This window comes from Zeus faber (genome assembly GCF_960531495.2).
Source record: "Zeus faber genome assembly, chromosome: 2".
Classification (NCBI taxonomy): Eukaryota; Metazoa; Chordata; class Actinopteri; order Zeiformes; family Zeidae; genus Zeus; species Zeus faber.
This window is the reverse complement of record NC_137189.1, coordinates 10,860,599-10,932,687: the sequence shown is the minus strand read 5'-3', so window position 1 is coordinate 10,932,687 and position 72,089 is coordinate 10,860,599. Positions and strand designations below refer to the sequence as shown.

Genomic DNA, 72,089 nt, shown 5'->3' with positions numbered 1-72,089 from the left:
TCACAAACTGTGTGCCCACAAGTGTAAGCAAATATCTGCAGAAAAAAAAAGAAGAGCATACCATTCTCCATACCTTGAAGAGCAGAGTGTGACCGCGGTGTTTATCAGAGCTCTGAACCAGACACTACCCATCTATCTATATATCCATCTGTCTGTCTGTCTGCCTGCCTGTCTGCCAATCAGTGATCAGGGAGCAGTTTCTAGCTGCTTCTTCCGTGGAAGGTTAGAAAACTGGAGGAAATGATTGGTTGCAAGGTCACACCCTCTCTCTTTCTGCTTCTCTCGCTCTCCCTCTCTCTGTTCCCCTCCATCATTTCGTCCATTAACGATAATCCCAATTATTACTATGGGGTTAATGACGATGATGTCCCTAATTTCTTCCTCTTTCTGGGGTGATTACTGAGTAACACAGACACACACACACACACACACACACACACACACACACACACACTGTTCTGAGTTCTTTGAAGATGTTCTTTTTGCTGGTTTCTGTAATTGTTTGTCTTTAAGAGGCCATTATGGTCTCTATTATAGTCACTCTCTCTTTCCCTTCCCTTCCTCCTCCTCCTCTCATCTGTTTCTCCCATTAAATGTCTTCACTCCATCCCTCCCCCAAGTCCAACTACTACTCCCGCTCTCCTCTGTTGGGAATCCTCCCTCTCTCCAGGCAGGAATCAGAATGATAAGAGTTATGGGATTACACACACACACACACACACACACACGTTCCAGTCCCACCCCCCTCCCTCCACTCTGACAGATGAACCCAGTAACCATGACAACTTTAGCCGCCTATGAAATGACAGGCCATGTGAGTTGAGCACCTGCTTGTGTTTACAGCTTCCAGTTTAGCGGAAATTGAATGTGATACAGGGGTGACAAGAGAGTGTGTGTGTGTGTGTGTGTGTGTGTGTGTGTGTGTGTGTGTGTGCGTGCGTGCGTGATGCGTGCCTGTGTGCATGTGTGTATGTGTGTATGTGTAGTACATAAATCAAAATAAAGAGTGCAGAGACAAGGCACCTCATCAAATAATCAAATAATTTTTACAGCCAACACAGTAAAATCCTTTTTTCAGAAATAAAATAAATGCTGTCTCATAGCATTCCCATTTTTCAATTCTTCTTTTTAATTTTGTTAAATATATATTTTTTTTATTATGCGATTTGTTTCTTTTGTTTTCTTAGCATAAAGAATAAAGGCCATCTCATATAATTCACTTTATTTGTAATTCTCCTTTTTATAATTGATTAATTATTGTGAATCTTAGTATAATTTGTTTTCTTAACACATAAACACACCCATCAGTTTTTATTTTCAATGTTGTTTTATTGTCTCTGTCCTAAAGCATTCATTTCCCTAATTGGCCTAAGTGGACATGTCAGATATTATATTGTTTTATTGTGTTATTCTGAAGACCCTTTATCGCTCAGTGAAGGAAACCATGACATTTATAATAGAATAAGGGCTGTTTGAACTGTTTTTGAGGCATCTCTTGTAATGGTAGTTTCATTTTAAAAATCATAAGGAAATCCGTTCTGTGCAACTCAAAGTGCTAGTGTGCTTTGGCTTTAAATATATCCAGTAAGAACCCGGTGTGTGTATGTCCAGAGTAAACACACCGTACGATGGTAATCTCCCCACAGTCTTTATGATACATAGGTTAAATATAAACCAGCCGCTACTACAAAACACACTCACCTCCTGCTCAGTTTGCTGCCAGCAGGGATACATGTCGCCAGATTACATTGGGATCAGGATTTACTGTTGTTAGCTGGAGGAACAGTGTGTACGGTGGGAAAGATGCCTCCCACGCCTTTAAAAATATGTAATGATTCACTGCCTATATATATATATATATTGTCGTGTTCAAAATTTCTAAATCTGGAATGATGCGATGAAACTGGAACTTTGAGCTACGGAGAGTTTATTGGACTGTTTGAGAATCTACCAAAATAATAAAATACTTTATACGTCGACGTAAGCTCGTAAGAGTCCTAAGCTGCGTGTCTCATCTAGCAGACATTTCACCCAGGAGTCCACTCAAACTTTTTTTCCTCGTCCCTTTGTTACAAACGACACACCCTCCTTTGCTGTTTCCCGTCCCCCGAGTATCTAGTTTCTGACTCCCCGCTGTGTGCGCGCCAGATGAACCGTTTCAGTGCCGGTTTCTAACTGGTTGCGTAGTTACACCGAGTGTCTTTATACATGTTTTAATTTTGGCTCTGACTGATCAATGAAACTGTATTTCATAATTACCCACAATATGAATGATAGTAATGTGTATAAATGCATTCATGTAATGTATACTGTAGTATACACACATATAGTTTTGCTATTGAGGATTAGTTCAATCTGTAATGTTATAGTTATAGTAGTATAGTTCTATGTAGCATGTTATAGTTATAGTATATGTATATATATATATATATATATATATATATATATATATATATATATATATATATATATACAGTATATATATATTTTTTTTTTTCACAATTCCTTGGACACCGTGAGGGTTCCACAAACAAAATATGTATAATACAATGAAACCATTCTGCATAGCATGCTGTGCACAGTGCATGGCTCCAGGAGTGATTGGCAGGGAAAACCCCATTTGTCTCAGCAGGAAAACCTGCCAACATCCGTATTACTGAACGTGCGGACAGCATTCACTTACCACCTGGACTATTTACAATAAAATAGCAAACTAGCACAGAGTAATTTCTTAGGAGTAGTGTCTCATTGGGTGTGATACTGGATCTCGCAGCTTTTAGCTCTTAACCTCATGCGAGGTGTGCTGACCTCGCCTTGGTGATATTTCTCTCTTGAACCCTGGTCAACTAGATGCAGTCATCGTGGACGAGGATGTCCTGGTGCTGGTGAAGGGGGTCCATACCTACAGCCACATAGGTGTCGCCACCTTCCTCCTGTCTCAATGCCGTGTATGTATTGTACACGGCATTGAATTGTATTGTATTTCTGGTTTTCCCAACGCAGTCATGATGGATTTTTCACTAGAGTACAAATGCATGGTATACAACAAGATCCACATACAATTAACAGAGCAGCAATGATAGCAACGTTGATTAAGCATGATAAAATGAGGCCTTTTCATTTGGGAAACATAGAGTCGAACCAAACAGTGATGTGATCATCTATTCCTGCATTTTCTTTTAGTTCTACGCTCAGTGAGCGGAGTAGCAATTCCTCCTACTGGTTCCTGTGTTTATAAGCACATTACTCCATGCCCCACAATCAATATGGGTACCTTAAACATCATCCAGCCACCAGTCACTCGTTAGTCTGGGGTTGGTGGACCACATTTATTTCTCATTCCACTGGTACTGCTCCTACCCTGTGGAATCACACTTTATTATGGAACAGAAATCAACCTTGAATGCCACGATTTGTCCTTCATAGGCCTAAATGACGGGAACTGTTTCTTTCGTTCGGCCCCACTCTGCAACCTTTGTCATATACTGGTCATACGATAATTGGGGTCCCACTTCGTAAGAATATGTATACTGTGTAGGGTCCAGGAGTTCTAATAGGGTAAACAAGAAAAACTATTTCTACATGGTTAATTACAGAATGCTTGTGTCTTTCAGCTGGATCCTCGTTTCTGAGAGAGTTCTTGCGGGTGGGGTGGCAGGGGCGCAGTGGGAGAGGTGGTGCAGAGAGCACCCGTTTTACCTTTGACCTTTACAGCATGTGAGGTGGCCAACACTGCCTCCCAAGGTCCAGTCCACCTTGGCTCGGGTCACTTCCGTTTGTGGACCTTGAAGTGGACCCAGTCTCCGGGGCTGACCAGCACGGGTGTGGGGCAGTCTGGGGCAGTGTTCTTGACCTGTGAATACAAAACTCGAGATACTGCGGTTAGTGCTTTGACATATTCAGAAAAACCTTCCTGGAAATCATCAAAAGCGGGTGATTTAGCTGGTAGTTTGTGAGGACCTGGCATGGGGCGGCCTGTTAATATCTTGTCTGGGCTAAGACTATTGACTATGGGGAGAGGCTCGCATGGACATTAATGCTTGGGGCAGGGCATCTACTCACGTTAGTTAAGTCGTTTTTGTGATGTTCTCTAGTGACATACTGAGTTGCTGTTTTGTCTCTACCAGCACCTTGGCCATTTTTTATTTCAATGTCTGGTTTGCCCTTTCCACTAGGCCTTGTGACTGGGGGTGATAGACTGAACCATATCTATGGGAGCTACCTAATGCCTGTTCTACCTGTCTGAGTTTGTCGCTGGTAAAATGAGATCCATTGTCCGAGCAGATAACTGTGGGGTAACCCCACCAAGGAATGAGTTCTTTCCTTAACCATTTAATCACTGATTCTGCGTCCTCTCTTTTGCAAGGGACTGCCTCTACCCATTTGGAGAATCGGTCTACCATCACGAGTAGGTATCTGTACCCTTGCACTCTGTTGTCCCTGCCCATGTCTGTGTAATCTATGCATATTTCTCTGAAGTTGTAGGGGGGCACTGGGAATGTTCCCAAAGGCCTTTGGTAGATTGTCTTCTTATTTAGCCCGTGACAGACGACGTATTCTGCAATATGTTTGGCCACCATTTCCTGCAAGTAGGGATGCCACCGGTCCTGTTTGAGCCTGTTGGTGGTTCTTTTGGGGCCTTCATGAGTCTGTCCATGTGCCTCCTTGATGAGGTAGACCAGGAGTGCGGCTGGTGCGACTGGACGCCCATCGTGGCTTCTTCATAGGCCGCTGTTACATGTGGCATGTTCTTCTGCCACTGCGAGTGTTCGTACCCTTTCGCTTCTTTCTGGAGGAGTGGAGTTCTGCTTTTTGTGCTGATGCTGGTTGTTCTATCATCCCACTTCTTAGGGTGACGTGGTGTCCATTAAATTGTTGAACGACTGCGTATGATGCTCTATTTCCCTCTTCTCCTTTGAAACAACAACCATCTATAAACAGGACAATTTCTGCATCGGGGTCAGGTGTTCCATCCAAGTCTGTGCTGCACTTTGCTTCCAGTTTCATGAGCTGTACCAGTCATGGGTGCCATCTGCATACTGTAGTCCGTCGGCCATGTTGATTCCATCGGCTGTGTACGGGACATTGTCTCTTTCCAGGGTGTCATGCAAGTGCATCTAGCGTTTTGGTGTGGTTAAGGTGAAATCCGTTAGATCGAGGTAGGATTTGACTCCATGAGTGGTATGCACAATGGTGGGGTGGTAGAAAGTAATGTGGTCGGTTTTTTTGTAGGGCGTGTGCAATGGCAGCCATGTGTCGTCCACATCCGGAGAGTCCATGTTCTACTGTGTCCAGTTTGCAACTGTGGTAGGCCAGGATCGCGTGCTCACCGTGTCGAGGCTGCCAGAGCACAGCGTTGACAATTCTGTGTTTTTCAGTAACGTCCAAATGGAACGAGGAAGAGTAGTCTGGGGCGCACAGGTGTTCGGCCTTCCCCATGAGTTGTTTTAATCTTATGAACGCTTCCTCCGCACTTGTGGTCCAGTTGAGTAGTGCCTTGAGGTTCAGATGGCCAACTTCCACAATGAGTTTGCGTAGGGGAACAGTGTGGTCCACATAATCAGCTATGTGGTGTCTGCTATAGCCAGTGAGTCCCAGTAATGCTAGCATTTGCTGCACGGTGGTGGGTTTAGGGTACTGGAGCATTGCCTGTTGTCTTTCCGGGTTGATGTACAGTATCTCTTATCTCCCGCGATCCTTTTTCCTAGGAATTCCACTTCTGTGCGGCAGACCTGTGCTTTTTCTTCTTGATTTTGTAGCCACATTTTGCGATGCGCCGTAGCAGCGATTTGGTGGCCGTGAGGCAATCTTCTACTGTGGTGGCGGCCAGGAGGATGTCGTCAACATACTGGATGAGGATGGTATCTGGTGGGAGTGGGAGTTCCTTGAGATCTGCCTTCAGGCAGGCGTTGAATATGGTTGGCGTGCATGTGAATCCTTGTGGCATTCTTGTGTAGGTGTAAGAGCATTTTTCAAATGTGAATGCAAACATATCTTGACTTTCTTTGGCCAAGGGGAGGCATAAAAAAGCGTTGGCCAGGTCGATGACGGTGAAAAATGTATGACTTGGGGAGACTGCGTGCAAGGCGATATGGCGGTTGGGCACTTTTTCAGTAATGGGCCACGATCTGCGATGTATCAACCAGGTGGTTCAACCTGGTTGATACATCGCAGATCGTGGACCTGGTGCCATGAGTGTCCTCCGGCCTTGGGTACTGGTGGAATTGGTGTGTAGAACTCCTGCTTGTAAGAGGCCTTCAATGGTGGAGGCTATTCCAGCGGCTGCCTCGGGCTTGACCTTGTACTGACCTTGCCTGGCACAGTGTCGGTTTCACTTTGATGTGTATATTTCTGCTGCCAGGGGGTGGTCTTCAACACTTTCTTGATAGGTTCCTTCCAGGACGTTTCTTTCATTTATGCCTTGTTCGTAGCTGTTGTGTCCTATTCTCCAAAGCGATTTGTCTGGCGTGTGTTGCAACAGGGGGTTCGTTGTGGGGACCCAGGTGGGTTGGGCGAGGGCCCTTTTGACCATGGGGCCCAATTGTTTGGCTGCATGGTTGGCTTCTACAGCTAGGGTCACATGTGGAACTGCGGTGTCATGATGTAGATACCAGGATTGTTGGTCTGGTGTCAGGCGGACCGCTGCTGCAACTCCTTCGTGGCCAACATAGATGTCTGTTGTCTGGAGTCGTCCCTCCTTTTCCGCTTCCCAGCTTTCATCATAGATGTCATCACGGTGGTGTGTGAAACGGAGAGTGCAGTGTAGGGGTTCAGCGGGGGGTCCATAGCATCCTTGCGGCATGATCCACTTCTTCCAGAGTTGGTAGGTTTCAAAAATGCCAACAGCCGGTGACTTTGTCGGCAAAAACCTAGCCCATTAGACAAGTGTGGGGTTGGGGGTGGTTTCAGGAGTTCCACCTAGGACGACTATATGTTCAAGGGGTATTAGCTCTTCTTTTGGCTCAGAGAAACGAACTTCCAGACCGTGGAGGTTACATATCAAAGATGCTCCTGTTCTTCGGAGAATGTCCCTTCCCATGAGGTTGATGGGGCAGTCTGGTGAGAAGAGGTATTGGTGTCTGACTTCGTGAGGACCTATCTTGGTAGGGAGGGGTGCGGTGAAGGGTTGGACTTGTGTCGTCCCAGAGAATCCAACAGTCCGTAGTTTCCGAGTGGATAGTGGGGGTATGTTGCCGGCCAGGCTCTTCAAGCAAGACATGGCTGCGCCAGTATCTACCATTAGTTTGACACTGATTCCTTGGATCGTACATGCCACTACTGGTTCAATTTAATTTTGTCTGTACCACCACTTCCATGTCCCCTGGGCGCCTCTATGCTCCGTGCCATTCCTCCATTCCGTAGACAGGGAACTGGCCCTCAGGGGGCAGGGCGTCCATGTGGGGTCCTCCTCTTTCTCTCGAGGAAGCTCCTCTTCCTCTCTGAGGGGGCGGTAGGATCCTCTGTATAACTGCTGGGGTTGTTGGTTCTGGGGGCATTCCCTCGCCAGTGGTTACTCTGGCCACAGGTGAAACATCCTGTATTTTTTTCGGGTCCTCCCCATCCTCTAGAGGATTGGAATTGTCCTCTCCCTCTTGGTTGCCGCCATTGGGGTGGGCCTTGGGGGTATGAGAGTGCGGGGGCCCCTGGATGCTGCTGCTGGGGATATTCATAGGGAGTCCAGGCCTGCTGCCAGTGGGGTAGGTGTTGGGCTGGTGGGTCGGCCGGGGTTACAGTTAGGGGCTGTGGTCCTGTCCATTGTGGTGGCGTGGTTTGGGGCGGGGCCTGTGGTTCAGGGGTGGTGACTACTGCTTGCACAGTTGCTTTCTTCTTTTTGTCCGTATTGACTTCGTCTTCCAGTTTTTTCAGCTGCATTTTTCGTAGTCTGGTTTGTATGGAATCTTTCTCCAGGAATTGGTCTTCTTGCTTTTTAATGTGCCTTTCCAGGTGATGGATGAAATGGCTCTTCCACTGTCTCTCAGTCATGTCTGACAGTCCAACTGTGTCTGCGGCCTTCAGCCTGACATCTCCTGGGAGGCCATTTTGGACCGTCTGCATGTACATGGGGAGACCCACTAGGCAGGCGTCATGACGTTCTCCAGTGCTATCTCTCCAGAGCTCCTTTGCTCGTGTGAGGTAGGCGTGTGGTTCTTCTCCATTTTAAAATCTCAGGCCCGCCACTGTGTTGCGTCTGGTCGGCCAGGTTTCTCTCATGGCTGTCCATATGTCATTTTGCATGGGGTTGAATGGGTGCTCGTCTGCCATGGTAAGGGTTCTAACTTCTCTTTCCAGGGAGGTCAGGGCTATGTTTCCTGCTGTAGCGCAAATGGCTCGGACTTCTCCTATGGCTAGTTTGTCAGCCACTGTCTTGTTTTTGAAGATGCGGATCCATGCGGCAGCTCCTTTGTCCAACGCTGGTAGGTTGCCTTTGAGGACTTGCATGTCGTGGTGGTACCAAGGAACAAATGTTTCTCTTCCGGCTAGGCCAGCCACCAGGTGGAACATTGGTGCAGGTTCTTCGTTGCTGGCATCGTCACTGGACCACTTCCATTACTAATACAGGTGCTTGTATTTCTGGCGGGGGTGGGGTGGCTATCTTCTGGTCGCTCAGCACAGGGGGCGCTGTTGCTTCAGGTGTGTGCTCTATCTTAGGGTTGTAGTGAGGAGGCGGGTTCCGGTGTGTTTCATCATCGGCCAGCAGGGAGGGATAGAGGGACAGGGTGGTGTGTAGTTAGAGTGGGGTGTGACCTTGGGGGATGGGTTCGGGGAGGGGCGGTAACTTGTCTTCTTGTGGGGGGTAGGGTTCTTTCTGGGCTTCTACCACTGCCATGATTGCGGAATTTATGATTTTATTGCGACGTTCGACAATCATTTACGCTCTAATCCATGCCGTCATTATGCGCTGAACCAGCACCCATTGTGCACACTGCTTGTCGAACTTGCGCTTTCCAGTCCCCATTAATCCAGGGTTGTTTTTTGCATCCACTTCCGCTTCAGCCAGCAGTCTTTTTTCTTCCTCTATCACCTTGGTGCGGTTTTCTACTGTCGGGGTAGTGTCTTTCGGCCACCACCCTGCTTTGATCCATTTTTGTTCATATTTATCGAATTTCCCAGTTTCTTGAGCTCAGCTACAGCTTCATTACGAATCTCAATGGTGCCGGGTCTGGGGGATGGGGTCTTTTCCATCATGCTTTTGAATGGCAGGAGAACAAAAGACATGGGAAGAAGGGGGAGGGGGAAATCTCAGATGTTCGGATCTCAATGCGTTCCTGGTGCAGCTGCGCCACTAGTGGTCGTATAGGTAGTTACAGGTCAACTTTTTTATTTTATTTTATTTTTTATAATCTTCCCCTTTTATCTAGAGCAATTTAAGGAGGTTTTCATACACATGCACACACACATCTCTATCACACACGCACAGACTCTCTCAAACACACACACACACACTCTCAAACACACACACACACTCTCTCTCAAACACACACACGCCTGTGGTCTCTCTCACATACACACACGCACAGTACCTCTCTTTACACACACATGCGGTTCCTCTCTTCACACCCACACGTGGTATCTCTCTTCACACACACACACATGCGGTACCTCTCTTCACACACACGTGGTACCTCTCGTTATGCACACTCTCACTCACACAGCTGCAATAATATTTTATGCTTAGTCACGTGAATTGGGCCTTTAACCCTTTAATATTTGATTTCTCTAAGAACCGGGCCGACCACCCCTAAATGCTTGGCTTCTTTACTATACAAATAAGTCCGGGCCTTTCAGCCTTAAATGCTTGGCTTCTTTACTATAAAAAGAATGCCGGGCCTTTCACCCTTAAATGCTTGGCTTCTTTACTATAAAAAGAATGCCGGGCCTTTCACCCTTAAATGCTTGGCTTCTTTACAATAAACGAATGCCAGGCCTCCCACCCTTAAATGCTTGGCTTTCTTTACTAAAACAAAATAACTCCGGGCCTTCCACCCTTAAATGAAATTAACGACTATCGACTACCCTTTTGAAGCCTGAGTTTAACATTTTTGGGGATGGTAGCTCAGGCGGTAGAGCTGGTGGTCTAGTGATCTAAAGGTTGCTGGTTCGATCCCAGGCTCCTCCTGCTAGCATGCTGTAGTGTCCTTGGGCAAGACACTTAACCCCTAATTGCTAATAATTGTAAGTCACTTTGGATAAAAGCGTCTGCTAAATTCAATGTAATGTAATGTACAAAATTAAAAATCAAAAGGTGTCCAACACAGACCGGTCGTCCCATCGGATCCTACTGCTGGACCTTTCCCTGCCTAGGCAAGACTTTCCCTAGCACGAACAATTGTAAGTCGCTTTGGATAAAAGCGTCTGCTAAATGTAATAATAATAATTTTTCATCGCCAGACTGTCTGTTTAGGCATATTGGAGGTCTTTCAACAACTGGGCCTAAACGGGATTCGGAAATTACTTTGCAAGTTAAACACTGTTCATCATGAAAACATCGCTCAGTTTAGGCATACTGGATGTATTCTCAACAAACGGGCCAAAATGGTGCGTGGAATTACTATGCAAGTTAACACACAGCCGCTTCGAAGGGGGGGTTCCTAACCCGTTCTCTTAACTTCCTTTACTACCGTTCTCATCAAACAATCCAATTTCTCGTCTCCACAATATTTAACAATTATTATTTATGCATTATTCAACAATACATCCCCAAAACCACCTCCAGCCTTAAACAGTACAACACTTCCACCTAAAATATTCCTATCTAATCAAGGCAGACATCATGAAATGGCTCTGCTCACCTTTTAGCAGGTACCCATGAAGTATCGCAACCGTTCCGGTTGCGGAGGACTTCCTGAACCATGAACGTGACTCAGAAGATTGAACTGAAATTCTCCCAAGAACCATTTAATTCTGTCAAAATTCTTTATTTTGGTGGAATGCAATTGTCAGTCAGTCAATCAGTAACATTGAATATGAATTATGGCAAATGCATCAAGTTCTTTAGCCTCGGTCTTGGTCTCAGTGATTATTTTCAGGTTGTAAGTCACCCACTGTTGCCGGAGTTAGTACCAAGTCATTCAGAAGATTTGTTCGGTACGAATAGATAACATTACATAGCCACCTTGTCAAATCTAACAAGACTAAAGTACTTACAATATGTTTTGCATTATGAGGTTTTTGCATTAATTTTTCATATTAATCATCCCATAGATTATTTGCATCTAATCGCTGTGAATTAAAAGTACCTGTGTCACTGCAGTTTGACGTCATTAGTAATATATTGGCATATTTGATGACCAGCAGGTGCGTCATCTAGCGCTTTGCCAATGGTGATTCTATGTGCCATCCAGAATGTCCACAGAGCCACACACACGATAATGTTCACAACAGTGGCTCAGTGCCAGTGAAATACACTGCCACTCAACTTAATCACTAATATTTGCATACACATACAGAACATTTCCTAACGGCAGCCAGGACTTCCTTCCCCGGACTTTTTTTTTAATTAGCATCTGCAATCTCCCCTTTGTGTCTAAGGCAAAATCAGAATTAATGTGAACCAAGTGTGAATTAAAGGGAACCAAGGTCAAATCAGTCAGTCATTATTTCTGCAGATGTTTCTGTGGAAATTGATCCAACTCTCATCCCCGTATGACGTAAATTGGCAAAGTTACCAATAATACTGTTGAAATGAATCAACTTTCAGGTTGCCACGCAGCCATGTAGTGGCCAACATGCAGAAATCACAATAAACACCAAGATTACAATGCTCGTTGTGTGTGGTATAATCAGATCAAAGATGATGATTTTATGCCATTTATAAGGAGTGTTGAAATTATGTTTTATTAATAGTAAGTAATAAAAAATCGTCTTAAAAGTTAATAAATCTCAAGTGTTATGTTACTGTGAGAATGTTTTAAAAAATGACTGATGTTTGAGTAATTTATTTTCGTTCTATTTTATGTTTGAAGTGTTACAATATCACAAGATTTGTTTGTTTTGAAATCATTCATTGGTTTGAACATAGTGTTGTGTGAGGCTTTGTGACTTGTGTGTAAGGAGTTACATTCCCTAGGAGCACAAAACTCCGCCTCTGCCGCCATTTTGAGCAGGAGAGACAGGCAAACTCCTCCTCAGTCTAAATGTTTAGAAGACCACTGAATCTCCTGGTTGGCACTCCTCGGGTTTAAGACTTTTCTTATATTTGATTTTTAAGTTTAAAATGTATTTTCTTTAAGTCTTTGTAGTCTGTGCCCAATTTAAATTTTACTGAACAAGCCTGCTCCAGCCACCCAGCTGAAGAATTCTTAATTTCTTTCTTTTATTTTTATCGCTAAACCTTGCGGTTTCTGCAACAATACTTTGTTTTAATTTTTCTGTTTTCAACCGGTCCACAAAAGATTCAAGCGGAACTGATTCAGTCAATGCAGTCTGATTAATGCCATCGCCTTCAACCCGGAAGTCATCAGAGAACCGCTCGGCCCACCGATCGACTCCGCGCTAGCGAAATCACGGCCCCTGGAGCACCCCGCAACAAAGCCTTCCCAAGCCGACGAACCATTCATTTATTCAGAATCTTCTGCTTGATGCGGCTTGATGTGTCAAATTTAAATAATTTCCCCTTTAGAGAAGTTAACTGCCATATAAACCATATAACGTGACATAAATGTATTCCCTGTTTAAGAAATTTGAATTCAATGTGGTCATAACACCACATTAGTTTTCTTCTTTTGGGACGGTTCTTGTCCTGGTAGATGTGACGTCTACACTTTGAATTGTGGTTTTGTAACTCACACAGGTATTTCTCATTAAATATGCACATATTGCTGATTAACCAACATTCCCCCGTGAATGTCACTTTGACTCGTGGTCAAAGTGCCATGACTCTTTTTAAACAAGCAAGTAGTAATAAGATGACGCACCTGCTTGTCATCAAATATGCAAATAAAGTACTAAAGTAAACTGCAGCCACTCAAGTACATTAAATTACTGATGCAACGGATGGGATAATTAATATGATAAATTACATACAAAATCCTGATAAAAAAAAAATATATATATTTATTGTTTAGTCCTTTGTCCAGCGTCGACCAAAGATCTGAACTGTTTATTTAAAGTGTCTCTGGGAATGTGGATAAAACTTTATTGTTCTCCTAGGTCTAAGTTCTATATTTACAGCAGCCAAAGATGCGAAACATAATAATAATACGAGGACCTGAACACAAAGCCAATGTGAAAAGGTCAGTGTACAGTCAGTATAGAAAATACAATTAAATCTGTATAGTTTCACTTGTTTATAGGTGTATATGGTTGAGTTGATTGCTGGCGGCTATGTAATGTGATTAAGTCATGGTTGACCTAGTACACAGCATGCAATTTAAAATACTAAAAACAGAACAGTACATTTTACATATATATTTTCATCTTGTATATATTTGAATCTTAATCATTATCTTTGGTGAACAGTAACAATCTTCTCCCAAATCCAGCAGCTGGAGCACAACGACTGGGGATTTTCTTTGTCTTCAGGAAGGAATGCACTGGGCCTCCCTGTAACATAGTTATGTTAAATCTGCGCTGACGTACACGTCACATAATCCTGTCACAGTTGACCTGATGGAAGTAGGGTTAACACCGCCAGAAGTGGTGGATCAATCAACCTCAACAAACAGTATAATTGATCACAAAATACACCAGACCCTTCAGCATGATGTGGTCTGACTTTGTAGTCTTCACTAATAAGGTCAACATAATGTAGGTTTTGTGCAGGCCAAATCATCTCATCAATATCTTAAATTGTGTATATTTATGCATTTCATTTAGCATGGTATTGTAATAATTTGAGGGCAATTTCAAGGTGATTAAACAAATTTTGGTGGGAAGAACAACCAAACAAAGCCATTTAAAGTCATAATACTGAAACATACAATACAAACCTCAATTCTATCACTTAAACTCTCAGCTCATTTTATCTTGCAGTCATTTATTCAGTCTACCAAGTGAAGAGATTTGCTTGGGAAGCGTAAACCAGAAAGTATAAAGCCAGTCTCCCCCTGGGGGTGACAAAATGCCATTGCAACTCCAACATTTGAAATATGTCCATATAACTTCAAATTCAACTTGAAAACCTAAGACTTTGCTCGATGTCTGGTCCCCGAATACAGAGGTGTTTTGAGAGTGTATGAAGCCAATGAATGAGGCCGCAGAATTGTAATAATGTAGTTAAGAATAAATAAAAGTCAGAAAGCTTCTCAGTATGCTTTACAGTGGTCATATATTTTATATTTACATTTTTAAGAACAGTGAATAAAAATGCTTTCATTTTTTTTGAGCGTTGTAGGGTTGTGGTCTCTAGGACGGCGATTTATTTTTACCGTTTTTATATCAAGGTACTCTTCAATCTGATAGGCGTTAGGCCACTGATCCTACCTGTTGAGATCTTGTCTCTGGGACCCCAAACTGAGTCTATTTTTATTGTTAGATTTAGTCCGAACCTCCATATCTATCTATATTATAGTTAGGGAGATAACAGTGAAATTATGATCAAACATTTATTATATATTATACATTATTGATGCTGTAGATAGACAGCACTGCCAGATATATTCAGACTCTGTGGGGGATGTGGAGGTTAATCCATAATACATACATTAAAGTCAAAGCGCTCTGGGTCATCAGGTCACCTCCTCCCTGTCCTATCATGATCTTCAGACAGTGCCGTGGTGTTTGGATGCATCTAAGGAGTTGCAGAATATCAGTTAAATTATTCATCATGCAAAAGCAAAAGTGTTGTAGTGCACAAGTATACTGCACAGTCAGTGCACTGACAGAAGCAGTGCACAGCGAGCAGGCAGAACATTAGAATACTAACGAAAGTATGAACTGTTTAACAGCATAAGATCAATTAAGATAAATCATTAAATCATTTTGAGATATGGATATTTGGTATATCTCAATATATAAAATACACAAATATGCCAAATATATTTTTTAATGTTTTTTTTATGGAGGCTGTTGGAACTTATGGTTGTTTATGAGCTTATATGCTTTATATACCCATTGTCAACCTTTCCTTGTACTGCATATGGTGTCTAATAGATGGGAGTGTATCATGCCATGCATGCACACACTTGGAATGTGTCAACGCAAAAATAAGTGACACTAACAATATGTTTGTTCCTGCATTTTATTATTTTGTATTACTCATGCATGTGGTTGTCTTTTTTGTCAGTGAGCATTCGTATAACTGGGAAATTAAATTATTGAAAGAAAATTATTTTGTTTTTCATATTCATATTCAAGAGGGGGGGCTGCTGTCCTTGCAGGTACTGGAGGTGGGCGTGGCAGAGGCTCATCAGCAACACTGGACCCTCTTAAAAACCCTCTTGGAGCTTAGTTTCTCTCTGTCTTCTCTCCCTCAGACCCATTTGCTTTTGGTTGATGTTTGGTTTGTGTTGCTGCACCGTACAACATTACACACTTCTCCACTCACGCACCCACTTACACTGCTGAGCCGACTGATTACACATGCCGCCATAAGTGTTTTTCTCTTGTGTTAATTATTTTTAATAAATAATTTGCTAATTGAATTGGGTTGTGTGCATCCCCCTCTTTGCGGGGGCAGTTGTGACAGAAGTAAATCACTGCACTCAAAGAACTGGATATTTCTCTCCTCTGGGGGAAACAGTGCCAAATGGGAATGGAGTTTACACAGGAAACAATATCCAGTCCAGTGGTTCAACGTGGGGTCTGGGGACCCCTTGGGGTCCTTCAAGAGGTTCCAGGGGGTCCCCAGCAAAATGATTTGTAGTTTCTCTTCACCATTATTTCATTTGATACAAGATATTAGCACCATCTACAATAATGACTACTGACTACTGTGTTCTTAGTTTCAATGTTATCTCCCTAACTAGAGTTTAGAAAGGTATTGAGTTTGGATTCCATCATATCAAACAATAAAAAAAATCTTCTCAGATTGGGGCCCCAGAGAATAAAATCACATCAAATGGGTTCCACGGCTTGATGTGTATCAAACTGAGGGTCCTTGAAATGGAAAATACAAATGCAAAACCTTTGGATGATGCTTTTGAATATCCCTGATTGGAATGGTGAACTACAGGCCAAATGCATTCCAGCTTGCAGATGGGCATAAATCAGCATTTACCAATATATATTTATCAGAGGCCCATTGACTGCACAGCCACAAACGTTTCCACCCAGGCACTAAAGGAGACAGTACAGACTGCACATTGTTTTGGATTGAAATACGAGGGGTGTGTGTTACATAAAAACTGGCAGAAATGGAAGGGCTGCCAGTCACTGTCAGCAAACACTCTAACCTGACTTCTGCCCCCCGCCCACTCACCCTTTTATCAAATCTGCACTACACTACTTTGAGGGGCAACAAATCTAACATAATTTTTTTTTTTTTTTTTTTTTTGGAAAACACGCAATTCCAACCTCAATATTTGCAATTGTCAGTTTGCACTTTTGAGTGCATGAGGAAAACCCACAGCTTGACCCCACAGGTTGCTGCTGCTCAGATCAAACTCCAGCAGAGCAGATAGTCTGGAAGACACAGAAAGCTGCCCGAGTTTGTCTGAAAAGCAGGAGGAATACAGCTTTAAGGGCATTCAGTCTGGTACATTTTTGATTGATTAAAAAAAAAAAAAAAAAACATGTCTGAGAATATTTACCTACTCCGATTAGCACTTCACAATCTGAGTGTCAATGTTGTTGAAATACAGACCCAATTAGACTCTTCCACACTCAAAACGCTGCCGTCAGATGGAAAAAAGCTTTCAACAGAAAATCATAATTTTTCAATGGGCTCCTCCCCCCCAAGAAAAGGACCAGTAGATGTTTTGATTCTCAATGCCATTGACAGTGAATCATCCATTTTCACATTGTTTCTTATCCTTCGATCACCATATTAACCAATGTAATACTTGCAAAAATACTTGGAGGTTTGCTGACCTGTTGTGTTCGGTCTGTAGTTATAACTGAGCAGGGCTCCTATAGGAAATAACTGAAGAAATGTAGAGATGACCAATATCAATAATAGATGATAAAACCATTTAGAATAGGGTTGGACAATTGCTTGGCCTTGTGATTTTTGACAACTGGGACCTAGTTGTGATTTGGATTTGCACTTTTTCTATCTTGTACTTACTAAACCACGCCACAAGCCGAAACAAAGAAAACAGAAAGTTAACACAATCTATTTATTTTGGTGAAAAAAAAGTATACACAAAGAAAATGTAGCTGACACATGATTAAAATGGATGTCGCCGTGTAAACCTCAGGTCAAACCAGAGGCACCACACGTGTTTGCAAACAATTCAACATGATTTTTTCATTTTCCAGTCCCTCAACTGTTGCGTTATACATTTCAAATGTCCAACTAAAAAGTTCCAGGTCATATACTGTAACTCAATACCTATTTTATACACGGAATTAAGGACCTGCCCTTTAAAATCATTTGGTACACAGGTTGCGTAAATAAATGTTTTCACCGACGGATGATTTCTCGCTGTTGAGAAAGTTAATGTATGATTTTTAGAGATGTTGTGGCCCAGGATCCTCTCCTGGATTCATGGACTTTGATTCATTCGACTTTCTTTCCATGAGCTGGAAAAGATACAAAACGGCACTTTTTGTTTAAACATTGTATCAAAATATAAGAAAGAAAGAAATAAAAAAATTTCAACATGACATCCTGATTTTCATAGTTGACGATGACTAAAGGTATGTTTATGTACAGTGTATGTGTGTGTGTCCCTAGGCGACAGACATGGGCGTGTGCGTGTGCTGTGTGGAGGGGGAGGAGGCGGAGGAGGAAGGGAGGGAGGACGGGGGAGGAGCGGAGGAGGACGGGGCGGCGGGCGTAGGGGCGGAGGAGGACGTCTCGATCTTGCTGCTGTGCGTGATGAAGCGGAGGCGGAGCTTCATGGCCTGACGCAGCATCATGATGATCTTCTCCACCTGGACGCAGAGAGAACACGGCGTCATAGAACAGCGTCAACATTTAATTTATAGACGGAAAATGTAGTGGAGGTATGCTACGTGTCAAGTGTGTATATATTGTGTGTATATTTACTCCATTATCTTTTGCACTATTATCTTACTCACTATCAATAATTTTGATTCTGTTTCATATATCTGTTTATTTTATGCATACGTTATTTTCGGGCCGGCTCGGCTCTTCCTATAGGCAAGAAAGCTACCATCCCGGGGAGGGTGAGGGCCACGGAGATGTAGTGATTGGGGAGATTTTTAGCGCCTGTCTCGTCTCCGGCGACACACGTACAAGCGATGGGGTGCCCGCAATCAGAACATTGTTTTTTTTCATTTTAGATGGAAGTTATTTTATTTTACGTCTCCGTACGGAACGAAACCATACGTAACGGGGAAACTTTCTCTGAGACTCTCGCCCCAATCACCCCCTCTCCATGCGCTATGCGCAGAATAATCTTAATGAGTCTACGACTTGTGCCCCGTCCCCACACTGTTTTTTAAATTGCTTTATTTGGACTCGGCTCTCTGTCATCGTGGCGCACGGAGAGCCGTGTTGGCGTTTGTGTCCGGACGATTCACACAAATATATTTATTATTCCCCTTATTTATAATTCCCCACTGAAATGTTATCCCTGCGCAAGCTTCCATCCTGTTATTGTAATGCACACTGACTGGGGACAAAAAAACAAAGAAATAAATAAACACCACTGCTTGATTAGAAGAACCTCAGTCGACTGACAGTTTCCCGGCTGATGATTCGACTTCCAGGGAGCAGCCCTGGTCTCCACTCTACCTGCTCCTTGACGCTGTCCCCGGTGTACATGTATTTGATGTGATAGAGGAAGTCACAGATTGGGTCCATGTAGTAGAGGTGTTGGCTGTGCTGGTCCACCGACTGCAGCATCTCATAGAAGGCCACGCCGATCTGGAGAAGAACACATCCAAACATCACAGTATTACAGGGGACATATCATGCTCCTTCCCAACAAGGTCATATACAATTGTGGTCAAAGGTTTACATCCACTTAAAATAGTAAAGAATAAAGAACATGTATGTCATGACAGTCTTGAGTTTCCAATGATTTCTACAACTCTTATTTTTCTGTGATTTTTTTTTTTCTGTGAATGATTGGAGCACATACTTTTTTGTCACAAAAAACATTCATGAATTTTGGTTCTTTTATGAATTTATTATGGGTCTTCTGAAAATGTGACCAAATCTGCTGGATCAAAAATACACATACAGCAATGCTAATGCTCGGTTACATGTCCCTTGGCCATTTCCACCTCAATTAGGTGCTTCTGGTAGCCATCCACAAGCTTCTGGTTCCATCTTTGACCACTCCTCTTGACAGAATTGGTGCAGTTCACTCCAGAAAGCCTTTTCTTGGTCCATGTGATCAGCAGCAAACTTCAGTCGAGCCTTAAGGTGCCACTTCTGGAGCGGGCTTCCTTCTTGCACGGCCTCTTAGCCCATGGCGATGCAAAACACGATTGACACCTGTGTTCCATCAGCTTCTATTTCCTCGCAGACCTGCTTTTTGGTGCTTCTTGGTTGACTCTTGACAAATTTTCTCTCAGCAGCAGGTGATAGCTTGCGGTTTCTTCCCAACCCTGGCAGTGACACAACCATGCACTTTTTACTTACAAACAATTGTTTGCACAGTTGATCTTGGGACCTATGGCTGCTTTGAAATGGCTCCAAGTGACTTTCCTGACTTGTTCAAGTCAATGATCTGCTTTTTCAGATCGGTGCTGAGCTCCTTAGACTTTCCCATTGTTGTGTTTGAGTCTCATGAGTGGATGAAACAAGCCCAATTCAAATGGGCTCAGAGAAGTAACTAGTTGTAGTCAATCGTTGTCACTCACAAGAAGTTAATAGGCCATGACACAAGGCAAATTTGATTGACACAACTTTCTACATCACCAAAATTGATCATTCAAGCTTCTGATTGTATATTTTTACCTGTATATGGGGACACTTTCTCCGCCACTCTCTTCCCCCCACCCGTCAACAGCTGGCCTAGAGTGGCAAAATGGCTAGAGCTGGCTCCTGCGTGGGTGGAGTTGCTTAGATGGAGTGCAGTTCTAATTCTACCCGAGCCCCACTTGAGGTAGGAAGGAGCTGCAAAACTGAATGGGATGTTTCACCACTTGTTTTCTAAAACAGACAGCTCACAAAAAACTGACTGGGTTATCTTATTTCACAGTTTGTGGGTTAGTAGTCCCATCAGAGACCCAAATCTATGTGCACAAGCACTGAAAGTGAGTTTACCATAATAGGTCCCTATATATCCTATAAGAGCAGTAGCAAAAATAGAATATAATCTACCAGAGTGGTTCCCAATCCATTCTGAGTCACGGCCTACTTGAAAAATGACCATAAGTAACAGTGAGATTTGTGGACCCTGAGTCAGAAAAAGTTGGATGACGGGCGCGCTCTCATTACTTTATCACAGACGTGATGCATTTTAAACGTTTTAAAGAGAAATGCAATTCAGTGAGCTTTTTTAAACCATTTTAAAAAAGAAAACAAAGTGAGATTTTGAAAAAAAAAAAGTGTGTGTGCGTACCTCCAACATGCATCGCGTCCTCTCCTGTTGGAAGCGCTGGAGGAACGGGCCCACCAGGTGGTAGACGTAGAGCAGCTGGAACTCTGTCTGGACGATGGGCTTCAACGTCTCCGACAGGAACCTACAAACACACACACACATTCATAGAAATTTAGTCCACTGCTCTGTTTCAAAGGTGTATATTTACAACATGTATGTGTGCATTGTGTGTGTTGGCCTGCTGACTTGGGGATCAGGGAGAGCTGTCCGATAGAGGAATGATGCCAGACGGCGTGCGCCAGCGCCAGCACGTAGCTGCAGTTCATCTCGCTGTAGCTCTGGTGGCAGGCAGTGAAGTCCAGCAGGGCGAAGGGGCAGCCCGCCCACTCGGTCTCCGATGTCAGAGTGGGAGAACCGATCACAGAGACAATGCGGTCGTGGAGAACAATCCAGTAGGGCTCCTGGATGAGAAGACAGGTACAGTAAGCCCAGTGAACCAAGTAAACAACTATGAATCCACTGTAGTGCAGAGCAGGTTTTTCTGAAGCAAGTTGTATGTAGCAATTTCTTTTGTATTGTTTTGTTTCACATTTATTTTGTATATATTGTTTCACAAAAGATATAAAGTCAAATTGTATTCCTGCTGTGAGAATTTGGTTTAGAATGGAATGAGGTTTTAGACGGATTAAGACAGACTCCAAACAATACGTTTTTCTTTAAAAAAAAAAGGCAAATAATTCATAATTATGTATATTTTTTTGGGGGGGTGAGGGGTCCTCACTCGAAGCACCGAGCAAGGTGGTCTTGCCCTAAAAGGTTTGGGAAGCCCTGATGTAGAGGATGGTGACAATCGTATGTGTTAATGTGATCATTTATGTCTAATGGAAGTGCAACGATCACCAGGTTAATTAATTGACTATGTTCCTATTTCTAAGGAACCATCTTGTGTGTGAGTGAGTCTCACAGGCAAAGCAGTGATGACCAGGCCGATGGCGTTCATCCAGGCAATGATGTTCTCTCTGGGAACCAGGGGCTGGCTGTGATGGAGGAAGATCACACACTGTGATGTATATTACTTCTGGGCATTTTTACATTCATGTTGGCCTGCAATGCATATGCATCAAACTCAATATCATCAGAAAACAAGTATATGGCTCCAACAAATGATCAACAAACATGTTGCTCCCAAAGAAAAATCTTCCTATCAACAATTCAAGAGCAAATCAGACTAAAATGATGGCTTTGTGTAGTGTCCTACCTCTTCAGCACCACGTTGAGCAGCGCGTTGCCCACATCTTTTCCTGGAACGGCCAGAGCCATCAGCTCCACGCAGGTGACGTGCAGGGCATGGGCTGCAGGGTTGGGGAACTCGTTGAACCGCCAATCACAATTGGGGAAGGGTCCGGGGGATTTTCCGGCCATGGGTGGGAAGTGTCAAGGAGGACGTGGAAGCAAGTGTCACTCAAGAAGTCCCCTCCCCCCCACACACACAACTAACAGACCAATCAACCAATGGGGTAGGAATAATAAAGGATATTGTCGACAAGGCGTCCAATCAGCTTGCAGTAGTAGGTGTCATCAGGGATCCACACGTTGTCCTCTCTGGCGTTCATACCACATTTAATGTAGGTTTCACTGAGACACCACCCCGGGGTGCGGTTGTCCTAGAAAAGAGAGTATACAATTAATAACCATAATAATAATAATCAAAATAGTAAGCGCAAATAGTACCATTATCTCTTTATCCAATTATAGTTCACACAACACACTTTCTCCTACAAATCAGTTAGCAAAAACACCCAGTATTTAAATTCTTAAAGACAGTTTTTTCCTCTAATGTTGTTCTCCATCCATCCTCCATCCCACCTTCAGTGAAGACATGATGGCGTGGACCAGCTTCCTCTTCAGGTTGGTTCTCTCCCGAAGGTGGCGTTCGTAGTAGTGCAGTGTGTTGTACAGGTAAGTCACCGGGCGGTCTGCACGTGCATAGCAAGCGAGTTAAAGAGATAGACCAAGGCATGGGAGGGTGGTGGGAAGGAGAGGGAGGGGCACACACACACACACACACACACACACACACACACACACACACACACACACACACACACACACACACACACACACACACACACACACACACACACAAATCAATCTCCATTCCTCTCACCATGGAACTTGTACAGTCCTCCCAGATGGTCTAGTAGGGTTTCCAGGGACTTGGAGACGGGGAGCAGCTCCAGGAAGCGGTGGATGACGATGTCGAAGACGGGCAGGAAGCGTAAGCACACGTTGCCAAAGTAGATGGGAAGGTACTGAGGCTGCAGCTGCATGGGCGGGTTGACCTGGTCGGCCAGACCCTCAAAGTACAACTTCTCTGGGTATTTCTTTGAAGGGAATGAATACAAAAGGTTTGTTTTAAGTTATTTCAAGTGAAGTATGCAAGTCTATTTTGGTATGAAAAAAAAAAAACCCCAATACAAAACCAAGAGTCTTATCAAACATGATATGATAGTAAAGAAGCTTTGAGAAGCTCTGATTTTCGTGTTATTTTGTCAAATGGGGGAAACACATTATACTGTATGTCAAACGTATGTACTGTATGTTCTTTTCACTCAGTACTCTAAAGTCTACCCAGAAAGAAAAGAAAATAGAAAATTTATAAAATGAAGATATATGTAGCAGACAGTGCCGCCAATGAATACCGGACTCTGTTCTAATATCAGGGATTAACCCATCTCATATTTGCAAGGATAAGAAATCTATGAATAACTATGGATTGCACATGTCCCGATCTTGACCTGATAAAAGGTCTCCTATAGCCTTTTCTCCTCTCCTCCTGTGATGACTGTGCTGCGACACTTTCACTTTCAGTATTGTAGCGTCCGACTAAGTATTGATAACACGCTTGGCATTTTACAAAAGTTGTTCATTTGATTACATCGGCGCTGATACGTGAAAATTAACTAAACGGAAAGAGTATCGTTTCGGAACGAAGAAGGACCCGCTGCGGGGCTTCCAGCAGCTGTACGACATAGCGTACGCTCCTCAGCAAGTTGAACCGACAGAATAATCCTTCTGCTATGCATGTGATCAAAGTTGGTGTATGATCGATATTAAACCTTTAGATTTGAATTTTATTTAATCACCTGGTCCCATTATTATATCTATAATCACACACTCTCTCCATTGCTGCCAATCAGCGATTACCTTATTTTCCTTTTAATGCTTTCCCTATCTGTTTGTCTTGATTTTTTATTATTTCCCCATCATTGCCCCATAGCCTGCATTAGGGATACACGACTAAAGAGGGTTCGATATTGTTGTTGTCAGGATACATTTTTGAAATTTTAATAAGCAGGCCTTCTTACATGATCTTTCTCTTAGTGACATTTCATATACATTAGAATTCCCAGACGTTGATTGGGCACTGTATAATTTTATAAAGGCCTTCAACTAAGTAACAAACATGCCCCGTTTAAAGAGCAAAGAATTAAAGATAGGCATAGTCATCATCTTTTTTCCAATGAAATGATAAGGCTTAGGTCCTAGAGATCTAGAGACCCTTCCCACTGGCTTGCTTATATGCACTTAAGAAATAAATTTACATCGTCAGTGAGGAAAGCTAAATCTGATTATTATTTAAATACCATCTTTAGTTGTTCTGCAGCTGGCTACCTTTTGGAAAATTGGAGCACGGGATCTAGTAAATCTATGAGTAATCCAGAAATGGATGTCTCTGTATATACTGTAAGTCCTGTCCCTCAGTTTGCCCTCTATCTTCTCACTCCTAATGTAGTTACTGGAGCACTTCTTGCCATTGACTCCAAGAAAGCAACTGGAGAAGACAGTCTGGACCCTTTCTTTCTCCAGCTCTGTGCCTTGATGCTTTCAACGAAGAAAGATAATTGTTAAAACTGTATTTCTTTCTGTCCTGGATTATGGTAATGAAATATATATAGACATGCTGCTATTACCACCATGAGCCCTTAGATGCTGGGGGGTGAAGTGAAATGTGCAAGTGAAATGTGCCTCCGCAGACTCTGCCGTGCGCGCACGACGCAGTCACTTACACTTTTGTAGTGTCTGATTATTATTAGTATTGATAACACGCTTACTGTTTTACAAATAAGAGGTTTTTTTTATTTGATGAATGTTGGTGCTGATTCATGAAAATTAACTAAATGGGTTTTATTTCTATGAAAAAAATAAATAAAAGAGCAAAACTACGGTAAACACCGTGTAACACCGGTAACCGAGGCAACCCTACTCGGCAGTGAAAATGAGGGTTCACCCTCAATGTATCCCCGAGAACTAAATAAAAGTGAAATTTAATAAAAAATTAAATAAGCTATGAGCATTGATATCTCTGATCTCCCACCTTGTGGTAGCTCATATGCTTGCTGTGCCAGTCGCTCTGCAGCCAGTGTTCGGGGGCGTTCTCCTTGACAAAGTCGTTGACTCGGTTCCTGAAGTCGTTGGGCTTCAGAAGCAGCAGCTGGATGATGAAGTAGCAGACCTGTGCCTCGTTCCCCTCGTGGCTTCGCATCGCCTGGAGGAGGGAGGAGGACGACAAGATGAGAATTAAGGAGATAATTCCCTCTCTTATTTTTTTTTCTTTTTGTATAGTTTTATGTAAAGGACAGTGCAATGCATTCTGATGTATGAAATGTGCTGCATATATAAAGTTCAATTGATAACATGTATGTGTGACCGTCCTCACCAGACAGAGAATCAGCCTGTCTAAGGTGACGATGTTGTACTTCCAGACCATGTCGTTCAGGATCTCGATGCACTTGTTGAGCTGCTGCCCGCCGGCAGATGTTGAGAACTCGTAGACCAAGAAGTCTGCAAACGTGCGCACGTGGGCCACCAGTGCACGAGCCCCGATACGCTCCAATACCCTGGCAACCAAAATAACGGACACAGACATTACAGAAACAAATGAAACCATCAAAGTAAATTCATACATCGAGATCTTTTCTCGATGGAGGAAGTGTCTTGTTAAGAACTGTGTATGAAATAATACTGCTGTAATGTGAATGTTCACAGTGTGTTTGCGAAATATTAGTGTATGCCCTGTAGTTTAAGAAACCTGAAGCCAATCTGGTTGATGTGGTCGGTCTCCAGCAGCATTTTCCAGAGCAGACACAGGAAGAGCGGTGGCGAGCCCTGCATGGAGAAGTGGGTGATGATGTCGTTTTCATTGGACATGGACTTCCACTTCCTGTACTCCTCTTCCACATTCTTTTTCAGGTTGAACCGGGATTCCTGGGGGACATTGTTCTGCTTGAAGAACGCCTGGTTGGAAAGAGAGAGAGTGACAGAAAAAGAGGCGGAACGCAGGATAAATATGGAGAGGGAGAATGGCAAGTGTGAGAAATTTGTAGCTTTAATGGAGTGTGTGTGTGTGTGTGTGTGTGTGTACCTGCAGAGGAGCAGGGAAGCAGGACAGTGTGTGCGAGGCCCAGTTGTGTGGTGTGAAGGTCATGATGGTCTGCAGGATGTCTTTACACCAAGTGCCCTGGATTGAGTCAGAGCCCGTGAAGAAATCTGGAGGGAGCGAGCGAGAGGGTGAGAGAGAGAGAGAGGGAGAGAGAGAGGGAGACAATAGACCACAAACGAGAAAGAAATTAATACATTGGGGGAAAAAAGGGAAGAAAAAAGATCACAGGAGATATAAATAAATAAATGTGGAAAGAGAGAGAAAAAAAGAAAAACCAAGACGATAAATAAATAAATAAATAAATAAAACGGGTCAAGAAATAAAAATAAACAAATAAATAAACAATTGAAGAAAGAAAGAAACAGGGAAAAAATAAGCAAAGAAACGAAATCAAAAAATGAAAAGAATATGGATGGAAGCTGGAAAGAGAGAAAGGTAATGAGAAAAGAGGAGTGAGTTAGTTCCCTAGTTAGCCAGTTAGCTCTCTACCTGTGACATGCGTGGCTCTGGCCAGGGTGAGGATCAGCGCTCGGTTCAGCTCCTCCGACTCGGCCGACAGAACTGTCTTTGGGTCGTTAAGGAATCGAGTGAACTGCGGCTGCACCTCTGAGCTGCCCAGCGCTGTGATCAGCCGCAACGCCGTGCTCTCAACACTACAGGGCGAGAGGGAGCAGGCAGAAAGACAAAGATACATTTTTAAGACTTTTTAAGGGTCTGTGGGAACCATGCACCATAAATGTTGACGTGTTTGTGTCTCCAGTACCAAAGGTGCAGCTGGTTCTGGTTGGTCTGCGGTACGGCGGCCAGGCTGTGTAGGTGGCTCAACAGCTGCACTCTGTAGTGCGGCTGGATGTGGTGCATCCTGTAGCTAAACATCTCCAGCAGCGTGTGTAGGATCCCCCAGGCGTGCGACTTGAACACATTGGGGAGCAGTTGGCCTGGAAAGAAAGAGGGACAATGAATGTAGTCTAATGTCAAAAAAACATCAGATAGCACTCAATACATAGACAAAGATCAATTTCATCTATTAGTTCTGTTCATGTCTGAAAAAGGGTTAATATGTTCAATAGCATTTTAATATTTCAGCTATGTGTAACTTTTGGTTCACTGCAAAAGCAGCTAAATATTGAGAGGCAGCCCATCATAAATAAGGTGAAAGATTTAATCATGTAATGGTTTGGCACCAATAATGTGCAGCAATGATTAAAAACAAGTTTATTTATACTGCACCCTATTGAAGGGAGTGGACACACAATGATTTTGAATGTTGATATAAAAAAGACAACAAATTGAACAAATAAAAATCTAAATAAGAAAAAAACTATAATAAAAAATATTTAGGAAGAAAAAGGCAAAATATATATGAAATGTAATATTCAACAAGAGTGTCCGGAGTGATCTGTGACAGAAGGGTTCCAGCAAGAGTGAAGGGGACGGTCTACAGGATGGTAGTGAGACCAGCTATGTTGTACGGTTTAGAGGCGGTGGCACTGACACAAAGGCAGGTGGCTGAACTGGAGGTGGCAGAGTTGAGGATGTTGAGATTTTCATTGGGAGTGACAAGGATGGACAGGATTAAGAATGAGTACATTAGAGGGACAGCTCAGGTTGGACAGTTTGGTGGAAAAGTGAGAGAGGCCAGATTGAGATGGTTTGGACACGTGTGTAGGAGAGATGAGAGTTACATTGGGAGAAGGATGCTGAGGATGGAGCTGCCAGGCAAGAGGAAAAGAGGAAGGCCAAAGAGAAGCTTTATGGATGTGGTGAGGGAGGACATGCAGGCGGCTGGTGTAAGGGAGGAAGATGCACAGAACAGAAGGTATTGGAGGCAGATGATCCGCTGTGGCGACCCCTAACGGGAGCAGTCGAAGGGAGAGGAAGAAGAATATGCAACAATCTTCCAATCTTGTCCAATTATATTATGCTACTTAATTTGTCCAAAGAGGGGGACTAGTGAAGCACTAACTTATCTTATCTATATGACACTTATCTTATCTAATAAAATGGGAAAGTTAATACATTACTATTATATTGGAAATGCATTCATGGCACAATCATGGAAGCATATTTCGGTATTCATGTGTTATTTAGGGAGCGACTCACTGATGAAGCCTTTGATGCCCAGAGACTCGATCTCCATGTAGACCAGCAGCCTGCTGTAGGTCTCAACCAGGGCGGGGGCCAGGGCCACGCTGGACTTGGCGTGCGCCAACTTTATGACCCGGGTCGCGATGCTGTGGATCAGACTGGACACAGACCGACAGGCTGGGGGGTTAAGTTGGGGGTGCGGATGTTTTTGGTGTTTTTTATTTATTTATTTGTTTATTTATATTCCACTAATCTCTCATACTGCCTCTATCTCCCCTCCTCCTACCTCATCTTGGCGTGCACAGTGAGAGAGTCCAGCAAGTTCATGGGCAGCGGGGTGATGGATCCGGAGGCCACGCAATTGGTGCCGGGCAGGTTGATCCTCATGGTGCCGTTTCCGTAGATGGTCTCCACCAGGACGCCCATGGGCAATGTGAAACACTCTGAGTTGGTGCTGTAGGCATTGCAGAGCAAGGCGATCTTGTAGTCCGACATGCCCAAGGTCTTGTTACGGAGCGACTGCTGGAGGAACCTGAGAGAGAGAGAGAAGAGGAGCAAGTAAACACAGAGAGCAACAGGGAGGGAGGAGGGGGTTGGTACAGCCTGTTTTATTGGGTTGATAGGTTGACAGCAGTGGCAAGTTTGCAATGCAACCATTACATTAGGCTTGGGTGATTGTGCAAAAATTCCAAACGGGGGGCAGTTTTCAGCAATCGGTGATTTTATCGGAAAGAGAGGGGGATGTGCCCGCTCACATAGAACAAATGCGGTCTCCCCGTTACAAAAGTGCAGGATTTATTATTTACGTAACGTTTTTTTATTTAAGTAACATATTAACACAAAAACATCCAGTTTTTACTAAATGAAGTCCCATAGCAACGGAAAGCAAGGGGGAGACGTGTGTGACGCGGCACGGGAAGGTGGGGATACACAGGTGTTTTTTGGAACGGGACAGGCCCTTAATTCAATTGTGTTTAAAAATGTTGTTTCATATATGTAGGAAACAAACAAAAATAAATAGATCTAAAATGAAAACACAGGCACGGGAGTCCTTGAACCAGCGCGTGCGCATGGTGCACCGCTGTCTGGAGGAGAAATAAAAAAAATTATCTGGGAGAGGTTTACGTTTTTCATTTTCCATACAAGTAAGAAACTAAGGAAACAAATAAATCTAAATCTCTCTCAATGAGATTATATTATATATATTTCTATATCATAATCACAAGATTTACATATACAGTGGGGAAGTGAGATCCGATCACAAGTGGTTACTCGATAGCTCTGAGTAGAGGGGGCAAGAGCCTCCACTCCCTCTCTCCCTCTCCACTCCAGTTTCTGATTACGGTAAACTAGCAGTTAGACCATTTCAAGGCTCAGATTTTTCCTGGCGGAAAAAAAAAATGAATAAAAAATAAATGAATAAAAAAATCGAAATTGATGGAGTTGATCGCCAATTGACTATTTAATCGTAAATCTGCCTAAGACTACTTCACATAATGTATGGGAGAGATTTCGGCAGTATCAGTCTTATTTATTCCACTGATAATCTCAGAAAGACATATTTTCCTAGACGGGTATTTGGGAGAAAGGTACGTACTCATGGTGCAGTTTTAGAGAGTGCGGGATGGGTATCTGCAGTTTGTTGTTGTCGTTTTGGGCCTTGCGGTTCAGGTGGATCCAGATGCAGGTCATGGCAAAGGAGTGAGTGGACTGGGGCTTGTTAATGTCAGGGACTGGAATGCACTGGAGAGAGAAATACAAGGATAGTAGACAGTATATTATATACTACCAGTGTGGTGCCTTAAGTCAATGATGTAAACGTACTATGAGCCTCTTTGTACATAAACAAACATAGACACACATACAAGAACGTTCATAGGTCTGGGTACCAAACTTTGTCTGACTGTTCCCAGTTTTAATTTTCATACATTTCATGTATGTAGATCAAACACCTTCATACCTCCTTTTCTGGATAGAGCAGGTCAAACAGCTTCATGACAGGCAGGAAGTCAGCCAAGGCATTCTTCTGGATGCTTCCGGATATAAACTGGAGCAAAACCCACATCAGGTGGTCCCTCCCTTTTATCAGGCCTCTTCCTGCAAGCTGGAGGTAGAAACACACACAGGCAGAAGACATTGAGAGGAGGACAAACACACAACTCTTTACAATCCAGTTGGAAATTATTAGGTTTTTAAGGTAGGCTAAGCTAACAAAGTTTTTAATTTTTAATTCAATTTCTTTTTCATCGCAAATAACACATTCATAGATACATACTACGCAATGCGTTCAACAATTGTGGATTTTTTCTCCCTGGTTATGAATGCATACATATACACTGATGAGCCAGAAATTTAAAACGACTGATGGTTAAAGTAAATAACATGTCATTACCAAGGCACCTGTCAAGGGGTGGTTTATATTAGGCAGCAAGTGAACAGTCAGTTCTTGAAGTTTATGTGTTGGCAGCAGGAAAAATAGGCTAGCATAAGGATCTGAGCAACTTTGACAAGGACCAAATTGTGATGACTAGATGACTGGGTCAGAGCATCTTCAAAACAGCAAGTCTTGTGGGGTGTTCCCGGTATGCAGTGGTTAGTACCTATCAACAGTGGTCCAAGGAAGGACAACCGCTGAACCGGCAACAGGGTCAGTGCCCAAGGCTCATTAATGCGCGTGGGGGACCTAGTCTGGTCTAGTCCGTCTGGTCCAATCCCACAGAAGAGCTACTGCAGCACAAATTGCTGAAAAAAGTTAATGCTGCTATGATAGAAAGGTGTCAAAACACCAAGTGCATCATAGCTCGCTGTGTATGGGGCTGTCTAGCCGCAGACCGGTCAGAGTGCCCATGCTGACCGCCGAAAGCACCTACAATGGGCACATGAGCGTCAGAACTGGACCATGGAGCAATGGAAGAAGGTGGCCTGGTCTGATGAATCACATTTTCTTTTAAATCATCTGGCTGGCCGGGTGCGTGTACGTCGTTTACCTAGGGAAGAGATGGAATTAAAATGCACTATGGGAAAAAGGAAAGCCGCGGAGGCAGTACAATATTCTGCTGGGAAATCTTGGGTCCTGACATTCACGTAGATGTTATTGACACGTACCAGCTACCTAAATATTGTTGCAGACCAAGTACACTCCTTCATGGCAACGGTATTCCCTGATGGCAGTGGCCTCTTTCAGCAAGGACGATGCGCCCTGCTACACAAAAAATGTTCAGGAATGGTATCAGGAACATCACAAAAAGTTCAAAGTGTGGACAAGGTATGGCCTCCAATTCCCCAGATCTCAACCCAATGGAGCATCTGTGGGATGTGCTGGAACAACAAGCCGATCCATGGGGACCGCACCTCGCAACCTAAGGGACTTAAAGCATCTGCTGCTAACATCTTGGTGCCAGATACCACAGGACACCTTCAGAGGTCTTGTGGAATCCATGCCTTGATGGGTGAGAGCTGTTCTGGCAGCAAGAGGAGGGCTTACACAATATTAGGAAGGTGGTTTTAATGAATGGTTGATTGAATGAATGAGTTAATACAGTCTCCTCCTCTACACCGCTCCAAATTATTATGCAAATGATATTTTTCTCTGATTTTCCTAAATAGTCGATGCAAATGACAGTATAATTTTCAAGTCATCAGCCGTTAGGCTATAATTCCAATGTTATTGAACAAACCTCCCAATGATCACAGTATTTTTTTTCAAAAATAAAAAACTCAAAATGCACTGTTCCAAATTATTATGCACAACAGAGTTTCAAAACATTGTATCGGTTGTAAAGAACTGAAAATAGTCATTTGTTGAATTTGCATCATTAGGAGGTCATATTTACTGAAATCAAAAGCTATTTCAATCCACAACATCTTAACAGGCCAAGTTACATGTTAACATAGGACCCTTCTTTGATAACACCTTCACAGTTCTTGCATCCATTGAACTTGTGAGTTTTTGGAGAGTTTCTGCTTGAAAAATTTGCAGGAAGTCAAAATGGCTCCCAGAGCTGCTGTTTTGATGCAAACTGCCTCCCACCCTCATAGATCTTTTGCTTGAGGATGCACCAAAGGTTCTCAATAGGGTTGAGGTCAGGGGAGGATGGGGGCCACACCATGACTTTCTCTTCTTTTATGCCCATAGCAGCCAATGACACAGAGGTATTCTTTGCAGCATGAGATGGTGCATTGTCAGGCATGAAGATGATTTTGCTACGGGAGGCACGGTTCTTCTTGTTGTACCATGGAAGAAAGTGGTCAGTCAGAAACTCTATAGGTCATTTTCACACCTACCAGCTCTCTCCCCATGATTCCGGCCCAAAACATGACTCTGCCACCTCCTTGCTGACGTCGCAGCCTTGTTGGGACATGGTGGCCATCCACCAACCATCCACTACTCCATCCATCTGGACCAACCATCCAGGGTTGCACGGCACTCATCAGTAAACAAGACTGTTTGAAAATGAGTCTTCATTTATTTCTGGGCCCACTGCAACCGTTTCTGCTTGTGAGCATTGGTTAGGGGTGGCCCAAAAGTAGGTTTATGCACAACTGCAAGCCTCTGGAGGATCCTACACCTTGAGGTTCACGGGACTCCAGAGGCACAAGCAGCTTCAAATACCTGTTTGCTGCTTTGTAACGGCATTTTAGCAGCCGCTCTCTTAATCCCATGAATTTGTCTGGCAGAAACCTTCGTCATTATACCTTTATCTGCACGAACCTGTCTGTGCTCTGAATCAGCCACAAATCTCTTCACAGCACGATGATCACGCTTAAGTTTTTCGTGAAATATCTAATGTTTTCATACTTTGTCCAAGGCATTGCACTATTTGACGGTTTTCGGCAGCACAGAGATCCTTTTTCTTTCCCATATTGCTTGAAACCTGTGGCCTGCTTAATAATGTGGAACGTCCTTCTTAAGTAGTTTTCCTTTAATTGGGCTCACCTGGCAAACTAATTATCACAGGGGTCTGAGATTGATTTCAGTGATCCAAAGAGCCCTGAGACACAATACCATCCATGAGTTTAATTGAAAAACATTTTTTTTTTAATGTTTATGACACTTAAATCCAATTTGCATAGAAATTTGGAACGCGGTGCATATTGTGTTATGTATTCATCAGGGCTACCTTGGCTGTGTGATCTAGAGACAGAGATGGCCATGCCTCCAGTGACGATCCTTGCACACTCTCTAGGTAGCCACAGGATATCAATGAGTCAGCGATGTACCCTGAGGCATCGATGGCGCTTACAGACAAGGCCTCAGTTGCTGTTGAACAGCGTTTCTTCGTTAGTCTGATTTGTAAGCCATAGTCGTAGCCAAAATTAAATGTGTACTAGTTAGCAACTTGAGTTAAATAAGAAAAACTGAAAAAAATAAAATAAAATAGGAATAGGACGTTTTATACCGATGCTTGATTTACTCTGGTGAAGCGCACTAGTTCGGCACAGTGCGTTGGGGCCTGTATCGGATTACCATTATCACGTGACTGATGATGTCCGAACCTTCAAAATGCAAACGAACCACCGGAAGACCAACTGGTGTGAAGTTTTGGCACTATCCCATACCGATAAAAGAGAAGATGAAACCACCGCACTTCATAATTTGATACCCAGTTATGAAATTTTGGCGGAAGGATAGCAGAGACGACTGACAGATTGAAACGGGTTGATGGACTTCATGACCCTTAGTAGATCCCAGAGCGAGCAACAGCGCTGTTTTTAGAGACACCATTTTAATTTCATCTTGTTCCAGCAGCTCAAAAGGAGGAGCACAGAGCGAAATGCGTGAAGGAGAGCTTGTGGCCACTCGTGTGCCAGCGCATCTATCGCCACTGTGCACTGGGCACTGTGCATTCTCTGTGTTTGCAAAGAGTTCCACCGCCGGTAGACCATAGTGTCCCCATACCTGGATTGCCCCAGACAGTAAATCCGCTCTGTAGTTCTTTACACCCAGCACATGAGTCGTTCTCAGTGACTGAAAGAGTGTACTCGCCCATACAATTAAGGTTGTGAGCCAGGGTGTGTAACCGGAGAGATCTTAAGCCCCCCCAGTCTGTTTATACTGTATATGCCACTACCACCGTATTGTCTGTTCGCACAGAACTTGACACCTGTTGACACTCCACTACCATCGTATTGTCTGTTCGCACAGACCTTGACACCTGTTGACACTCCCTGTGTTAAATACCCAGGGCTCTTCCACTGCAGCAGTGCAATGTCACAAGAGGCTGTGACGTGAAAACTGAGGTTGCCCTGGCGATGAGGGTCTAGACCCTGTGAGGCCACCGGTTGAATCCCCCCCATGTAAAGTGGCCCAGGGGAACGACTAAAAAGGCTGAGGCCATCAGCCCTAGTAACCTTTGGCACAGTCTGAGAGATACCCAATTGCCTCTGCGGAAACACACCAGGCAAGCTCTGAGCATCTCCACTCTCTCTGCTGACAGATGCGCTCTCGTATGGACAGTCTATTGAAAGCCCTATGAAAGAGACTGTCTGAGTCGAATCAGCACACTCTTTTCTGCATTTATTCTGAAACCCAGGTTTAATAAATTTTCTGTCAGCCTTTTCGTATGAGTCTGCACATTCTGAGGCGATGACAGAGCAACGAGCCAGTCTTGTACGTTGCCACGCACATGCCTATCTCCCTGAGGAGCAATTTGCCACCTCAGTGCATTTTACAGACATTCTTGGACTCAACGACAGGCCACATGAATGATATCCCCTGGAAAGCAAATCTTAGGTATTTCCTGTGCAGTGGATAGATAGGGATGTGGTAATACACATCTTTCAGGTCGATGGAAGTGAACCAGTCGCCTGGAGGCACAAAACGAAGCAGAGATGTGTGAGTCAACACACTGAACTTATATTTCCTAAGGTAATTGTTTAGATAGTTTAGGTAGTTTAGTTCAGGTCTCTTCTTCTTTTGCCTCACATCCTGGGCGTGGGTGGGGCTGGGTGGCTGCCATTTCCTCCTCCAACTCAGCCTGGTCATCAGGAGGGACGAAGCATTGAGTGCCCGGACAGACAAGGACTGGAATCAATCCATCAGCAAAGGTAACAACATCAACACACTAGTGTCTTCAGATGAAGATGTGTGGCAACGAGCGGCTCTATAGTTGGCATCTGCCAATTGCAGTGTGTGTCCACCCCTTCCCATTCCAGCAGAGAACCTCCCAGGATTGGGTATTTGTTCCTGAACGGCTTTTCACACCATATAGCGGCAAGTTTGTCCAGCAGCTCAGCGAAGACTAGTTAGAGTTGCAGCTCGGGCTACTGTATTGCTTCAGAGAGCTGGAGCACTGCCCTCCGCAATCGGTCCTAACAGAGCTGAAGCGCCCAGCAACCAAGTGTTCAGCTCCGCTCTATGGACTGTTCAGCTAAACTCCGGTAAAACCGAATGCGAGAGCTTGGTTCTTTTGTGAGAAGCGAGAAGAGGTTTTCGAATGAGGGTTGACGCAGGGTATAGCCATTTTCTAGGGGGGGGGGGGGGGGTGCCTGGTGGTGTTTGGCCCACCCTTACAACTGCAGCGTGTGTGCCAGCCTGTCAGAGCTGCCGTAGTGTAATTAAAGATTCTGTTGAGGTCACAAAGAGACGTTCCCAATGGTGAGACACAAAACAAACTGAATTCAAGTAACAGTCAACTATTTATTTTATGAAATATTTTTTATGAAATAAATCAGCTTTTAAGAGTAGATTCTCGTAAAAATTAAATCATTTCCACTGAGTTATGTATTTTGCAGGAAGCAGGAACAGGGTAACCCAGGGTTCTCCAAGTTAAATATAAGACTTTTTAAGACCTTTTAAATAACACTTAGAATTAAATGTAATGCCAACATCACGGCCACACTGCCAAAAATATGAAGGATATAATGGAAAATCAGTATGGATTTTAATCCCTAGAAAATAATTATTGACCAAGTACTTGAATTCAATGAAACATTTAATTATAATATTTATGCTCATATTAAATACACAATAACTTTTGTGAGGTGTGTGTGCACGCTAATAACAAAATGAAAGAAATGCGTATTTGTCGCACCGAGAGCCCCCACCCGTTTTCATGGCTGCGCAAAGCGCTGGATCCGGTTTAGTCGCAGCAATTGAACCAGTGTGAAAACAAGTAAAAAAACAGAAATTTATGATAACTAACACACAATGTAAACTTGAAAGCCTCCATTAATCACAAATATGTTCACTTCTAACTCTTGCAAACATTTCACAGCTTCACCGCTTATTTCTGTTTGAAATTCACCAAAATCCAGATAAATGTGAAATCATATTAATTTGTGTTTGTAATCGTTGATTGTAATCTACACTGAGATAAGCCTGCACTGTCCATTTACGAGTCATCTCTTTGCTGCGTTGCGGTGGAAATGCGGACACAGAACACAACGCAGGGAATTTGCATGTTAACGGGGGTGAGACCGGACCAGTTATTTATGATGGTAGGTGTTTATTAATCCTACCAGAGGACAAGAAAAACAATTAAGACCTTTGTAAATGAATTTCAATACTTTGTAAACAAAATGATTACTTATTATGAGAATATTAAATTCAAAACTTTTTTTAATAGTTTTAAAACTCTGTGGGTACCCTGTGGAAGCACAGCTACAAATGCATTGGCCAGAGTTGTTTGGCCTTTTGCTAATTTAGCAGATATTTATCTATTTCAACCCAGTGCTGTCCATTTTTCTGCTGCTATCATGTGCACTTGGGCTGGGCTCTGAGTGAACTTCGGTTTCAACTTCTGGTTTTGGTTTCTATATGCTGTCCATGCCAATCTAGTTGGTAATTGTCCCCTATGGTGGTTAAAGTATGTAAATGAAAAATGAGTCCACTTCGATATCATCATTAATTTTTCAGTTCCACGATGCATAATCCTGTTTTTGTACAGCAATTTATTTTTATTCCTAATCAGTACCCGGACCTAAACACGCCCACGTGCGCTTTTCCTTACCTTTTGGTGTAGCGATAGCACCATGTGTGGGAAGCTGGCGAACTGAAAGAGCACGAAGAAAATGAGCTGCGAGGAGAGGTGCTGCCACAGCAGCTGGCTGGTTCCCCCGATGTCGGCATCAAAGTGCTCCTCGGTCTCCGAACGCTCCATGGCGTACACCACCAGGTCCACCAGCTGCTCCTCCAGCACAGGGCAACGCTGCTTATGCTGGGGGGAGGTTTGGGGGGAGGAAAAGAGGGATGATGGGGGGAGGGGGGGGGGGGGGTGGAGGGAGAGAAAGATTCATAAATCAGTGGGATAAGTGTAAGGGACAAAAGGGAAGACAGACATGGAGAATAGGGGAGAGATGTTTGAAGAAACAAGGGAAGAAAAGGAGAAGGGAAGAGGGAGCAAAAAGGTAGGAGGAGAGAGAAAGACAATAATTAAGGTCACTTCTTATACAAAGTTCCACGGTGCCACATCTCCCTGGTGCTACGATTATCTTTACAAATCTCTCCCACCTCTGTCTGGTGCCCCACACGCAAATTAACTGGTTGATTGATGAAAGGGAGTTGGGAGGTGGAGGTTGAGAACAGGAGGATAGGAAGTGAGTAAAATAAACAGGAATGCAAAAGACAGTAGGATGGAAAAGGGGAAGGATGGAAGATGAGAGAATCGCTGCGTCCAAAATGGCATTCTACATGTGCATAGCATTACCCAGCGTACTTTAGTGTGCGGGTAAAAATAAAGATGGCTTCTCGGACATCCGGATACTGCACAGCCATACAGCCACTCCACTTCCTTTCAGCACATTGTGGATTGTTGACATGGTCATCCTGGTGCTTTTCGCACACTACGGTTTTGAACATGCTGTATACTCATTTGGCATACTAAATCGGATGCTAGTATGTCATTCCGGACGCATGGAATGAGAGAGAAGGAGACAGACAGTGAGGGTAATACAGCCTAACTTCAACTTAATCCATGCTAAGAATATAGTTGTAAAATACACCATTAGATGTGAACAATATCACAACTTAAAAACAACAACAAAAAAAACCCACTTTGGCCTCAATTGCTTAGTCTTGTGATTTAAAAAAGCAAAACATTTAAAAAATAAATTATTATTTAAACTTTTATATTATAAAGAATATATATAAAAAGAAAAAAATCCAGATGCTTGACTCAATTCACTGGGGAGGAATACCCGTTTATCTTGCGTAAAGAGCTGAAACTCCATATTACAAAATCCCTAGAGGGGTGCAGATGTAACCTTTCATAAATCCACACAAAAAATAAAATCTCGCATAACCTCCCTAAGTGGAATAGCGGGAAGTGTTGCCGGATTGACCTCTAAACCGGCTTCCGGCTGAAGAAATACGAGTCATTTTTCACACAACTACCGATCAGTTGACACAACGGTGGCACGGCACGGCACAGCAAAGAACTGAACAATACGGCACACAACACCACAGCACACGGGCATAGCAGCATGGCACGGAACAGCAGGGAATGGCACAGATCACCGGAATGAAGTAACGACACGGCACACGCAGACATGCAGGCTCAATCGGCTTTGGCTGTTTCAGACATTGTGACTGGGAAGTGGATGAAGGGTTAATCCAGTGCTCCCATTCCTCCCAGCATTGACCCTACCTCCATCCGAATGTACACACAGCCACTGCCACCCGCCACACACACACACACACACACACACACACACACACACACACATACATACACACATACACACACACACACACACACACACACACACACACACACACACACACACACACAGGATCATAGGCGTTGGCAGTAGATAAAGACATTTCTACTTTTGCCCTATGCCAGTATTCACGATGAACCAGAGAACGAAAAACTCCCGTGTACAACACATTACGATGCACAATAAGCCAATGAACATCGGTCAATACAGGTCAGAATTCACTCATCCAGTCAGACAGCCAATAACAGTCACTGATCAGCCATCCTGGGCAAAACAAACACAAAATAATGCAAGGGGTGCGTTTTCCCATTTTCCCTAAATTTTGCGAGTTAATCTAAAATAATCTATTCTCCAATGCGATTCAATTCTATTGTTTCAATTTCTAAATTAGATTTAGCAAATAGTAATATCAACACTTTCTTTGGAACTCATGCAACCAATTTACGCTTAAATTAAACCCTACACTACTGTAGGAGTCGCCAGAGTCACAAACCTACACCTGTCAGCAAAGTGATCGGATCAGGGGTAATAAGGGCGAGGGTCTGCTCAGTCTGTTTATGGTGCAAACCGATGGTATTTCAGCAGGCAGCAAGCTGTGTGCCATATATATCAATATGGGACTGAATCGATATTGAATCGACTCAAGACCCTTTGTATGGAAATCAAACTGAATCGCAAGAATCCGCCAAACAACCAGAACTACAAAGTAACATCTGTAGTATTTTTGATCAACATAGTATTTTAGAGAAAGGGTTAGTAAGTCATCTTTAAAAAAAATGTGATCATAAATCTACCTTTCAACAAATTTCCAATTCCTCCCCAAACTGACCTATAGTATCAGCATTTGTTAATCTAGATCAGGGGTTCTCAACCTTTTTACAATGACAACTTTTGCCATACTATTGACATCACTTTTTCTTACTTCATCTTCTGAACACTGTGGAGATGGGCTCAACGATGCTTTCCTGGCTAGCATACTGATGATGAGAAGGAACAATTCAAGCCTCATCAAGTAGTGAAAATAGCCTCCATCCCCCATAATAGCTCCGACACGCCCCTTCCAGTGTTTTTAGCCCATCTGCATTCTCGGAATGCCCCCATTGAGAAACCCCAATCTAGATGAACTGCATAATACTTTTAGTTGCGTGGACATGCGACTGACAAACTGGACTTCGGTCCTGTATGATTCCCCAAATCAAGATTCTGCCACACAAGCCAATAAATAGTAAACAAAGAGTTTTGCCCACATCAGCCCAACAGAAAGCAGGATGGGGTCAAACACAGGAGGGCCTCACTAATCACCAGGCAAAGACCAGACTACATCCACACATGCAGTGCAACAGGACTTGAAATACCAACAGCAGTGTTTAATGTTAGCAATAGTTAATGCTGGCAAAGCCTAAATGCACCAATTTAGTATTTTGTTGACTTTAAGAGGCATGTGACACTCTTAAAGGCCACTTCCAGTGTTATTTGCCTTTTTTTTTTAATGTTTATTGTTGTTCTTCAGCGCTCCCCGCTGTGATTCATGGACTTCACAGCCATTGCCATGTGTTTTGGGTAAATAACTGATTTAAGCATCAAAACTTCAAGATACAGTATGTAGTGAGTGCGATTATCCAAGTTGGCACACCCGCTCTCTGACAAATAAAACTTTTGCGACTGAGCGACTTCAGCCTTTTGACAGCAAGTCAACCGAACAACAGCGACTCAGCCATCTATCACGGAGGAGAACCATTTGACGACATTTCAACCACAACCCCCCTTTTCCCTTTGGAGATACAGTCAGGGGTATTGAAAGTTGACCTTTGGAGCCACCATGAAACATATCAGCTCACCCACTGTGTCCTTTATTGCAAATTAACCAGTGAGTCCGCCAGTGGGGGCTCTCTGTTTATCCATCTCTACGATTTTGCTTTTTTTTTTTTTTACACTTACACCTGCTTTTTTTCTGCCACCCATTTAGCCATGTCTATCATTGTATAGTCTCTCTACACAACTCTGCTGTTTATATTTCAAGTCCCGTGTTTCTTTTTTCATCATTTGTCCCCGCCCAATTCTCCATTGGCATGTCTAGAGAGCCAAACGTCCAATGGGCTGGTTAGTTGGTAGGTCAGGTGACCAGGGAGAGGAACAACAACATACCTGGGCAATGTTCAGAGTCTAGAGAGCGCATGGTAGAGAGACAGATACAACACACAACCAGGACAAGAGAGAAATTAAAATAAAAATAAATAGAAAGAAAGATAGAAAAAAGAAAGAAAGAAAATAACAAAAAAGAGAGAGAAAAAGAGAAAGTGACTACGGAGCTAGGTTGTTGACCAATGCCCTTTGAGCACAGTCAGCGTCAACTCAGCTGATTGGAATCTAAAAACTTTGGTCTTCCAATATTCACTATTGGAAATGATTATTTATGTCTTTTTTTTTTAAAGATAACTTTTCATTTGTTAATTGATAAATAACTTCTTCCTATTGAAGGTCCTATTAAAGTATTGCACTTTTCTTACAAGGTGTCCACTTTAGAGAAAGCTTAACTTGATATTAAAAAACAGAATGGAAAGCTTATTTCACTGCAGTTAAAATGTAAAATGTTCAAATCATGGGCCACAGCATGATCAGTTCCAGGGCTAAAGTTTTAGTTACTATAGTTTTAGGAGCAGCCATGCATGTTAGCGCTACAATCCTGATCCATAGCCGCAACAGTGTAAGCAGCCATTCATGTTCCAGGTCACTGAGGGAGGCCAACGCTCAAAGATAATGACACATAATTCAGTATCAACAAGTTGAGGGATGATTTGAAACTAGAAAATCAATAAAACAGGGCAAATTAACACCAGTGCATTATGGGACAGCTCACAGGGGTAGCTGGGTTCACCTTACAGACTTACAGTACATGGCTGGATTATTAGGCCAACATGGAGACGGGGGCAAAATAGGCAGAGCAAGATGAGAGCGTGGAGGTAAGAAGAAGCTGGAAAGAATGAGGGAATTGAAGCAGGAGTGGTACTATCCACGGAGAGGAAAGGGGGAATTTGGAAGAAATTAAGGAGGGGGTAAAATATAGACTATAGGCGATTGGATGGTAAAGGAGGGAAATTAAGATGAAAAAGAGAGGAGAGAATGAGAGGCAAAGGGTGGAGAGGAGGAGCTGAATAGGTGGGGACCATGGAGGATAGAAAGAAATCAGAGGTGGAAGAGCAAGTGGGGGGGTAACAGAAGTGGGGAGGTAGAAAGGAGAGGAGAGAGAGAAGAGTGGAATGAAGTGTTACCTGTTTGTTGAGTCCTAGCATGTTGCAGACCATGTCTCTGGAGTACGGCTGCTCCAGCACGTAGCGCAGCAGGCCTGTCTGGGGCTCAAACAGGTCCTGGACACACACACATGCACAACATTATTCTGTGTGTGTGTATGTGTGTGTGTGTGTGTGTGTGTGTGCGTGTGCGTGCGCTTGTCAGGCCGAATGGGGCCCGAGGTGTGGTGTAATGAGGCCTAAAAGTAGTGTAGTTACCTTGTCATAAGGCAGCATGCCCCTCAGTGGGAAGCGCAGAGTAGAGGGGTCTAATTTCCAAGAGTTACAGATGGCTCCACTGTTGTTCACCACTGGCAGCAGGCTGCACCTGCCTGACCACACACCCACACAAAAACACATTAAATAATCAATATGCATACATATACAAGTCAAAGATAGATACGTACAGCTATAGCTACGAACAGATAAGCTAATATTTAATAGAATAGAAAAAATAGCATTTCAGCTTTCAAAGATTATTCTGATTTACCCCCCCCCCCCCCCCGAATCAGACAGTTGTTTTTGTTTTGCTTTTTGATGGTGCTTTGTTTATGATTGTTTGTCATAACTATGTGATTTTTGCACCCTGTGTTTGGTTTTGCTCACCACAGATAGAGTTGATTCTGGCCGTCGGTCTAAAGCTGTCGACAAAGTCTGATATCAAACTGCCCAGGAGCTAGAAACAGAAAGAGCACAAGGAAAAGTGGAAGGGAGATGGAAAGGGAGAAAACATATGAGATACAATAGTATGCACGATACACAGTTGTGCACCCCTAGACACATGCAGTCACACAAAACACGCATGATACGTACCCAGAGTCATGATCCATAGGAACAGATTACATCACACACACACACACACACACACACACACACACACACACACACACACACACACACACACACACACACACACACACACACACACACACTTACACCTACCCAGTGTGACAGCTGTCCCTCCGGATATAGTTTTCTAATCTCTGTGATGGCAAAATAAGCTGGCAAGAGACAGGCATTTCGGTCCAGGATGTACTCTACCACCTGAGCACAACACACAAAGGAAGATAGTACAATAGCTTAAATAACACTGGCAGATAGCGAGAGTATCGCATTCATCAAAATTGGATGGGTTCATCACTTTTCAGAATAACAATCCCACTAGTACAGGTATGTTTATATGCCCCTTTAATGGATTGGCTCCTATTAACAGGAGGCAGGCGATGCCGGTTCTTCTCTGTGGGTCCAAAGGAGGAGGATGCAGGAGATTTCCACAATCCAAATGTGTATTTATTGAGCTGTTTCTGTCATAAAGTGGTTTCTGATTATTTTTTGTTATCAGTTATTTGCGGTTCGATTATTAAATTACATAAAACATGCAATGGATATATTATTGTACAAATGATTTAAAAAAAAATTCATAGCTCAATAATACCGTTATTATCATTTCATTTTAAATATATAATAATGATAACAATAATAATGATAATAATAATGCGTTTGTGACACGGGTAAGTCAGCACTGCCAAGAATGCGTTTGTGACACGGGTAAGTCAGCACCCGGTCCTCCAGGTTGGGGGTTGGGCGTGGGGTTAACAACCTCACCCCATAAAAAAAAGCATGTTACGGAAACGACGAGAAGAAGCCATTCTGGTAAGGAGCAAATGGTGGGGGCTCGTCGCCCAATGTTCCAGAAGGAACGGGAGGAACTAACTAACTAACTATTATCACTGTGGTGAAATTACGGGGGTGAAATTATATGATACAGGTATATGTGTTTTATATATACTGTACATAGAGTTGGGGGGGGCAGTTGATATAACAAAAAAAAAAAAAGATTTGTACCTCTCTGGCAGCTAGCAGTTGTTGCACCACGGCTGAGCTGACAGTGGTAGGGATGGTCTGAATCTTGTCCAGGACAGCTTTCAATAGATCACGAACACCCTGAGAGACACACATTTAATGATTTATGTATTCCAAATCAGGGCAAATATTACGCTCATCCTGGCTGTTGAAAGTGTATGTTTGTCCATGTTTTTATGTGTGTGTGGGTGCGTGTGCGCGTGCGTTTCTGAGATACCTTGTAGTCCACCCCTCCAATGATCTTGCGGATGAGTCTGAAGGTTAGAGCCCACAACTGGCTCCTGTCCCACTCCAAGCTTTCTGAGCCTATCAATGCTACACACACCATCCTAGACAGCCAGACAGACAGACAGACAAAATATTAACTACACACATGGACATTGTAATTACAAATGATTGGAGTTCATCTCTTCAGACATTATTTTATCAGAGGTTACACACACTACATAAGCTGAACAAGTTGAAGTGATAAAATTATTCTCATGTACTTGGGTGGGAGTAAGCTGGTCTCCACAGCCATGGCCAGACAGTCATACAGGAAGGAGATGCGTTTTGGACTGTGTTGGCTGTGAGTGAACCGCACTATCCATTGGACACACTGATCATGGGACTCCTGTGACAAAGAAGACACACAGACAAGAAATATGAAACATAGATATTTTAGGGTTTTTTCTTTCAATTGGTTATGACAGATTGTGGGAGTATTTAAGAGGACAATAACAAATTATAATATGCTTATAAAATGCTATGATATGCTAAATTTGCTCATTTATATTTATATTAAGCGCTCATCTATATACACATCTATAGACACACCTGTGGCAGGGTTCCCCAGTACTGTCTGAATGCTCCTATGCAACTGATCAACTTAGTCCTCTCATCTTCTGGAGTGTCCATGAACATCCTGCAATATCAGATAAAAAACATTTTATGAAAAGAGCATTAAAACAGTGCTTTACAGAGGGAAGGAACACACATATCAACCACGTACACAGATATTTAGTCTTTGGTGATGCATTGTATTGGAAGTTCATATCCATACACACATACATAAACACGCGCACACACACACACATCTATCTATCTATCTATCTATCTATCTATCTATCTATCTATCTATCTATCTATCTATATATATATATATCTCAATGCCATTTGAATCAATTGAAAAATGCCAAAAATATATTATAAAGATCAAGTCTGTGTGTGTGTGTGTGTGTGTGTGTGTGTGTGTGTGTGTGTGTGTGTGTGTGTGTGTGTGTGTATACATACATACCCAGCAAAAGCTTCTTCGATCATCTCGGTTTTCTGGGCGAAAAAAAGAGGAAAGATAACCGGATTAATATTATCAGTTTTTATTATTATTATTACTATCATCTGGATTATTACTCTAAAGCTTAGTAAAGGAACAGGTTGGATAATAGACCAAAAATGCTCTGCACTCGTACAGACGCTTCAGTTTATCCCCGGCTACAGACATTATAAACATATTGATGTCAGCTTTAAACCAGTAACTTACAACAACATCTTCAAATATGCTCTGAAGCTGCGTCTCCATTGACAGCACCATGGTTCGATATCTATGAAGCAAATTCAGCCGAACGTCACACGAACCATGACACCGTTCTAAGCGGCAGCTGCTAAGCTAATTCTGATGCCGGACAAAAAAAAACCCCAAAACGCCTGCAATGTGTTGTGCAACCGCAAAAATAAACCGAAGAGCAACACGAACGAGAGCGGCGCCGTTCCACTTCACGTTCAAATGTTTCCTCCTCATTGAGACATTTATCCGATTCATAATGATACAATTATAAATAACATAGCTAAAAACTCCATAAATTATAAACCTGTCCCTTTATATTATACAATTGCGATGTAAGATAAGATAGTACTTTATTAGTGTATGCATTAAGAAAATAAACAGCTAGTAACAGCTAATAGCGTAGTTCAAGTTCAAGTTCAAATTAGAGAGATTATTTGTCACATATATATATATATATATATATATATATATATATATATATATATATATATATATATATATATATATATATATATATATATATATATATATATATATACATACATATGCAGTGAAATGTCATGACGGCCGGTGATTACGCACAATAGTTATTTTTAATGTTGAATGCAAAATTGAATAGAAATCTAAAGTATGAATGAGCGACGTGCGATGAAGCATCTGGAAATGTATCATAACAGGACGAGCTGTATACAGTCATGATGAAATGAAATACATACTCAATAATTTATCAGAGGAAAATAATATTACGTCCTCGCTTTTAGAGAGACGTGTGGGATTATTGTTATATTTTAAGGTATTTCTGTTGTAACAACAACAACAACAACAACAACAACAATAATAATAATAATAATAACAAATATAATAATAATATTTACAATAATAATAATGACGATTATTTTATTATTATTATTATTATTATTAATAATAATAATAATAATAATGACGATTATTATTATATTTTAATTATTATTTTTATTGTTATTATAGTAGTAGATAGATAGTAATAGTAATAATAATAATAATAATAATAATAATGACGATTATTAGTAGTATTATGATTATTATCATCATCATAAAATTGGTTTACTGTTGAATTGCAGTTTGTTGATCCATTTTGTCTCGAAAGGGTTAAAATGTAAGGCGAACTAAAGGCCACCCACAGGTGTTGGTTTACCTGCTTCTGTTAATGATTGCAGTGCAGTAACAAGTACAGTCACATTCCTTCCGTTTATCAGGAAATATTTCTTGTTTTTGTTTTTCTCGAAACTCTTAAGGTAAAACAGTTGTCTGTAGTATTCGATGCCATTCTGCATCATGCGGGTGTCGACTCTCGAAGCGTTGTTCTGTATTCGTGACTTGATTCTTTGACTGGTTTTCGGGGAGCGCAGGGAGCGCCAATGTCCTTCTCAGCACTCTTTCTGCGGACGCTGTTTGTTCTGTACGTGGCAGCTCTGCATAATCCAGGTGAGTTATTAGAATAACACCATTCCCTAATATTAATCACCACTCACATTGCTATGGTGTGTGCTCCGCTGAATTATTCTGTTAGATTATTTGTTGTAAATTGTTTTGGTGGGTTGTTGTATTCTTTTTTTATTGTTACTATATTCTATATCCTCAATTATCTTTCATAATAAACATGTTCACGTTTCCCAGAAACATCTCATGTGTGTAGTACACGTGAGTAAGTGGCGTTTGGAATTCAATCCCTTGCTTTCTCTACATAGACACACCTGTCCTTATTATAAAAAACTGGAATCGCTGGGTGTGATTCATGGGTATATTGACAGGTATAATAATTGATCAGTGGATTTGGTTTCAAACTTGCTTACAGAAGAACTGTTTGCAGTCTCATATTAGTATTAGGTTGTAACATCTATGCACATTTTTTTGTCTCTCTGTCAACTGCACTTCCTCTTACTGTACATGAATCGGTCCAATATGCTTGTTATACCCCTGAGTGTAGGGAAATAAAACAGCTTGAGAACTAGGAGTCCATACAAGACAAAAATACTAGTTCTGTAAGCAGCCCAGCCCCATGACAAATTATTATCCAACTATTTTGGATCCCAGGCTTAATACAGTAATTGCATCTGTTCCGATCCATTATATTAGCCAGTGTTACTTATGCCTGAATCAAAGTTCTGGGTAGTCACATTCCCCAGATTGCCACAGTGTCTTCTTAACCTACTACAGTGTCTCTCGCTTTCTGTTCCTGTCCATCCAGTTTTCTGCTCTCCTCCCAGGCCCGTAAATGTTTCCTTCTCTTCCCTAAATCTGAGGAATGTGCTCCACTGGCATCCTGGGGACGGCACACCACCAAACACACACTTCACAGTGCAGTATGGAATGTGTGTATTCATTTATGTGTATATGGCAAGATCTTAAGTGTTTTTAGTTGAATTGCAAGTTGCATAAAGTGCATTGGTAGCTCTTTTCTAGTTATGTTTCATTTGGATAACCTAAGAGGTTTTTTAAATGAAACTGGAATGGCGAGTAGTCTTCGGGAGAGGGGAAAATCATTTGGGACATTGGATGTTTTCGGACATCCTGTGCTGGTATTCCCAGCTTGTGCAGGAACTAGTACTGGTGACCTATTGGCCTACGAGTGACTTATTTTTCTTTCCCAGCTATGGGGACGCCGAGGAGAGCAGCAAAGGGGGGAGGCTGCGCTGGAGAGCCATACAGCAGTGCAGCGATTTGGGGCGGAGCTGGTGCGATCTGACCAATGAGACATGGGATCTGGAGCACGGTTACTATGCCAGGGTTCGAGCCATCGGCAAGAGAGGATTATCCAAATGGACAGTGACACGACATAGATTTGATCCAAAGTCTGATAGTAAGTTTATTTACATGCAGCCCAAAGTATAATTTCCCACAGACACAAAAATTATTATAATTTCTCAAGTTTCAACGCATTGGTTTTGAGCTGGGCTGGCAACCTTCAGGTCTTGAACTTACTCAAGAATCAAAATTCTTCTGACCCGGACTCGACTACTTGACCACAGTACCGGCACTGCAAAACATCTGTTACTTATGAACCGTGTGATGAAGTATCATACAGTCTCGCCCCTATTTGCCCACATAGCCATTTTTGGCCCCCCGGCGGTTTCCGTGGCAATGGAAGGCAACAGTGCCATCATCACTCTCAACGGACCAATGAGATACCAGCCAAACAACAGCACCCCAGAGGTTTCCATGGCAAAGATGTACAGCCAGATGACCTACAACCTCTCTGTCCGTATCAGCAATTACAACCAGACGGTAGGCAAAAACACCATAAGTGTTTCGGTATATTTACGTTACAAACATGCGTACATATATGCATATTTGTGTCATTGCGTTCTGTCTTTGTGTACAGCATTATTTCCCATTGGCTTCCAGCCAACATAAACACAGACTGATGGAATATAACACCGAGTACTGCTTTTCTGCCATGGCAAGATTCCTCTCGATGCCTGTCACTTGCCAGCCCTCCGCCTGGCACTGCATCACCACGCCTAGAGGTACTGCCTCAGTGTGTGCGTGTGTGCATGTCTGTAAACTCTGGAATGTTATGAAATGCATCTTATTAGGAAAGAAGAATAACATTACAAGAAAGTTATGACACAATATTTCTGGCATGTGATTATTGGCTCTGTTGTTTATGTATTAAACAACAGCCTCTTCAACAGGTTATCTCTGTAATCATACAGGCATGTAATTAAATGTTGTCTTTGTTTTCCCCTCCTGTACTGTATTTCTGAGTTGATGCATGTATGCAACATGTAGAGTTAATGTAAACTGAACAAGCTTTAGCTCATCTTTTATTGTCACACACACACACACACACACACACACACACACACACACACACACTTGCAGATGGAGGCTGTGAAATGTCTTCCGTTTTTTTTACCCATCGAGGCTTGTCCTTCCTCCAGGGGGCAGGCCAGGAACGGTGGGCAGCATACAACGCCCGGGGGCCTGCTAAGCATTATGCAATGACCACCTTGGTTAAATCTTATTCTCCAGATCCTGTGATTGCCCAGCTGATTGGGATGGTTATCGGTATTGTGGTTCCCTCGGCATGCATTGGTCTGCTTTTGGTGGCTGGCTACTTCATATGTTACTCTCTGAGGGGCAAAGGGCAAAAGAGGCCGCATACACTGGTGAGAATTTCGTTATCTACCTCCACCTAAGGCCGCCAGGCAATCACAGCAAAATAGTCGATGTATTTTTTACGTCTTCTGAAAGTTAGTTTCTACTCTCTTTCTTTAGCAATAGCTGCCTCCAAGCTATTTTGAAGACTAACGTTCACATCTTTATTGTTCCCTCCCAGGACCTGAAGCCGATCCACGTCACTCCTTTAACTTTTTCTCCCGAGAACCTAAACCTCCATCTCATCACTGTTAACAGCAACAAGCAGCCTCCAGGCACCAAAGCCAGCCAGATGGATGGTCCTTTCCCCAGGCCACAGCAGTCACGACCAGGTCTCCCAGACTTGCTGAGCTACACCGCTCAGAGTCCCATTGAAAATGATTTTTTTGAAATGGAGGCTGTAGACTATGGATTTGTTGAATTGTCTCATGAAACAGTTGAAAAGGGCAGAGAGGAAGAACAAATAGAGGGAGGAAGGAACAATGGAATGGTAGGGGCGAGTTGGAAAGGGATAGAAAGGGCATGGTTAGATATCAGAGAACAAAGGGAAGATGACCCGATAGCGACAACTAAGAGGCCAGAGTGTAATGCATGTCGGTATTCTGGAGTGCGCAGTTTTCAGGGAAACTCCTACCTCCCACAAGAAACAGCCTACACCCAGCCAAGTCTACTTACGCTTGCAAAGCCCCACCACCAAATGCGCACACATACAGAGGCGGGCACACTGCTTCAAACTTGCCAAGGGAGCACCCAGCAGCACCCAGTTTGTCATAGTTCAAGAAGCCCTCTTGAGGAATTGAGGGGGGGAGAGAAAGCAAAGGGGCTTCTGGGAGAGTTCAAGCCAGATGGAGTGTATACAGGGACAGGGCTGGTTAATCGTACATTGCTACCACGAGAGACGAATACAGGGAACAATAGACAGGAAAAGAGAAGCATAGATGGAGAGATGGAAGGAGGGCAGGAGAAGGGAGCGCAGATAAAAGAAGTTCCTCGCCTTTCCCTCTACACCCCCCAGTACAACGAAGACCCATCTACCTCCACCACTGAGCGATGGGACTCCAGTTCCGACCACAGCGGCTTTCTTATATTTGCTACAGATCGGGAACAGGACGAGGAGGGGGAAGTGGAGATGGCCCAGATCAACTGGTGCCCTGAGACCAGGACACTCCTGTTAGGTGGATGGATGCAGGACGAGAGGGAGTTAGAGAAAGAAAAGCGGGAAAGCGTGGTGGGAGAGGAGAGGGAGAGCCAGGTGAGGATGGAGGGTGTGTTTGTGAGGCAGGCTTCCGAGGAGGAGAGGGCAGCGAAGGGAGGGGCAGAAAGAGGGTGGGCGACAGACCCCCTGCTGAGCAACTGGACTGTGGTGGTGCACATGGACGAGTAGGGAAGAGAAATAGGGGAATTGTATTAATTAGAAATATGAATTAGCAATAGCCTTGATACAAGTTGAAGATGGAGCCATGAGAATATATGCTCCTGTGTAATAATCATAATCAAATCCAGGGTGATTTTTATACTTCGTATACGATACTTTATTTTGTGTCAACAGTAAACCTGAACAATTCTACTACATGCACTGTGAATAGATACTATGAACAAATCACACTCTTGGGAACTCTTAAGGCAGCTGTGTTACATATCACATTTAAAATATTACATTGTATCAAAGGAAATAGACTAAGTCTAAATAGATATTATTAAGAATACCCTTTAGCATTTTCTATTGAGAAACCGTATGTAGCATTATTATTATTATTATTGTCTATTCTGATGGAAGTGGAATATATACTGTGTACATATGATTAATATAATATATTATATATTTATAGTTTTTACCTTTCTATATTCCTTATGCCTATTGTATCCATTGTTACTGTGTAGATTTTATTAATATTAATTGAAGGAAGTAGCACTTAAAATAAATGTTGGCGTGTTACCGTTATTATTTTCAGAGGAGAAAATGTTGATGTTGATTTTGTATCAGAATTGTGTACTCACACTCTTGAATAATAAATATAACTGCCTAACTTTCCTATCCGCTCAATCATTTTGCTTGAAATGTTTTAGTGATACCTGTCCTCTGCTTGCCTTTCCTTCCCCGGCCTCATCCTCCCCTCCTTTCCTCTCCCCTCCTTCCCCGGCCTCATCCTCATTGTCCTCTCCTCTCATCGTCTCCTTCCCCCTGGCCTCATCCTCCTCCTCATCCTCCTCTCCATCACTAGGGGGCGTCTTCTCACCAGCAGCATTCTCCTCCACCGGGCTCTCATCATCACTCTGGGTGGGGCTTTGTGTGCATTTCCGCCCGGCTCGTGTTTCCTGCACTTTCTGCATATAAATTCAGCTGCACATCCCTGGCTTCCCCACCCGGTGATGCAGGAGGAAGCGTCCTGCATCACATCGCAACAACAACACCGCTTTCCTCAAACCACACGATCGCCGAAATTGGAAATCGGAGGATTTTCTGGAAGCTGAACAATATCCCAGCTCGGTGCATCCTTTTTTGTAGGGGGGGGGGGGCGCGGTCTGTGGGTCTGGGGGGTGGATTCCACTCGCAGGTTTTCCGACTGAATAAGGACAATAATTAAGGGCTGTCTCTGCAACCAGAATGTGCAGCCTGGACCTTGCAGGTCAAATGGCCTGAGCTGATTTGCAAAGGATCGATGGATTGGACCATGTAAAGGATGCTGGTTCTGGAAAAAATATTTTTTATTCTTTTTGGAGAGACATTCCTGTCTTACATTGCTCGGTAGTCTCGAAAATACGTGCTTGGGGATTTTATTTTTTAATCGGCCAAAATAGACTTTACAGGCAGCAAACAGATCTGATATATATATAATTTTTGATTTGACCTTAAATGCTTGTTAATTAACACAGTTAATATTTGTTCATCTGGAAGATCTAAAAAAGCGACTTCATCACACTTCTACTTTATAAATTATATTTGAGTTAACTTTTATGTTTTCGTAAAATCTATTTTGTGAGGAATGAGCTATAAACTAATGATCTCAAACTCAAATGTGAGTTGTGAATAAGTAGATTTGTTTTAAAAGTTGGAACTTATATGGAAAAGTGTTTCATTTTCATATAGGCCTGCTGTGTTGGATGGACCTTAAATTAAACATAAATGACTTTTCACATAGATGATCCTCTAGACTAGTATCAAAGTTCATCACACATAAAAATTGACCTTGCAAAGCGGACTTTACTGGGTTAAATTAATGTCCTTCTAGATAAGGTGGCCACACCTGATCAGCACAAGCTGTGATTCAAGTATTTAGAGGAGAGATACTTCTCCGGTTGACCCCCCACCCCCCCCACCACCATGTTCAGCTGGCTGGGAACAGATGACCGGAGGAAGAAGGAACCAGAGGTGTTTCAGACAGTCAGTGACGGGCTGAAGAAGCTGTACAAAAGCAAGCTGCTTCCCCTGGAGGAGAGCTACAAGTTCCACGAGTTCCACTCCCCGGCCCTGGAGGATGCGGACTTCGACAACAAGCCCATGGTGCTGCTGGTGGGCCAATACTCCACCGGCAAGACCAGCTTCATACGGTGAGGAGCAGAGGAGCATTCATACAGACATAACAGACATGCACATGACATGCAGGGCACTAATCTAATCTTCACACACACACACGCACGCACGCACGCACACACACACACACACACACACACACACACACACACACACACACACACACACACAGGCCTACATACTACACTTAAAGTGGCAATCCATCAGGTCGTCTGTGTTTGGTGGACTGCACTACGAGTCCCAGAATTCCATTTGAAACTGTTTTTAACACCCCTTGACCCTCGTCTTCTTCCTCACTTTCGTTTCTCCAAAGTTTGCCTTCTTCTGATCCATTGTTTGTTAGTTTTTTTCCTGGGTAACTCATAAATTCAACATGGCTGCAGGTGCGCGTTCTTCGCATTCCTGCCGGGAAAGGCGGACCCAACACAACACTAATACACAAATGCACAGCACTAATACACCAATACATAAATGACATAAACATAAATGCTATTTCTTATTAGGTGTCAGCTGCAAAAAGTAACAGATATGGGATATTCCAACAAAATATTCTTGCGGATTACCACTTTAAAAAACAAGTAATTGCAGAAGAACAGGGCACCCACCGAGTGAGTCATCACCACTCAGGCGTATCTGGTATTGATGATCGACAGATGGTGAGGAGGAGGAGGAGAAGAAGAAGAATGTGCCAGAAAAACAGAATGTTCATGGGAAATTTTAACATATAAGGTAGTAACAATAGAATCAAACGTGCAATACAGCTTTTCATCACAGCTGTATTCGGAACACAGTTTGGCAGGATTTATGGAGAACGTAAGGTTTATGTGCCTATATGTCTACAGTGGTTTCCTTTGGAGTCCAACAAAATGTGTGCGACCTCGCCCCTTACATCCTTACACCCATACTTAAAAAAAAAAGAAAAACTATAAAAGAAACATGGAATGATTTTCATCAAACCGTTGCAAAACAGACCCATTGTAAAAATAGCCGCCGTTCTTGGAGGGTTCAGGATATGAAATGGCTGCTGTCGTTCTGCTGTCATTGTCATCGCATGTCGTGGCACTTCAGGATTATAATAAACTGCACACCTTGAATCGAATCATCTGTTGCCTTTACTTATGCCGAGGGATGATGTTGAGTAAATAATTGATCATCTGACTCATAGGGCACTTACACTCTATTTTATTTGTTTTATGTATTAAAAATCCCCGCCAATCCGACTGAGATTCACTACAGCACATATACAGTCATCTGAAATAGGACTATTGGGCCAGAAGTGCAGTTTTAAAATAAAACTAAATGAAGTAACCCTAACCCAAAGTGATTGGTTGTTTCTCACCCAACAACAAAACGGATAAGATTGGAGAACTGATAAGATTACACTTTATTAACCACCAGGGGGGATTAAATGATGTCAATAACTAGATTGGGTGTGTATCAGAGAGTGAAATGCCAAAATGATTAAAAACAAAAAGAGAGTTAGGTCTGATGAAAGCTGCATAGCTGAAATGTCTGCAATACCTCCTCATAGGAGAGCGTTTTCTGCTTTTGTTTTCTGAATGCCCATGTACGTGACATCATCATCATCATCATCATCATCATCAGTCATATAGACTACAACATTATTTGTGACATCTTTTCATGACAATATGACATACAGGTGAGTTATCGATCAGGAGAAGTCATACTACGAGAAATGAAAATGTCAGGGTGAACGGATGTTGAAAAAGCTTTTTTTTTTAATGGAATTCGGGAAATTGCAGTGCTGCCCACCCAACACAGATGACTTATTGCCCAATCCAACTTCAGCCCAAACATCCTGTCTCCATCTCACTTTTGTTGTCTGTTGCTTGCAGCTAAACAACTAAGTGTAGTTGCTTTTCGTCAGGCGATGACTTTTCCCCTGACTTCAGGGAGGTACAGACGAGTACACGGAGTGGTGCCCGGCGTCTGACCCCACACTGGGCTGTAGACCCCTGAGGCGTGGGACGAGCGAATCTGGGATGGAATTCATCTGTGGGGAATTATGGCTCATTTTGTGGGAAAGATACAACTGTACTTGTTTTCCCGCATTAGCCCATAACACGATAACACTCGACTGCTGATATCTGAGTATCTGGGTAAACTTGGGGTAACGCTCATCCCGGTTCAAATGGGAAGGTGGCGGGGCGGCCCATATTTCCCTCTGTCCTTGAAGGCCATCTTCTTGGCTGCACCGGATATTCCTCCTGTCTTGTAAAGAAGCCTCTCCCCTGCAGGGCCTCATGTCTTTATTTAGCAGCTTCATGTTTTTTTTCCTCAGGCACACATTCCTCAACATTGGCATCACTTGTCATTCATTTTGCCAATCCAGGAGCTGAAATTGTATTGTTCCGTGGGAAAACTGTTGTATTCCGTTGGGCTGAAACTCTTTAAGATATAACTTTTCTTTTGCATTTGTGCCGAGGAAGTCCTGGGATTTTGTTTCATTGATTCTCATCCCACTATTTGTTAAAGGTTATTCCAGATCATTTTTGGATAAATATTTTATGTGTTAAACCATGTTAATTTAACCCTTCTTCTCATTTACACTTTATTCTCAGCTTGTCAGCTAAGTATGTGTGTGTGCATGCGTGTGCGCGCGTGTGTGTAACAGCTGGGTGCTGGGCCTTTTAACTGTTAATGACCCTCCTCTCTTATAGACAAACGCACACACTGTTATGGGCGAGGGGGAAGGCTCGCAGCTTTAAGCCTTTTGACAGGCCTCACGAAAAAGCTGAGCCCGAGTCCCTGCTAGCGAGTCAGCGAGTCCCTGCTGTCAAACATGACCACGTTGGGACAAGCCTCCATGATATCTCTCCCTCCGTCTCAGTATCTCTCTGTGACACCTTGGATGTCTTTATCTCTCTCGCCCATCTGTCCCTCCTCATCCCTTCCCCGGCTGAATTACACGGTGAGGTGCAAAGTGCTGAGTATGAGCTGCAGCTTTGGCACATTTTCCATAAGCTTTTTCGATTCGGTCCTCAAACTCTGGTAGGTTGGACAAACTGAAATACAGTACAATAATGATAACCAGAGCCGTCACAAGCATGACGGTTTAACTGACAATTCATTGTCACACAAATAATAATAAGTGTCTGTGTTTTCATCTTATGTGTAATAATTTAGTGTAATAATACACCTCAAACTATCGCACAAGAGGTATCTCTTGTTATTGAACATTTGAACATTAAAATTTGAAGCCAATTTTTCTCGGCCTCACCAATGGAAACCCATCTCCGTTCTGTTTATTGCAACATTTCTAACATTGGCCTAAAAATCCCCTTGAAATTGGGATGGAAACATATGATTGCGATTTAGGATTTTAACACGTGATTGCGATCGGGCGATGACAGCTGCACAAACACGCGTAATGGTTTGTGTGTGTGTGTGTGTTTGTGTGTGTGTGTGTGTGTGTGTGTGTGTGTGTGTGTGTGTGTGTGTGTGTGTGTGTGTGTCTGTTCAATCTTTTCAAGCTTCACTTGACCACGCCCCTCTCGCTTCTCAGCCCTTTCCACATCGCAACCAAATACAGTTGTTTGGCCAGTGTCGAAACGGTTTCCCAATCTCCAATCAGAGGCAGCTGTAAATAATCCTTGTATCTCTAACTTTTTTTTAACATAAATATTATTTTAGACACTCACGTGTTGCACAGATGGATGTAAATATTAAGGTTGTTGCAGAGATGGTTCTACCAGGTACCGCTAAGTGTGTGTTTAAGTGAAGATGTATGGGATACTTCACCCGACATCTGTTGGCAGTTTGAATATGCTGGCATTTCAAGATCTATAGTCTCCTCAGCTGTAAATCGCTTCACTTTAAGCCTTGCTCCATGCTCACATTTAACATTGCTGGAATTCTTTAAGGATGTGTGTACAATGAACATTTACCACGTATGCGAAGAAGACGAATGATATCTAGATGATGTCACAAATTCTTAAAAACTGTAATATTAAAACACGTAATTCCATTTAAACTCACTGTGCTTTTCCTGCATTTGCATGAATATTATTATATTTGGATTAGACGTTTCCAATTGGAAAAACATATTGCCGGGACTTTTCCTCCAGAAAACCCCATTATTTTGCAGATAAATGCTCAAGGTTTTTATGTTTTTGTTTTGTATATACTGTATAGTTTGGGGCAAACAGCCAGGCGGTAGATTACCTATCAAACTATTTGTTTATTAGCTTCAGTTAGTACAAGATGAAAACCATATAGATTAAATTAAAAACTGGGATTTTTTTGTTAAATTTTATTTTATGATTTATTTATTTTATTTTCTGTTGAGTAGCTTTTAAAATGTACATAGCAACTTGTCAATTTACTTTAACTTATCACCTTGTCTCAACATTTAAGTGACTGTCTGTGTTGGGTGGATTCCATTGTAAATCCCGAAATTTGATTTTAAGTCAGACTGGCGAGGTTAGCAATGAAGGGATTTTTTTATTTTACACCAGACAACTCTTGGTCGAGCGAAAGGTTCCTTACCAAAGGTTGGACCTGTCCACTTATTTCGGTCCAACCATGCATCAAACTTTGGGTTTTCGATCCTCGCAACACCTTCTGATCCAAAAATAAATCAGAATTCTTTATCCTTGACATCTCATCTCATATTGTTGGAGCCTTCCCAGCGTGTAAAAGGTTCTGATTATACTTGTCACTTCCTCTGCATTGTAGTCTTATACTTCTTGTCCCTCTACTATCCACAGCTACCTCCTGGAGCAGGATTTTCCTGGCATGCGGATCGGCCCCGAACCCACCACGGACTCCTTCATCGCTGTGATGCACGGAGACACGGAGGGCGTCATCCCTGGCAACGCCTTGGTGGTTGACCCCAAGAAACCCTTCCGGAAGCTCAACGCCTTTGGAAATGCCTTTCTCAACAGGTACAGACAAAACACACACACACACACACACACTCAATACATTGATTCTATCCCTCATAAGCCATGTCAAAGTATACATTTACACAGCTACATTACACTTTTCGCTCTGCCTTACTTAACCTCAAATGTTTTAAAATTGAGTTGCTAACTAATTTTGCTGCTATTTATCTTACATTTTTTAGGAAGTGACGTAAAGAGCAAGTTATGCATTTGACAAATACAACTTTGAAACCTTGAAAGACACACACTCACACACACACACACACACACACACACTAATGGAGCATGGAGGAAGTGGAGAGAAGAATAAGTAAGTGTGAGAGAGAGCTGCAGAGAGAGAGAGAGAATCGGCACTATCACTCTACATTCCAGCATGATGAAGTTTCCACGTGCTTTCAGGCCAGGCTTTCCCCTGGTAATTGCTCTGTGCACAATGGTGTGTGTGTGTGTGTGTGTGTGTGTGTGTGTGTGTGTGTGTGTGTGTGTGTGTGTGTGTGTGTGTGTGTGTGTGTGTGTGTGTGTGTGTGTGTGTGTGTGTGTGTGTGTGTGTGTGTGTGTGTGTGTGTGCGCGTGTGAGCGCGGGTCAGGTGTCCACCTTCTGGACGAGAGAAAGTGCTAAGGTTGATCTGACCCGTCGTTGCTCCGAACAACACAAAATGCAGATCTTTTCGGGAATGAGGAGGTGGTGGTGGTGGGGGGTCTGTAGGTTGATCTTATGAGCACAGATCATTTTTCATATTTATACAGTACAGCAGGAGGTGGGGGAGTCTGGGCGAAGAAAATGTTTGTTGCTAAAACCTTTCACATACTGTATCTGTCCTGCTTCTATTGTGACTATTACTTCTCGAATTTCCCGTCATCCAGGGGTTATGAGGCACTGAAGGCTTATTCTCTTGCTCTTACTAGATATTAATAAATGTTAAAAGGCTTTTATTGTAACGTGAAAATCAATCAAAACTGTATTATTATTATTATTATTTTTTTAAACATTTGGATTTACCCTGGTCTTCCCTTGAAGGCGGTCAAATGATGCCATGAGGCCAATCGGTGCATTCTTGCCGGGAAAGGCGGACCCCGCCACCCGTTATTCATAGTCATGTAAAAGAGCCTCATCACCAAAAAAACGCCTCCACATCTGTGCCTAACACTCCGTGTTTGTGCTTGAATCCAGGTTTGTTTGTGCCCAGCTGCCTAACCCCGTGCTGGAAAGCATCAGCGTGATCGACACTCCGGGGATTCTGTCAGGCGAAAAACAGAGAATAAGTCGAGGTAACACACACACACACGCACACGCACGTGCACGCTTGGTCTGGTGTGTGTTTGGTTGTGTGTGTGTGTGTGTGTGTGTGTGTGTGTGTGTGTGTGTGTGTGTGTGTGTGTGTGTGTGTGTGTGTGTGTGTGATTGTGTGCGACCAATCTGTGTATGACAGTTCACCCATGGTGCCCGAGTCTAATACCACCCAACCCATACAACCATACACCCATACAACCGAACTGCAGGGTCAGCTCATGCTTTAAACTGGTGTGTGTGTGTGTGTGTGTGTGTGTGTGTGTGTGTGTGTGTGTGTGTGTGTGTGTGTGTGTGTGTGTGTGTGTGTGTGTGTGTGTGTGTGTGTGTGTGTGTGTGTGTGTGTGTGTGTGTGTGTATTTAAGTCACAACAATATTAAATGTTAATGATTAAGAAACCAACGGCTTTTCATCACATTTATCAGTATATGGTAATGTAAAGTGTAAAGATAAAACAGTTATCAGGAGAATCATCTCTTCTTATCATTAATCCCTAAAATGGTATAACTCCATAGTTGCGGATCCAGTAAATTTAACTGCAAATTAAACGCAAAAATCACCTTGTACTTTCAGCAGATTTGGACTGCTTGGTATTTTTCAGTTCACTCAACCCTACAAAAGGAATTTAACATTTCCCCGACCCCTCAGTGGCATTCGCTCACTGTCTCTGTAAACTGCCCCTTCGATGTGGGCCGTTTAGGATGGACTGCGGGAGAAGCCAGTGAGGTCTCATATATTCACAGATTCTGGAAATGAATAAAAAGAGTAAACTGAATGATATTCAATTTAAAGAAAAACAACATCCAAGGGAAAATAAGTTTGTTTTTCTTCTAACTGATCGCACTATTCCTTCTTTGGGTGAAGCTAGGGTGAAGTTACAGAGGTCCACAGAGTTGGGGGCTTATGTAAGACTCTTTATGTAAATAGTCCTCCCTCCCTCGCTTTCACTTCGGGAGATATATGTCTGACAATTCACATTCCCCGCTATAAACTGCGGCATTTCCATACCAACCGCAAACGCGAACGACAGTTGAATGGGGGCCGCGTCCCCTTCTCTCATGCTCTCACGCTTTATTTTTCGGGCAACCTCGTCGCCAAATTTCTCTAATAAACACAATGTCTTTCATCTCATCTCTCTTTGCCATTATCAATTTTTTGATGATCCCTTTCAAATAGTCACGACCGAGGTATCATGTCCTCTAATAAGCCCATATCAAGTTTTATTGACAGTGATAATAATGAGGGGATAGTGGATGAAGGTGTGATCGATGAAGTCGCTCACATTGAGGCCTTGTCTAGGGATGCTGAGTCAGCAGATTTGGTTTGTGTTTGGTTTGCGTTTCCACAATTGGATGTTGGAGTCGTCGATATCAGTGCTAACAGCTACAGTACATCCTGGCTCATCAATGACCTTGCAGCACTCAGACACACTCGAGTATTGATTTTTGAAAGTTGATCTACATTGCATGGACTTTAAACTGCCTTCATGTCCGATGAAACTAATGAAATAAATTAATTGTGTAGAGACAAAAAGCCATTCTATCAGTATGAAATATACTGATATATTATTATTATTATTATTATTATTATTATTATTATCTACTGTATATATTTTTTTATTATTATAATTATTATTTTTATCCTTGCCACATACAAATATTGTTCATCTTCAATCATTATATTCAGAATGTCGATAAATTCCCCATTTTTTTAGTTAAGATGATGAATACCATAATGGATGTTGCTTCACAAAAAGGTTTGACTTCTGATTTCCTCAATTTAAAGCAGTTAAACAGGCGTCTCAAGTATATGATTAATAATAATAAGGATTGTGCATGTTTGAGAAACCTCACCATTAAGACGCTTCACGTTTTAAATGTTTAATCAAAAGTGAGCTGCGTAATAAATAATTCAGAGGGGAAAGTGTCCTGGGTGAGTGTGTTGTTAAACCAAATAAACAGCTCAGTGTAGTATGACTTATTTCAAACTAGAAAAAACACAGGGTAAAAGTGACTCAGCCCAGCTGTGTTTTTAGTGGAGAGTGTGTGTGTGTGTGTGTGTGCGTGTGTGCGTGTGTGCGTGTGTGCGTGTGTGTGTGAGTGATTGGGAACGGAACTCATTCCATACATACATACATAATATCTTTTGGTTTTGCATTTCATCTTTGTCTCATTTCCATTTTTATTTTCATGCATTTCCATCGTGTGTGTGTGCGTGTGTGTGTCCAGATGCAACAGGTGTCGGTTCAGGCTATAGCAGACTACATAGATGCCCCTATGGAGGTATTGCAGATTAAAAATACGCGCAGCGTCTGCCAAAAAAATAAAATAGATGATATCTTGAGTTTTTTTAAATTTTAAACGGATATTTTTCTCTACCAAAAAACTTACTTTGTCTTTGGGATTCCTGTGTTTTTGCTAACAATCTTAACAGAGTGTTTTTTGAGGAATCTTGAAGATAAATAAGACTTCTCTTTGCACACTTGGGAGGTGCATGGTATAGAAAAACAATGTGTTAAAATTCATCCTCAAGGTATCACTAACCAAGCTCGAGTGTTTCCCCTGAATAGAGCCACTAGTGACGGGCTGCACACTAATGGTGAACATACCTGCTCACACTAATCCACGCCACCACCACGGAAATGAGGAAAGGACACTAGGACACTTGGAATTACAGCCTTTCCACAAGATGTTACTTCATCTAATAATCAAATGAGATTAATTAATAAGTTCATCCAGGAGACACCCTAGATATCACACAAAGCTTCTGGGATTTGGGTTTTCACTCGACACTATGATACGTGATGTTTCAGAAGAATGGTCCCTGAAGTTTGCCGTTCATTCAGCCAATAGTGGAAAGACATTTTTTTTCTCCTCGCCCCTCATGTAGAACGTAGGTAGGTTCCAGCCTGCTGTTCATACTGCACCTACTGCTCCGCCCTCCATCAGCAGTTTAATGCAAATAATGGGGGGCAAAGTTGCATTCAGTGCAAAAAACTCTTTGTGAGTTTACTGCCGATGAAAGTATATCCCAGATATTCAAATCTTGCCTTAAATTGTTAAAACAACAATGCCAAGAGGTTAGGGTTAGGGTCGCACATTCATATTTTCATTTTGGCAAAGCCTTATTAGGTTTATTGTAAGCTGCTAGGGTAAGAATGTGTGAAAATTAGGTATGTTTTTACAACCCTGCTTCAAAGCCTCCGCAATTAATTTGTTTGTAATGGAGAAAAGAAAACACTTAACATGCTGCTGTTGCTCCCCACAGTGCTGATGGTAAATGTGTATTATTTACCTCCCAGTTATAGTTCCCACTGTAACCCCTCAATGCTGAGTCTGTATCTGTCATTAACATCCCTGGAGCTGCATGGAAACGCCCTAATACCTCAGTTCCTCCATTGTTCTTTGTTTTTTTTGTTTTTTTGTTGTCTCATTTCCCGTGGAATGTCTCTCCAGGTAAGAACGAATTCTATCCTCAAGATGACTGCAAAGTCAAAATGTCCTGTCAACCAACCCAACCCTAACCCTAACCCATTGATTGACTCATTTATTAATTTACTCACTCATTAGATACAATGGGCATCTTAACCCTATAATATACATTTGTGGGAAGTGGTCATTATACTATATTTTTGTAGGTAGTCTTGCATTCTTTAAATCATTATTGCACACCAGATTAGTGTATATATTTAAAAAAAAAAAAAAAAAAAATATATATATATATATATATATATATATATATTTATACAATATAGAAAATATATATTAAAAAAATATATATAAAATAAAGTATTCATGAATACTGTATGTAGAGGGAACTCTGAAGATTAAATATAACTTGGCTTACTTACAGTATATTGACATAAATATTATTCTATAAACCTTATACTGTAAGTAAATTCAGAAAATATATAGTATGTGATCTGACCGAACCAAGGTTGTATAAAGTGTGAGAAATGCCTTATAATTATAGTGCGTTAAGTTCTTCTTGAATTTAGAGTTTTTAAATGTCCATTTGAGTTTAACTAAAATATTCACAAATAATGGCCATTTGTGTTTCAGTTGTAACAAGTAAGGTGGTATGATCGCACATTTAACCGATGTTCCGCACACATAATCATGTTTTGACTAAACTTAGTAATCAAAGCTGCTTGTCTCAGGATTTTGATAACATCTTTTTACATCTTTTTTTAGACTGCTGTGGATAAACTTGCCCTCTCTGCGCCACACTTTTTTATTTCCTCCTCTTCCCTTCCTCTCCTCGTCTCGCTTTCTTTCCTCTCCTCCTCTCACAGGCTACGACTTTGCCGCCGTGCTGGAGTGGTTCGCTGAACGCGTGGACAGAATCATTCTGTTATTCGACGCTCACAAACTGGACATCTCCGACGAGTTCTCGGAAGTCATCAAGGCTCTGAAAAACCACGAGGACAAGATCCGGTGGGATTAAAATAATAGTAGATCACTAAAATAATCACCACTGGACCCAACCAATACTTTTAGCCCATGACCGGCTCAAATATACTGATGCCGCTTCATTGAGAACCCTCATAAAGTTTTATATACAATTTTTACAATTGTCTTTATAAGGGATTTTTTAAATTGTACTTATTATTATTATGATTATGATTATTATTATTGTGGTGTGGGAGTGGTGTGGTTTAAGCTGCCACGCCTGTCTTGGGTCTAGGCACCTGGGCCCAGGATCAGGGTGGCTGTACACCTAATGCTTGTCAGAGCAATTAACAAGCAACAGGTAAAACCCCCATCCCCACACACACACAGGAGAGGAGCCCTTGTCATGACACGTTTCCCATCTGCTCTGGGCTTGTTCCACCTTGCCCACTGTCTACAATAAAACTGGTATTTTTTAACCCCATCACCTGTGTCTCTGTGACGGAGGGCCCCCAAAACGCCACTTGGTGGCGTGTGGCAGGCGTAATCTGCTACAATGATTTATTCTGTAAACAGGGAGAATCAAATACAATAAATTATAATAATATATTTTTTCATATTTTACTCTCACTTTCTAAACTGTCAGGTCAGGTCCCACATACTGTACAACAGTAATAGTGCTAAAAAAAATTTAAAAGGAGAAAAAAAAAAGGAATAAGGCAGAGCCTGGTATTTGAAGTACAAATGAATCCAAATTGAATCCTCTGTTGTTGTTGTTTTTTTATTGTTGTTTTCCACAGGGTTGTGTTGAACAAGGCGGACCAGATCGAGACGCAGCAGTTAATGAGAGTTTACGGCGCGCTGATGTGGTCCCTCGGAAAAATCGTCAACACGCCTGAGGTATCAGTAATCACAATACACTTGGTTCATAAAGCATTTTTCATGTAGTTTGAAAGAAATTTCAACGTGCTACAGACGTAGACGAAACGTATTCCAGCAGACGAAATCAATGAAAAAATCTTTGAAATCTCTAGAAATTGTCCCAATTTCTCTCCGGTCGAGTGGTTTCTCGGCGATTCATGTTCATTCCATCTTTCCTCTCCCCTCCTCCCCCGCCTCCAAAAAGGTGATCCGCGTGTACATCGGGTCATTTTGGTCGCACCCTCTGCTGATTCCCGACAACAGGAAGCTGTTCGAGGCCGAGGAGCAGGACTTGTTCAAGGACATTCAGTCGCTGCCGAGAAACGCGGCGCTGCGGAAGCTTAACGATCTGATCAAGCGGGCGAGGCTCGCCAAGGTACGGCGAGCGTGGCGGAGAGATTCGCACACACACACACACACAAACACACCCTTCGAGAAACCATGCCTTCAAAGATATTATTTTGGGCAGCCTTGTTGTTCCGCTATTGACTCACTGCTAATTCCGACGTCAATAAGCTTTGGTAAAATGATGAATCAGCATGCAGGTAATGCTGTGCACCCGCCAAAAGAACAATTACCAGCCCTAAAATCTTGTTTATTTATCTTGAAAATGCAAATATTTATAAATTTAAAAAAGGCACCACCAAATAGGACGTTTATAGATGTGGATATGTACTTTACATGGTTATTGTATTGCAATGTTGGGGGGATATGTATATGTATGCAATGTATGCAATATGCATTTCCATTGATCCATCCATTTTTTGTCCCCTCCTATTTCTGCTCAGGGTCAAGGGGTGACTCAAGTCGTTAGGAAGGCATCTAAAAAGTACCAAAAGTTAAACATGCAAACCAAACATATGTGGAATAATTATGCTATAGAATTATATGCGCTATATAGTCTTGAAACCATGGTTGGTTGAAACATTCAAGCTCACTCTTGTGCTTTGTTGGCAACACATGCCCTGCATTAGTACACAGTTTTATTTTCCCGTATGGTCTTCTCTCTCCTGTAAGGCAAAGACTTTATGTTTTAAAACTCACAAAAGACACAAAATCCTTTAACCCATTGGCGTCATCTGCCATTTGGCACTTTTTCAAGAGTTTCCAACTGGTATGACGCCACAAAGCTGTCAAGCAATCCCAAAGTCGAAGGGCAGAGATGGTAGATTTTGCCCTCAGTTTGGGTGTGTCCCTTTTGACGCCTGTCTGCGTCGCACCCAGTGTGAGGTAATCGAATGTATAGTTGAGTATAAGAAACCATCGTCCAAGATTTTTAACGCTGTGGTGATTCTGTTGGACGACAATTCGGCCTGACGCTTCGGCAATGGCCTTTAAATCAGCCTCTATCGATCTTAAAGGAACATTCGGGTGTTCTTCATCCGGAACATTGTTTTTCGATCATTGGGAGTCAACCCGAGTGACTGGCATCAAGATTTGTTTTTAATTGATCCAGTATTGAGAGAACAACTTCAGGCTGCCACACAATGGGGAAATGACGATTGCCCCATTGCACGGCAGCCGTCCCAATGGGCAAAAATAAGGCTTGAGTTAAAAAATACTGCAGAAACAGGAACCCAATATATTTGAATCAACAAAGGCAATAAATGAGTAGAAACACAATGTAAAACTCACAAAAAAACCCTAATATTAAGGATTATTGCTACAAGAGCGATTGGTTTGTGATTTTACTTGATGGCATCATCACCTCGACCACTTCCAGAGTACGAGCGGATGCAGATTTTGTTTGGGGGGGTTGCATGGTAGTTGGCCAGACGTGTTTTTTTTAACCGAGCCCTTCCACACAGATTTGTGGGTGAAAAATAAATGTTTCCTATTCATTCATCATCCATCATCCTCCCACCATCCCCACCCGATGCAGCTGCTAACCTTGACTGAACATGTTCCGCCCTTGTGGCGTGCAGAGTTATAGGCTGTGACAAATGAGCTTGTTCTCTTCCAAGTGAATTATTTCCTGCTTCCTGTTTGGACAGGAAGTTATGTTTTTAAGGGCAGAGTTGGCTTCCTATCATAGTTCTAGGAAACGAGAAAGGATGCACACACACACACACACAGTCTGCTCACAAGGCTTGAGTGACAAGTGCAGTTTTCCTGTTTGATATTGCTTAGATAGACGTGTGTGTGTGTGTGTGTGTGTGTGTGCATTTGTGTGCATTTGTGTGTGTGTGTGTGTGTGTGTGTGTGTGTGTGTGTGTGTGTGTGTGTGTGTGTGTGTCTGTGTGCGTGTGTGTGTGTGTGTGTGTGTGTGTGTGTGTGTGTGTCTGTGTGCGTGTGTGTGTGTGTGTGTGTGTGTGTGTGAATGTCAAGGACTCAATATCTGGGAAACAAGCTTGTTCCGCAGTTTAATGCACAGGGAAACACATTGACAGTGTTTCACATGGTGTCACGTTTTGGTTTCATATGTCAGTTATTGTTACGTGTTTTTTTCTCTACTATCAATTATTTTTACTTTTCTCTTATTTTCTTGATTATGAAAGATTTTCAAACTTCTCAATTGTCCGTATACCCCAATACTCCCTATAATGACGTTAATTCCCTTTAATGAGGTGCTGATCTGGTCTTGGAAAAGTCCTGATTTTAAAATAGAAAAACTTCCATTTAAAAAAATCTCTCTTTAACTCAATGTCACTTTACAATACATTCCCCAACGACATCTTTCTCTCTTTTTCTCCATATGCAGGTTCACGCGTACATCATCAGCTCTTTGAAGAGGGAGATGCCCTCAGTGTTCGGGAAGGAGAACAAGAAAAAAGAACTGATCGCGAGTCTGGGAGAGATCTACGGTCGCATAGAGAGAGAGCATCAGATTTCACCTGGAGATTTCCCCAACCTCAAGAAGATGCAGGTACTGTAAAAAAATATATACTAGTGTTGAAACAACCTATATTTCAAGGGAACACAAAAAGAGATCATTTGTATATAGTCATGTCACCAAAAAAATGTTTTTTCTCATGTTTACTCTATTTCCATTCATGAAAACTGCGTAAAGGATTGACAGGTGGACATTGATGGTATATACATTGATTTATGTCAAGCAAACTGGCCATTATTAGGTATGGCCAGGATGAATGTTAGAATTCGGCTAAAACACAAGCATAACGTGGTTTAATCACCTTAATATCGAAATAGAAAATAAATCTTTTATTCAGTCAGCAGAAATATGTGAGGTTAAAAAATAAAATCAATACAAGGATGCTTAAACTTAGACAACAACCTCAAACTGAAAAATATAGCTGCAGGCAGTACGCGGGGTCCCGGGTAGTCGGCCCTTCATTAAAGTTCACTGGACGTGTGTGCTTTGGCTCTCTGTTCTGGTGTGTTTCGTGACTGTGGGTGGGTTTCCTACGTCGCAACTAACGGCTGTTAGGGCTGCATGATTATGGTAAAATTATAATCGATTATTTTCATCAATATCTCAATTACAATTATTTATCATGAATATTCATCCATTTTGAGGAACACAATTATTTTATTGCACTTTGTAAATCAACAGAGAACTGCCTTTACAATAACAATGTATTTTATAACCCTATAAATAAAGAAATAAACTCAATCTTTGAATCAAAATAGTACTTTCTTCACAAAAATTCAGTCTTCTCAAGGCTATATATAAATAACATCTAAGCACTAGGGTCCGTTACATTACACCTGCAGGTTTTTGGCAAGAGAAAAAAAACTGTGCCGTTACAGCACCCCGCAAGAATTTCCTCTCAATTTTACGTTTTCATTGAACACTTTAAATGAAAATAACTACTGTGCGACAATTATCTAAAGTTTTCCATTTACAGTATTTAAGACTGATAATTAACGTAAAACAGGCAAGTGTGGGGCAGTGGCTTAAATAGAGACTTCAATACGCATTTACACTATGCTGCGTGTGCTCGTTTCCTGTTTCTCCAAATGAAACAAATATGAAAACAGTGTGTTTTTATCATTTTCAAAAATAAAGCCCCGCGTGTCGCGTGTCCAGAGCCTGTGTGTGTCTCCACGGAGCCCGCACCGGGCTCCCACTGGAGCACCGACGCACGGATTATTTACTTTGCCACACATGGATAATTGGGATCAGAAGAAAAACGAGGGCAAATTGCACTCAGCTGCAAGCCCAGTCGGCGAGCAGGCCCAAATACACATTTTATTGGTTCACAGACTATTGACGTCAGTTTTTCATTAACAAAAGCAAAAGGGCTGCCGCCCCGTCGGGGCTCGACCCCTGACAAATGGAACCAAATCAGCTTAACGTTTCTTTTACAATATCCCTCAATTGTTCTTAGACCCACAGACACTTTATTTATCCCAGGAGGGAAATTGCAGATAGAAAGTAAAGTTACACCGCCTCCTCTTTCCTCTTCACTAGGACCAGCTTCAGGCGCAGGATCTCAATAAGTTCCAGCCGCTGAAAGCCAAACTGCTGGAGGCGGCGGATGACATGCTCGCCCAAGACATCGCCAGTCTCATGGTCCTGGTCCGCCAGGAGGAGAACCAGCGACCGTGCGCGGTGGTGAAGGGCGGCGCCTTCGACGGCACGATGGACGGACCGTTCGGCCACGGCTACGGCGAGGGCGCCGGCGAGGGCATCGACGAGGCAGAGTGGGTGGTGTCCCGCGACAAGCCGGCCTACGATGAGATCTTCTACACGCTGTCGCCGGTAAACGGGAAGGTGACCGGGGCCAACGCAAAGAAGGAGATGGTGAAGTCCAAGCTGCCCAACACGGTGCTGGGGAAGATCTGGAAGTTGGCGGACATCGATAAGGACGGGATGCTGGACGACGAGGAGTTTGCGTTGGCGAACCATCTGATCAAGGTGAAGCTGGAGGGACACGAACTGCCCCCCGAGCTGCCGGCACACCTGGTGCCCCCGTCCAAGAGAAAAATACCCGAGTAGTTTACCCCAAAATACAACCAGAGTGTTACTTAGCATTTAAAACAGGTCATCGTTCTCACTTCCCGAGTACATGAACAAACAAATGGAAAATCTTCCATTTCCTCACAACCAACAAGTACAAAAACAAAACAAAAAAAAAAAAACACTTTATTTTTCCTACTTTGCTTCTACACCTCTTATATTTTCCAATGCAGAAACGCTAAATTAAGTCAAATTCAAGGAACACTTTCACAAATTGTGATTTCACAAAATCTCACATGGAAAATGTTTTGTCTTTTGTTTTATTGTTTTTTTTATGTATCCATATAACTAACATGAGGAAATAAATAAAGAAAACATTACAATTGCTATACACACTAATGATTAAAAAAGTTCCAAATTCCTGTCAATGGATCAGGTTCCCTGAAAAATCCCCAGAATATATATAATGTAAGGTACATTTTATTACTATGGTGTACTGTACGTAATTATCAATCCGGCACCAAACAGGACAAAATGTTCCTGCTTCTACAGTAAATAAAACACTGAAAGCAACAACTGGAATACAAAAAAACACTGGAATACAACAAAATAAAAGCAAAACTTTACTGCTCAACGACACAAATATAACGATGTGAAGAGGGCGATACCGGGTGGGGGGTGCTGTTGTTTGGGGATTCGGGGATGTTTTTAAATGGCTCAATGGAAGGAGGGATGGAAGGATGTGAACCAGTATCCAGAACGTTTATGGTTTTTGATCATGCTTGTGTCACTGCAGCGTCTCAGTTGCGCTCCAACGCTTTAAGGATCAAGTTCAGGATCCAGTGTCACTAAAGAGTCGTCTCATCTCAAATTCAGGGATTCTTTTTGGTGGATTTCTAACTTGGTCACAAGGTTAAAAGGTCACAATATGGAAACAGAAAGCACATAGAAACAAACAAACATGTTTGAAGTGACTGTGAGAATGGCTTTGAATATGTGGACCCTGACAAATTATTAACCATAAAGTAATACTTTTTTTTTACACATATATAAATATATATATATATATATATATATATATATATATATTCAAAATACCCCTGATATGGGTAAGCCGGCGCATGTTAACACAGTTTGCTGTTTGCTGTGACATATTTGGGCAGTCAGAGGGGTTAATATGAATTTCCTGAATTTCCCCCCCAGGGATTAACAAAGTGTTATCTTATGAATCTTATGAAAATGTGAGATGGTTTTATTTGAAATAATAAGTAAGTTCCTCCTAAAAAAATAACAACTAAAAAGATAAAAGGGTGAGAAATGTTTTGGTTTTTTTATGCCTCTCAAAAAGGACTGAATAATATCGACATTGTTGTAATACTGCGACTATGATATGTGAGCATATTATGGGTATTGTATGAGAATTTGATTGTGCAGACATTGTAGGTAACCATTGGACCACGTGTATTGCTGTTATTCAGTGTAATATGTATGTGTATTGTTATGTTAACAACTGTTACGTAGTTTGTGTGCTGCCGATGTGGGAGCAGTAGTTTGCAATCCATTACTTTATATTGCTGATTGGTTTTCAGTTGAAAACACACAGGTATTCTTATGATTTGTGTTCGTTGATTGGATTGGATGATGGCAAAACACTAATTCTAGACGTAGTCCATATGTTCATGTGTTGTGCAGAAATTTGGCTGAAATGAAAAATAAATAAACCTTTTTAATTCATGAACCTCATCTTTTCTGCCGTGTGTGAGAGATTTATTTGTTTGGTTGTACACATCATATTTCTATGTATATTACAGTCAGTACATCACTATCTTATACTGTATGTTGCATTCACTGAATATGAAACAATATTGAATAATCATTATAAACCCCAGAGGAAAATTTTTGTAGATAATTTAGATTTTCTTTTTGACCCCATCAGTGAGAGAAAAATTATGTGTTTCTACAGAGTAGACGTGACAATCTCTTCAATTTATATTTATTATTACCAATTTTTATTATGTTGATTTATGAATTGTTGTTCATTGATTGATTAATTAAACCATTCAGAATTTCCCTCTGGGGATTAATAAAGTAATAATAAAATGTAATAATTCTGAATATTTATTTATTATATTAACTCATCGGTTAGATTGAGAGGCTCCAGGATGAAGGTACATTATACCTAATAAAAATCTCACAGTACCTAATATAATATATTCAATATACTGTATGTAGTAGTACTGACTTAATCATGTACAGAACAGCATTATTATGTAATGTATGAATTATTTAACGTTTAGTTAGACAAATGAAGGATACAGACGAATGTCTAGGATGTCAAGGAATGTCAAGGAAGACTTGTGTGTGTGTGTGTGTGTGTGTGTGTGTGTGTGTGTGTGTGTGTGTGTGTGTGTGTGTGTGTTTCCTGGGAACTAAAGATGTCAGCAGTAAACATCCACCACGCTCACCACGTGTGACCAGGAAACTCCGGTCTTGTCTTTCATTTCCTGTCTGTCCCACCTTTACCCTCTGTCTCGTCTCTCTCTGAATAATAGGATATGTCTGAGACATATGTATAGCTGTGGTGAAATTAGATAGTATAATA

The 72,089-nt window shown here is 42.3% G+C and overlaps 3 protein-coding genes across 3 annotated transcripts; 2 read left to right on the top strand and 1 right to left on the bottom strand.

Moving 5' to 3' along the window:
- Positions 1 to 17,209: 17,209 nt before the first annotated feature.
- Positions 17,210 to 45,555, bottom strand: med23 (mediator complex subunit 23). Its single transcript, XM_080019039.1, has 30 exons — positions 45,421 to 45,555; positions 45,178 to 45,209; positions 44,718 to 44,805; positions 44,390 to 44,514; positions 44,119 to 44,230; positions 43,884 to 43,982; positions 42,981 to 43,082; positions 42,645 to 42,714; positions 42,258 to 42,370; positions 42,021 to 42,116; positions 37,044 to 37,250; positions 30,053 to 30,196; positions 29,690 to 29,835; positions 28,379 to 28,624; positions 28,108 to 28,250; positions 26,768 to 26,942; positions 26,494 to 26,657; positions 25,987 to 26,111; positions 25,654 to 25,859; positions 25,282 to 25,462; positions 24,940 to 25,110; positions 22,729 to 22,945; positions 22,428 to 22,537; positions 22,106 to 22,225; positions 21,820 to 21,992; positions 21,526 to 21,598; positions 20,808 to 21,022; positions 20,583 to 20,703; positions 18,803 to 18,934; positions 17,210 to 17,976 (listed from the first exon to the last, which is right to left on the bottom strand). Exons 1-30 carry the CDS (start codon positions 45,469 to 45,471, stop codon positions 17,773 to 17,775), a joined length of 4,161 nt encoding a protein of 1,386 aa, XP_079875165.1. The 5' UTR covers positions 45,472 to 45,555; the 3' UTR covers positions 17,210 to 17,772.
- Positions 45,556 to 46,841: 1,286 nt separating this feature from the next.
- il20ra (interleukin 20 receptor, alpha) lies at positions 46,842 to 50,968 on the top strand (the record flags this gene model as incomplete). Its single annotated transcript, XM_079996633.1, has 7 exons — positions 46,842 to 46,908; positions 47,691 to 47,694; positions 48,075 to 48,283; positions 48,533 to 48,708; positions 48,806 to 48,950; positions 49,459 to 49,595; positions 49,766 to 50,968. 7 exons carry the CDS (start codon positions 46,842 to 46,844, stop codon positions 50,966 to 50,968), a joined length of 1,941 nt encoding a protein of 646 aa, XP_079852759.1.
- Positions 50,969 to 52,906: 1,938 nt separating this feature from the next.
- Positions 52,907 to 71,230, top strand: ehd3 (EH-domain containing 3; the record flags this gene model as incomplete). The annotated part of the gene is made up of 8 exons (XM_080024637.1): positions 52,907 to 53,133; positions 57,847 to 58,023; positions 59,195 to 59,292; positions 63,606 to 63,747; positions 64,503 to 64,602; positions 64,829 to 64,999; positions 67,325 to 67,489; positions 68,999 to 71,230. 8 exons carry the CDS (start codon positions 52,907 to 52,909, stop codon positions 69,524 to 69,526), a joined length of 1,608 nt encoding a protein of 535 aa, XP_079880763.1. The 3' UTR covers positions 69,527 to 71,230.
- Between the last annotated feature and the right edge of the window lie 859 nt (positions 71,231 to 72,089).

Excerpts from the sequence above, each read along its gene's own strand:
- med23 (XM_080019039.1), bottom strand. The coding sequence starts at position 45,471 with ATGGTGCTGTCAATGGAGACGCAGCTTCAGAGCATATTTGAAGATGTT. Across the intron at positions 28,625-29,689 it reads TCTCTAAAACTGCACCATGA|GTTCCTCCAGCAGTCGCTCC; the intron begins GTACGTACCTTT and ends TCTCTCTCTCAG. Across the intron at positions 21,023-21,525 it reads TGGTCATCACTGCTTTGCCT|GAGCCCTACTGGATTGTTCT; the intron begins GTGAGACTCACT and ends CTTCTCATCCAG.